This window comes from Cyanistes caeruleus, chromosome 5, assembly GCF_971803275.1.
Source record: "Cyanistes caeruleus chromosome 5, bCyaCae1.hap1.1, whole genome shotgun sequence".
In the NCBI taxonomy this organism is placed as follows: domain Eukaryota; kingdom Metazoa; phylum Chordata; class Aves; order Passeriformes; family Paridae; genus Cyanistes; species Cyanistes caeruleus.
Genome location: NC_141705.1, coordinates 45,911,980 through 45,984,068, shown reverse-complemented (window position 1 = coordinate 45,984,068; position 72,089 = coordinate 45,911,980). Strand labels below are relative to the sequence as shown.

At 39.0% G+C, this 72,089-nt stretch overlaps 1 protein-coding gene across 1 annotated transcript; it reads left to right on the top strand.

Moving 5' to 3' along the window:
• The first annotated feature begins 37,146 nt into the window (after positions 1-37,146).
• On the top strand, positions 37,147-71,284 carry ENPEP (glutamyl aminopeptidase). Its single transcript, XM_023924737.2, has 20 exons — positions 37,147-38,046; positions 42,786-42,927; positions 45,764-45,895; positions 49,987-50,107; positions 52,267-52,421; positions 53,053-53,166; positions 54,761-54,895; positions 58,951-59,016; positions 60,462-60,527; positions 61,790-61,941; positions 63,140-63,219; positions 64,854-64,981; positions 65,090-65,145; positions 65,940-66,090; positions 66,832-66,905; positions 66,999-67,100; positions 67,207-67,377; positions 69,109-69,249; positions 70,049-70,127; positions 70,377-71,284. The coding sequence occupies exons 1-20, from the start codon at positions 37,403-37,405 to the stop codon at positions 70,512-70,514; spliced, it is 2,847 nt and encodes a 948-aa protein (XP_023780505.2). The 5' UTR covers positions 37,147-37,402; the 3' UTR covers positions 70,515-71,284.
• The last annotated feature ends 805 nt before the right edge of the window (positions 71,285-72,089 follow it).

The following is a 72,089-nucleotide window of genomic DNA, read 5'->3' as shown; positions in this document are numbered from 1 at the left end:
TCAGGAAATCAAATGCACCATTAGAGGAATAGAAGAGGATTTATTTTCTCAAGGCAGTGCTCTACAGGATCTGTGCATCAATTGCAGATATAAGTACAAAATGAACGCAGTGCATTCCAAGCTAAAGTGGGCTGGTAAATGGTAACTGCTAACAGTAGGCTGGATACATACTGCTTCACTCTGTCCTTCACCAAGCAAAAAGGGACAGCTTTTCTTCTCAGTTCCTCCCAGTCTCACAATCCATTTGCTTTTCCGTGCAAAGGACAGAAACAAGGACAATGGAAAGAAAGACATAATAACCACTCACACTGAACTTCTTTCCCTCAGGTCTGTTTAAATTTATTTCCTTCAGCTATGTTGTGCTATCTGCTGACAGGACAACAAAGGGTGTGAGGAGACTTATAAAGGGGATTGATTACTTTTGATGTGGGAATGAGAATTAAAATTCTGGCAATTATTGATTAAAGTTTCCTGCTTGATTTGTAAACTAGTGAAAGGGTAAAAAGTCATGAAAAGCTTACAAGAAAACTTGCAAGAATGTGTTGATCTAGTCAACTATACTGTGTCAAAACATTATAGGTCTTCACAGAGAAAAGGAAAATAGATGAGTAGTTTCTTCAAAATAGACATTTTCAAACAGGATGTTTCAGATAGATCCTGAGGATTTGCAGTATATTCTCCTTCAATAAATTCACAATTAACATCAGATTCCTCATCTCCACAAATCCATCTGTTCCAAGACTTTAAGTTTAGACTGTGAACACTTAACCAGTTTTCAGGAAACTGTCATTTTCTATACAAACCCTAAAGCAGTATTCCTTAAACCTTTTGCAGATGCATCTCCTTTTGCAGTTTACACAAGCCAGGATAAGAGCTACTTTTAACTGCTGACAGGACATCAGTCACACCAAGGTGGATATTAGACTCAATTGTGAAGATTTCTGGCTCCTCCTCTTTGATCCCCAGTGACTACAACATACTGTCTGAGAAACATTGACTTGGAAAATAAGAAATAAGAGGGTTATTAGTACAGCTGCTGCTTTTTTCTGCCATTTGTAGAACAATATTGTTCACATTAAGTCTAGAATTTTAACAATAAGCTTCTAGAAAGTCAAATATTTTTTGGGACTACTATGAACAAGCCTGAACTCCCAAACAGTTTTGCTGTTTGAAGAATTCTACACAAATTTGTTAGCAGGAATCAGTTATCTTCAGTGTCAATGCTACCCCAGACAGGGTCCTGTTTAGCAGGAAAGCAGGAGAGAGATTCTGTGATCTAGTGAAAAGTATTGAAGAAAACAGTCCTAGCCCTTGCAGGAGCTTTCACAATGGAACCTTAGAGGGAAGACACTTCCATTTTTAAAGGGTGTTATTGTACAGTTTACCCTAGACTGTAGATAAGATCTACAATTGGATGCATTATAACTGGGAATTTTAAAGCAAGAGGAAAATGTTCACAAATGGGAAACAGTGTCACTGAACTACTCTCCAATATGGAGATTGTTTAATGAACTGGGCAAAGGAATTTCCAGCTTTACACAAGACATTTTTATAGTGTGACTGTGTTTGTTAAACTTGCATTAAATACATCACTGATGTAATCCCAATGACAAAAGACACTAAAATGCACCACTGGTTGGTGCTTTCCAGTCACTACAACTTCTGTTAGACTAATTTCCTCACCTAACTAATCAGGGAAGCACACAGTTCTCAAAGAAGGAAAATAATGCATAAAACTGAGTAAGTAGTGAAGTTTCCTTTAGATGTCTACACCCAAATTAAAGCCCTGAATTTTAAGTTAGGTCTTAGTGTTGGAGGCACTGTTTTTTCATGGATAGTTCATCCCTGATCTTGACATAGATGAGAAAACCAGCTCTACAGAGTGCCCAAACAAAATCAGAGTTCAGAAATAAGCAGTTTCCTAGCTAAAATTCAGTGCAGTAGATATTTCTAGATTGCTGTAAAAATCCTGAAGTCAGCCTCCATGACACAATCTGACTGAACAATATATTCCAGCCCATTAAAACAGTAGGAATAAAGCATCTGTGGGTGGATCATACAGGTGAATGACAAGGTGAAAACACCTTGTTATGCCCTGGTCTGCTTAGTGGGTTTGGAGGAAGGTTGGTTGATTCACTCTGGGTGGTGTGTGGGAGAAACAGCAATATTCTCAGAAGCTTCAGTGGCAAACTTTTACTTGCAACCTTTAGAATGCTAAGGTAGAATAATGTACTTGGCAAATTTGAAAACAACATATAGACAAAGTAAGGTACTTAATAAACTTTAACTTTGCAAACGTAAATTTATCCAACTTTAACTTATCCAGACACAAGGAACTTACTGAGGCATTGACTTGGATTTTTTAGTCTGGTTTACAATATATTTGGAGAAGAAGTAAGAAGAAGACATAGAGAAAGAAGGAAAGAGAAAGAAAGGATAACAGTAGAAAAATATCCCCACATATCTTTACTTTGATTTCACTAGTGTTCAATCTTTTGATTGCATCTGCCTTTTACCCAGAGGCTTATTACATTAAATGTAGCATGATATACCCTTGTACTGTATTTAAAAAAAAGATTTACAATTGTAAATAAATATTTTATGAGAAAGACTGACCATATGAAATTCACCTGAAGTTAATGGATACTCGGCTGGGAGAAAAGAGACAGGGGTTTTTTTGAGCTTAGGTAGCTAGGGGAAAAAAACAATCCCAAGACAAATATTAAAGTTTATATCTGTATAGAGGAACAAAAATATTTTTGTAAACTAGTTGTGATGATATTAAGTGATCTGTTTTTATTTTTATTCTGTATAATAGAAAAGAAATTCACAGCCTGACAGATAGGATACCAAATCTAATGTAAAATTCCCATTCTGGCATCAAATCCTGATTTCATCACTTTAATATAGCCTCAGTAACTTAAATGACTTCAACAGAACCTTAAATTGTCTTCACAAGTCTCTCTTAGTTTCTTTGATCACACTTCAGTCAGTTATATTATGAGAACTGGTGAAATATGCTCCATGTAAATTCAGACTTGGCCTTTTGTACAGATTTATAATTGGAGATGAACATTCCGGAGTAATATAAATAGCCATCACAACCTAATTGAGGACAGCCTCAGTGTAAAGGACTGAGAGATAAGAATGAGACTACACAGAGATACTCCAACTTATGATTTAAAAACTAATTAATAGAATTTATTTTGAAAGAAAGAAGAGAGTGATAAGAAAGAAAAAGCTCTTCTGAAATGGTTTCAAGTATTGCAGCTGAGAGAACTCTGTCACCCAGATGTAACAAATGGGATTCTACAGCAAGGAGAGGAATTCAGTAAACAGGAGGAGGGTGTCACTTGGTCAGTTAAATCAGCCAAAACTGTAAAATCTCAAAGGTCATGCCCAATGTAAAGACAGTGCTAGGATAATTAATTAAAAATTTGAGAATTGATTTCCTCAAAGGAGTAAAAACTGAAGAAAAGACAAGAAAGAAATTACAATCAGCAGACAAAGATGTACAAAGTTTTAGGGAAGAGAAAAAGGAGGACACATTAAATGCAAAATGCAGACACAAATTGATAGAAATTAGGAAAACCCCAAAGAGTTCTAAAAATGCACACTGACTTTGCAAAAGAGTCTTGCAAGAGAGATTAATGACTTAATTCTTTGACATCAAAGCCTTATCTGTCCTGAGGATGATACACTCATGGAGTTAATCTGTGGGTAAATGAAAATTTACTTATTTTGAAACACAGAACACTTGGATGAGAATTTAATCCCAGCTCCTCACAAATAAAATTCAGAGTCAGAAAGGGAGAAATTCCTCATAAGTATGAAGGATTGCACACTTGGTTGCTCCTATTTATGTGGAAAGTGACGACACTAGGATGAAATGTTGGGATGCAGAAGTGAGACTGGAGGATTTGATCTAATAGATTTGCAAGGGGAATTTTTTTTAAATAAAAACTAGGTCTGTTAGTTCTCTGCATCTTTAATGACTTTTAAGATATTCTGAACTATTTGTACTTGTGAGGAAGAGGAAAAGATGCAGTGTGATATTTTATGTGCTGGTGCTATAAATGTTCTCTAGTTCCATATACAAACATCAATCTGGTACAGCTAATCACAGTGTTTGGGTGTTGAACTCTGCCATCAACCAGTGGATGAACTCTGGAGATCTACACCACTGCTAGTCTTTCAAGAGTCTGACAAGTAGGGTTTTAGACACTTCAATGATATTTGCAGGACAATCAAAGTCTCTTCAGAAGGAAATCACAAGCATTCTGAAAGCACTCTGAAGTTTTGGTCCAAATTCAGCCCTGGGAATCCTAGTGGAAGCCTGCACTTCTATTGCCAAAAGAGAACTCTATGTAAGCTTGGGAGGTGACACTGAGAATGCCAAGCACAACGATAAAGAGACACAAGATCAGTTTAAACACAATTGTACCACATCCTTGCTATGTCAATGAAAAAACCTTGCACTGCTTTCAGTAAATCATGATCAAAATTTACTCCAAGAAATGTTCCAGGACAAGGTTTGCAAGGAGAAGTCAAGAAGATCTTGACTGTAGGCATAAAAAGAAATATTACTATTTTTTACTACACCTATTCTTAGATTGTATAGCATCTCCTAGAATTTCCCGTTCAAAGTAAATCCTACATAGTGCTAGTTGAAGCAATTCCTACTGGAGGTACCATACATCTGTAACACGTGCATTAAACTCCAATATTTTTTTGGCAGATGAAGCAAAGAACTGAGCAGTAACAAAACTCAGAGGTAATTTCAACTTCTTTATTACATCAGCTCAATTGACTCAATACAATTGTAAGGGGTTGAGAAGGGAAATAGATACCTGGCAAATGAGATACTATTTTTCTCAGTTTCATGATTTTCAGTGTTTCTATCAGAACAAACAAAAGGTGACGTGTCTCTAGCCAGACAGAAAATCCCATAGCTGGAAGAATATCCCAACACATTTTTCTATACCTGACATACACATTGTTCTACATCTTCCCAAAGTTAAGCAACAATCATAGATACTTCAGAGATTTTCTTTGAGACAGAACATTCCCAAAGTCAGCAAATGCACCATACTGGTATACCTGGGAAATGGACTTTTCTAGTATGGACTCCCATTAAAATTTTCTAGTGAGGTATGAGCCTGACCTTCACTGACTGCTTATATGTCAATGAAGATATAAAGTTCCTATTTCTTGCAGAAAACCAGCTAATCCTAAAGGCCTCTAACAAGGGCAACAAGTTGACATTCCATAAACGCACCAGAATTCTGACATGTGGGCAAACCTATTGACTGAAGGTGAATAAACCCAAGATTCTGTGTTCATTTTCACTGAAAAGAACAACTGTGAGTTCTTTTTTTCAGGAACAGTAGGTGCTTCTGGAGTTTTCATTCTCCCCTAATAAACCTTATGGAGGAAGAAGAAAAGGTCAGGAGCACTGGTGTAGAAAAGACTACTGCAGCAATCTGAAAAAAGAGCACTGAAGAATGGGTACAAGAGTAGCCTCAGAATATGTAAATGCTCTTCATCTGCTCCCAGTTCCTCAGAGGCTGCACAAAAGGCACTGGGCTTACTGATTTAGGAGGATGGATTAGATGACCTCTCAACCTTCAGCCCTATTATTTTCCATGAATCAGCAGAAAGAGAAACTCCCTCAGTTCTTGAGGTTCCAAACTCCCATTTTTCTTTTCAGGTGTCTAAATTATATAAACACAGGAATCTTATCACTAGATGTAAACCAGACCCAACATAATTACAACACACATCAGTTATCACTAGATTCTTGGTCCGGCCCCTACTGACTTTCTCAGTAATGCAAATTTATAAAATATACATTGAAAATCTTGTCATACACACAAAAATTTAGCAATAATGACTGTGGTGATTTTGCTTGTTGGATTTGATCATTGGTAATTTTTCCAATTTTTGTCATCAAGGAAAGTCCATTTTGTTCATACATTACCAATGTGAGCTAAGATGCTTTCAAGGCATCTTAACAACTCCTGCAAGCATCTAAAATACCATTTATTTCCTGCCTAACTTCATCTTTATTCATCACACAGTATCCTATAATTACACATATTCAGAGACTTTAATAAACAGATTTTTACTGCCACAGCCATCTTCACCCTAAAAAAGATGTCTAGCTGTCAGGCTGGCAAGCTTCTCTTTTCTTGCCACTGTTTTTATTGCATATCGAAAATGAGATCATAGGACAGCAAAGGCAGGTGAAATGGACTCTTGCTCAACACATACTGAACAGAAGGGTTTGCTCAATTTTTCCTGACATTACCAGCTTCCTTCAGGCTGCACTGTCTGATCTTTTATGAAAGTCACTTTGTGATCATTTCTGGCAGCGCCAAATTAGTCTCTGCTGTTTGGTGACGGAAGACAACCTGCTAGTTCCTTGGAGAAGCAAACCAGCAGCACCATAAATGATAAACTTCCCAAAATCAAACATATACATGTTTCTTGTTTCAGCCTTGTCAGACAAGCTACAGAGATCTTTAACTTCAATTATTTGTAACTGCCTGGAAATCAGCATAAACTGTCCATATGGGGAACTTGACAAAGCTGTCAATAATGCCTGTTTCACTGGAAATCCATGCCAAAGAACCTTCTGCTTGTACAAAATCAGACAATTATTTTAATTTTTCATTTCAGTTCCCTTCTCAGTATTTTGGGAAGAAAGGAACAGGCCTACCATTAGGTAAAAATGTAAGTTAAGGATATGTGCATGAGGAAAGCACAGACAGAAATGAACTGGCAAGCATAACGTGGTATCCATTACTGAGCCCCTGGGCACGTATTTGACTGAAGCTACTTCCAGTCAGTTTGCACATTTTTGCACACAACTTACAGCTGAATTACGTGTCACTAGTTTGGGAGTTTAGGCAGATTGAGTCTGGCATCTGATTTTCAATAACACGTAGGAAACAGTGGGATAATTTACGCTCCCACAGCACCACTATACACTCAAAGTAGCACAATTTAAACAGCAAAATGTATGAGTTTGCGTCTGGGATGCTGAATTAATTTATTGCATAGCTCTGCAGTTTATTTCTGAAGTAAAATCTAGGCTCTCTTGGAATCAATAGGAATTTTACCACCTGCTTCTGCACAGTCCAGACTTATCCTTGCGATATGGGCTTGCACAGCAGAGGGAAGGAGACAAAAAAGACATCCATAACATTTTTTTGTTTTATACTCTTGGCTGAAATGGTCAAAACTTGGAGAAGGAGCCTCTATTAGACGCTGCCAGTTTTAAAATTTGGTCAGGAGGTCTAGTTTGGTCCCCTGTGGCTTGGGCCTCATAGGGAGATCCTCTGTGGCTCAGGAAAGCTCCAGCAGCATAGGAAAAGCATTGCCCTCCTGGGAGCAGCTGCTGTAATGGCCCCTTCAGGCTGTGAAGAGCTCAGCACATGCTACCAACAGAGGGAGAAAGGAGGCCTTGCCAGACCAGACTGTTCATCCCAGGAATCTGCAAGCCTGGAAGTGGCAGGCTGTGGAGCTTTCCAAGTGGACAGAGGTCTGTTTCTCTCAGCCCAGATTTGGCACCAATTGAGTGTTGTTCCTTGGCAGTGTCCATAGTGATAAGATCACTGAAGCGAACAGGGGAAACAGTTTTCTCATGCGTTAAAGCAGTTTCTGCTCTGCTAGGGTTAAGCAATGCAGAGAAGATGGATCTCATGTAGTTTATTTTGGGAATTACCAGCACAGCTGCCTGAGTCCTGTTCCTGTTTGTGACTTTTCACCAACACACAATTAGTGTAAGTGATGTGGAAATGCCCCTCCCCATGCAATTACATCCCTTTTAATTACCATGAGACAAGCATTTCTACACAGAAAGCACTAGAAAACCTGGCATTACTCAGAGACTTCTCCCAGGAAAAGTCAGCCATGAAAACTAAGCCATTTACAAATTTTACCCAGAACTCTATGTGTTTTCTTTCTAGGACATCTCACATCCACTTAAGACTATAGAACACATGTAGTTATTCTAACTAGACTATCGTATTCTGAGGAGCTTGTGATCCATGCACTGGTTACCTAGAGCAGGCACAGGCACATGCTGAGCTGTGCCACACTGTGCTACACATATTTATTTGCCTTCTGGATTGTGCTGTGCTCTACATTTCCCATAAACCTAAACTCAGCTGGTTAATCATAATGGAAATGCTTGGTGGTCACTGTCACCTGGCACCAGTGATGATGCCACAACATCTCCTTGTCTTTGTCTTGAAAGGAAAAGGCTTATTTTACTTCTAAGAAAGTCCTATCAAAACCTGAAGACCTCCATGCCAGTGAATTTCACTCCTGATGGGAAGTCTGCACAGTGTGCCATGCCCTGACTATAGGCTGATCTGAAGCCACATTTGTCTCGAGGTTCCCAGCATCAGAAGGGACACAAGATTTTATAAGTTGCTGTCACCTTTGCTGCTGAATGAGCACTTCTGGTGCAAGACAATGTAGAGAAGGGATTTTGACATCTTTTTTTTTCTCCTATTACCTAAATACTCCTGGAGGCATATTAAGGAAACTAATTAATGTTATTCAGCAGAAGCAAGGACCGAAGGGTTTAACCCTAAACACTGCAAAATAGCTCACTTGCCAAACTGGTTTGGGTTTTTTTCTTTACATCACATTTCCATCTGCTTCTTTGGAAACTCATATACTCAAATCCAACCAGCCAACAATCCCACCCTGCACTTTGAGTGCCAAAGGACAGGTCCCAGTGGACTGGAACCTAGCAAACATTTTCCCAGTTTTCAAGAAGGCCAAAAGGGATGGCCCTAGAAACTACAGGCCTGTCATTTCAGTGACTGCTAAAATTATAGAGAATATTCTGGGAGCTACTGAAGAGACAGGCACTGATCTCTTCTCTCTGGTGACCAGTGACAGAACCTGAGGGAATGGTCTGAATTTGTGCCAGTGGAGGTTTAAGTTGGAAATTAAGAAAAAGCTCTTCAGTCAGATGGGGATTGGGCACTGGGACAGGCTCCCCAGGGAAGTGATCAAAGCACTGAACCTGACAGAGTTCAAGAAGCTTTTGGAAATGCTCTCAGATGTGGTGTGATTTTTGGGGTTGTCCTGCACAGGGCCAGCAGCTGACTTGATGACTCTTTGAACTCAGGATACTCTATAATATTTCATGATTCCATGAAAGGGGCCTTTGCTTGCTGAGGAGCACAGACAGAATCCTCTGTGTTCATTGAAGTTGTCACTTGCAATGTGGAGGAGAAATGGCTGTCAGCTCATAATAAGAATGGAAAAATCAGAGAAAAATACATCAGCACAAGCAAATTTAGCAGCAGATATTTTAGAGTCATAAAATATCCTGAATTAGAAGGTACAAACTTGACTTCCTGGAAATCTGATTGCAGCTCACTTTAGTATGTTGCATTTAAAGTGCTTCCCTTGTATTTGTAAAGGTTGTCTGAGTCCCCAGTTCAGAAAACACCCTGAAATATCTTGAAGAGAGAAGTTCTTGATTCCTCAGCTGGGCAGCTGAAATTCAGGCATTTGTAAATGAGTTTCCTGTGTTGTGCCATCCCTCCAGTCCCTGCAGGCTGTGATCTGGGGAGCTGGCAGGATAGCTGGCAGAGCTCCTGCTCCCTGAGCATGGGAGAGAGCAAGGCATACACTGTCAGCTTCAACACCTGCTAACTGGGAACAGAGCTTGCTGCAGTGATGCAATATCCATCCTATCACTTGCAAAAATACCCACATCTATATCTGCCATAAAGCTGCAGTCTCGGGTTTCTTGTAGTCAGTTTTCTGGTGACAGCTAATGCTGCTTATCATCCCTGTACACCTCATGCCCTAAAAGTTCTCTGAACAGCAGTGGATATGAACTGCAAATTCTCTTTTGCAAATGCACTGTGAATAACTTGCTGAAGACCTTATTAAAGAATATTACCTGTGGTGAGAGAGGTAACAATTTGGAGAAAACTGCTTTACTGTAATAGGTTCTCAGAGCTGCTTTAAAGCAAAGTCTAAGATTTCTTCAAAGCATATAGAGCTTATTTATTAGTACCTGTTTTATATTTATGCTTTTGGCATAGGAGTGCTAATGCACAAACTGTAAGAAATCCTATTTTTATCAAAAAAGAGCTTGAGCAACAGTTAACAGTTCTCAGCAAATAGGCCCATACACTACTCCTGACTATAAAAACAGCAAGGAACAGCAAGCAGCTGGCCTTGGTTTATTCTTCTATAGATTGTATCTGGGACCAAATGGCTTTTCAAAAAGCAGGAGTTCCAGGAAGCTTAAAAGTCCTAAAGCAGGCTTTTCTATTTTCCATGTTAAACACAGCACAGCATTCCTGCTCAAAAACTTGTTAGCACAGCTGAGAAAACATGCTTGATAAAAAGGCATAACCCATCTAAAGATGGGATCAGGTCTTAGCATATGGAACAGAATTAAGAAAAAAAAAGCTTCCAAAAATATTTGTGGGAGACACTGACTTTCTGTTCCTAATCTTCTTTCAAGGCTTATCATGAATCTCTTCTTTCTTGTTTATTTGCATGTCTTTCAGTAATTACCTCTTTCCACCATTCAGTTTACTGCTAAGCTCTGTATTATTTGATATAATTTCTCCCTATTATTCAAAATCATTTCCCCTTACTATTCATCTAGTTTTTATTCTTTTATTTCCACTTTGTGCTTTCATTTTTAAAAGTCCTTAGGACTTCTTGTGGGTTTATTATTCCAGGCTGCTCACACCCTGAAGGGTTAGACCTGACAGTTCAATGTGCCTGTGATCATCCTTCTCCAAGACAAGGTGTCTTTTCTTATCCTCCCAGCTTCCCCGCAGATGCAGAACATTGTGGGTCTTTTCTTACTCCCCTTCAGAGAAGAGACAAAACAGGGTGCTTCTCTTTTGAAAGGGAGTGAGAACTAACAGGTACTGCTTGTATTTCTTCAGATTCCTCTGCTTCTCCTGAAGTGATGAGCATCCCAGCAGGCCCCAAGTCCTTGTCATTTCTCTTGTAGTCTCTGCTGCTGGTAAATCTTCCCTTGTTTCATCACTGAGGGAAGAAACACTTCTGTTCACAGATGGTCAGAGGAAAAAAATCAAACCACAGTGGGATTAAATCTACTGTTTCTTACTTAATTATTTTAAGATTTGAGCAGTTGGTGCTGTAAGAAATCAGCCACATGACCTCTTGCCTCCAAAAGAGTCTCTTGCTTCCAAAAGAGTTTCCGCTTGAGTGCTGAGCACAACTTCATCTTCAAGCAGGAGTCTGACTTGTCAGGTTTCAGAGGAATAAAATACTTTAAAAGTCTCCTTTCTGCTTCCTAGACTGTGAGGTAACAGCATTTTGCAGAGGTAGGTGCAGAAACAAGCAAAACAAGCAGACATTGAGTGGCTTTGTACTGAGCTGTTGTGAAAGAACAAACAGCTTTTTCTGAACAGCCTTCCTAATCTATTAGTCTCTCTCACCACATACAGACACTCATGAGAAATACCTGTAGGCTGCCATCACTCCTGGTAACACAAGGCAAATGTATTTATGCTTGGACTATTGGACAGTGTGTTATGCAATGTGACACCATACACATGCCTGGGAGAAGAGTTTAGAGCAAGGAACATTTTGGTATTGAAATTTGTTTCAGTTGAAGTGACAGGGCAAAATATCAGCCCCACTTTTATTTTTTCCCCATGATAGACACCATAAATTATCTTTGAGAGAAAGCTTGTTCAATGATTAGAAATGTGGCCTGGTCTCTGGAAACCTGCATTTGCACTCGTATTCTGCTCTACTACAGGTGATCCTTATGATGTTGGGCTATTAATTTGACCATTCCTTTACCCATTTTCCCTTCTCTAAACTGAAGAAAATAATATTTCCATGCTTCACAGAAGAGTTATGAGCATAAATTAATTCATATTGATGAAGTACTAAAGGGATTCTGATGAGTACCATAAAAAGGCTGACTTATAAACAAAACCTTCTCTGTGTTCTGTTTCCCCTGATATAGCTGTTTTTCTCTGCTCCTTAAAGCAAAGCCTTTTTTTTAGAGAGTAATATTTTTTACTTGTGACATTTCTTGATTTTACTTTGGAACAATAAGTACTTGTACATTGCAGTTCCAGCGATTATTTTTATGCATGATATGCTATATATGAATCTTTCAGTGTCCTTTATAGCCAAACAGAACAGAATAGTTTCTTTTAAGGTTTATTTTTAAAGCCTGTGAAAAAGCACCAGACTTGCAGCTGACAAGGCAGAAGCATAGCACCTTTACACATAAAGTAGAGGGAGGATGGGAAGCAGAGAGAAGAGCATCATTTATGATTATCATTCAGTCCTCAGGAGGGCTGACTCACAGGTGAGACTGCAGAATAAAACCCAGTATGTATAAACTCTGCTTTCTTGCTCCATCTGCATAACAGAGGTTTGCAAGGTGTCACTCAAGTTATTTTCAAGTTTGGGTGATAACCAAAAATAAACAAATCAGCTGATGTCTCTCAAAAGAAAGCAGAGGAATCTATTTTTTTCTGTTTGTGGAAGGTAAGTTTGAACCACTTCATTGGCATAAAACCCAGGAAACCTTTAGCAGAATTTATCCCTGCTGAGAATTTTAAAACCAGCTTTGTGAAGGAAATTATGTATACAAGTTAAGCTTCTGTTGTTGACTGAAGGTACTTATTTCTCTACATATATTTATGATGACACCCAAACATTATGTAGAAATGAACCATGCAGTGCTATTCTAAAATTCACATAGGAAATAAAAGCTTTCAAAACACACAGGGAAAGAAATCTTTTGACTACTGTAAAAAGCAGCTTTAAAAGCTTGAGAAAAGAAAGCAATTCAAAATCTTCTCCTATGCTTAAGCAGCACTAGGAATAATAGGAAGCAGTGTGACACCATTCAGACAAGCAGACTGTTTAAGTAAGCTCCTAGTCAGGGGAATTCAGTCAGCCCTCCAATTATCCTTCCCTCTGAAAGTCATTTCAGAGCTGGATGATAAAGAGCCATCGGAGAAGGAAGCATTTTAAGCCACATACTGCCACTTGCAGGTCAAACAGAGTCTATGACAGCTACGTAAGGCAAGGCAAGCACACAAATCCATAGCCGTGTAGTACAGGGCCTCAGTGAGAGATTTGGTAGAGGTGCTCTGGAAGAATTTATTTGACATCCTTGAGAGAGAGAAAGTTTGACCAAAGTTAGCTTTGTCACCAACGAGGAAGTTCTTAGCAGCAGGCATATTATCTGAGAGTAAGTGGAGTTGCATATTCAGGTGATTGGCAGCACAGCAGGATGCCCTGGTTTTCCCAACACAGACATCAGGGTGCAGAAACATCAGCATGTTGAGTAAATGCTCTTGGGTGACACAACAACTAATGACACAGCTTGGGACTGTACCAGGCTCAGTTCTGGGCTTGGGGAAAGGCACGTGTACTTTTAAACCATCTGAATCACTCCTCAGGGTTTCTCTGGCTCTTGATGCCAGTCCATGCTGGGCTGGGACAGGTCTGCACTGCAGTGACAAGAGCACTCCCTGTGGGGTGGCTCTGCTGGCAAGGGATTGTGTCCTGTACTTCCTCTTTGCTGTGGGAGAAGTGTGAATTTGATAATCTAGATTTCTGTGGCCATGAGCTGCTTTTCTCTAATAAAAGATGTCTGTGAGGCTCCTCATGCCAAGGGCTTCACTCCTCACCTGGAGGGAAAAAAAAAGCAGATCAGGTTGTGAAATTCTCCAGACACAGGGTACAGAGGAATCAAGGGAGAACCAACAGTCAGGAGGGGAAGGAGGGCAGTGCCATTCCCTGCACACCATTGTTCCTGGAGCCTTGGAAGCCGGCAGAAGGGCTGGAAGGTGACACAGTCAGGGTGGCACTAGTTCAGTGTGTTCCACTTGGCATGCTCCCCAGGCTGAGGTCCAGCAGAATCCCACCTCAAGTGGCACTTTAAAGCTGCTGTCTGCATTTGAGCAGCACCCCCCTCCAGGGCTCCCGTGCTCTGCAAGCTTTGAAAAATGAAATACAGGAATGTAGGCCTCTGGGTCTACATCTCAATTTGTATTTGAAGGGAAGGGGATTCACAGACTTCCTGATGAACTTGGAAAAGGCAGGGAGTGGAGAAAAACAAGTTCAATACATATATAAGAGGTGGTGGTCATCTCAGAGCAGAGACATTCCTGCAGACATTTAAAATTAATGATTTGTCAAGAGCACTGGAATTATACCCTAAATATCATATTCTGGCACATCCCTATTGTTCCTGCATGATATCATCACAAAAACTTCCTAGCTACAACTTGGGCTGGTATAAAAAGTAAAAGTAGTAAGAAGTGAGAGATTATGAAAATACTAATTTAACTTTCCAGTCGGTAGGATGGTGGAGCACTTCAGTGGGAGAAGACAACCTGGGATTTGTGCTCTGGCTCATATGCTGCTGGACTCTGACCCACTCAGGCAAGTGAGAAAGAACTTTTTCATGTTGTTGAAAAGGTGACTGAACCTTCTTGGTTTTGGTTTTTAGGCGCAAGGTCAGTTTATTGAACTGTTTCCATGAATTATTACGAATAGATGAGAAGCTACCCTGAGAAGGGAGGAATAAATAAATCATTATTTATCACTAAATTATTTATTCACTAAATTAAGTGGAAGTAAGAAAAATGCTGTGGAATTAATGGAACATACTCCTTGATGTAAAATTTAATTGCTCTATTTTAGTAGTAGATTATAAATATTTCACTCATTGACAGATAATAAATATAGAACCTAAGCTCAAAGTCATTCTTTATTATTTTCAGATTTTTAAATTTTTGCAACCTTTGTAATTATGTTGTTTTAAGTATCCTATAGCAGTTATAAATATACATATCCTATATATTTGTATAGGATTCTCCATGACAAATTTTGGTAGAAACTTGCTAATTTATAACATGAGTTGAAATTTTGCTGAAAAGTTCTGAAATTATTAAAAAAAGAAAATGTGCAACAAGTACGTGCATACAACATTAACTTGGGTACTCAAACAATTGTGTATCTCCAGATTTATTTTGTTTATTTTGACTGCAGTACAGCATTAAAATGTCAAATTTTGGCAAGTCTATATTAGAACAAGAACAGCAGCATCCTAGGAAAATTAACAGCGTATTAAAATTCTATATTTGGGCACTTCAACATTTAGACTTTGCAAAACAAATACAAACTTGATGTCTAATTGGAATAAATTTATTAAATTATGTTTTAAAGTCTTGCAAGAGTGGAGGAAAAGGATATTTGAACTTAAAAATATGTATGTTTTCAAGTTAACCTCAATTCTACTTCCAGGTCAGTCAGCTCCTCTAAGGCATAGACACCCGTCAGTCAGGCAATAAAGGAGGGATAAGCCACATCCTCATCATTTCTCTGGCAGTGCTAAATCTAACTCTCCCATTAAGAGGTACACAGGCAACATAAGCACACCACAAAGTTCCATTAATGAACTTCAACTGCTCTCAGATATCTCAGACCATGTCTGGTTTGATGTCACAGGCATGATTTTGGTGACCAAAGGGTGTGGGGAAATCACAACAGTCAATTAAACCAGTGTTCTGTAACCTGACCAAAAATTTGCTTTCTCATAGCATGGCTGAACTAGCTAATTCTCTAGAATCTACATTTGATGAAATAGCTTTCCACTTGCTTTGTATTATAAGTTAGCTGCTCCCTATACCTTCTGGTTTAGGGTATACATATTTGGTACCTTTAATACTGACCCTAGAAATGAACAAAAAAAAAAATTCAAAGTAAAAAAATAAAAAAATAAAATAAAAAAAAAATTAAAGATTTTGACTCCTAAAATAAAAAGATATTGAGGAAATTTCAGGATAATTAGGAAAGTTCTAAACACCTGGAATTCTTCAGTCAGGTCCTTTGGTTGCTAATACAAATAATTGCACAACTGAATCAGAGGAGGCTTCCTTCTGGTTTTGGACAGCAGTTACCACACTTTGGTGAAAAGTGTACTGTAGGCACGTGAGACTGTGCCTGTCCCATTTCATACATGCTCAGTTCACACTCTCAGTTGAGCACCCCCACACAGAGTCCATTGTTAACCTTCGTGGACAAGTCATTGCTCACAGGGCAGAGCTCATCCTCACACTTCCTTCTCCTTTCATGCCATTCAGTCTTCATCTGTAGATTAGCATGTTCATTACGTATATTATAATTCTGCTTCAGTGGTCCAACACCCTGAGTGTCAGAAAAGCCAGAGGCTCTTTTTGTGAGTTTAGGTTTCACAAAAATTTTTGTGCCATGAGGGGGGACCCTGCTACTGACTAAAGAATCTGAAGTAAATGTGCTCTGCACAAAGTAATTTATTTACTAGACAGGTCTTGGCAGAAGCCTTTTCTGAAGGCCTAACACACACTGCTGTAAAAATAAGCTAAACCCCCAGAAATACTGATATTTCTTCATTCATGTTCAATTCACAGCTGTCACATAACCTCTTTTGGACATCTCTAGAAATACTGATCTGTCCCCCCTGCTTGAGATGCTTGTCTTGGACATGAAAGAGATGAAAACTTGGACCCAAGCTTCCTCCATTACAGGAAGAGGCTGGAGCTTGGGACTCCGAGTAACCTGGCTCTAGTGAAATGTTACCTTTAAGATCCTTTAAAACCCAGACCCTATGATTCTAATTTTTATTAATTATATGCAATTTCATAGGCACAATTTAAAGATAAAAATATAGTGGTGTAGTGTGCAAGTGACAAGAGCACTTAAAAGCCTCATTAGCAAAGAGAGAAATAATGAAATTTTAGGAATTTTCACAGGTAATAGAAAGAACTGTTTGAGACAAATAGAATGTACTCTTGTATAGAAGAGAACTAATATTTCACTTTGACTTGGCTGGAATGGCTAGAATGATGTAGCAGCATTTATTAAAAAATAAGAGTCATGAAAGGAAGGAACTTATTAGGTGTTTGGGACCAAGAAGTAGCTCCATCCTCCTATGTATTTATTACAAAGACATTTCCCACTGTTTAGTTATCTAGTTTTTGGACATTGTGAGTTAATTCTTACTTTGAAGACCACAAAGGAAAATACCCAAGATGTAATTTTAAATGTTAAGAGAGCTAAGGTGAAATGATCAAGCATCTCAGCTTAGCATAGAGGTTGGTACAAAATAAAACTCCTAAACAAGAATGTTTTCTGAAGTAATTTAATACCAAAGAAGTATTTCTGATTATATCACACCTTTTTTATTAATTGAGAAAGGCATTTTGATAATTATCTTTGACCTATCCAATTAAAGGCATCATATAAACATTTAAAGGCAACCAGCAGAGCATGAAGTCTGGGATGACACAGGGTAATCAGTTCAGAAGGATGTGGTGCTGGTTTTATTTCAAGTCTCATAGACACTGATGCATAACTTAACACACCAGTTCCTGAAAACAGGAACGTCAGGTTCACTTGTATGACAAGGAAACCTGTAGCCTTCCTAGTTTAAGGGGTGAGCCTGGAATTCAAATACACCTGAAAAAAGTACACCAAAGAAAAGATAACCTATCTCAAAACACTTGTCTTTTCTAAGCCAGACCCATGTTGGTTGCAGCTTGAACCCTGATATTTGAACATTTGCTTCTTCAGGCTAATGCTTGTAATTCAGTTTCTTTTTGTAATTACAAAGTGGATAATTTTCATTCTGCATCCAGCAGGACCAGAAGATTCATTTGAAGCCAGCGCCCCACTGCTTCTCTCTTTGGACTGACAGGGAACCAAGTCCTCTCATTCCTTCTCCTGTGCAGTTGGCACAAGAGCACAAGCCAAAGGCTGAATGTCTCTGCACCAAACCAGCTGACAGCTGATATGGCCAGCTCCAACCTAGACATTTCAAGTCTATCTGGACTTTTTTCAGATTTCTGAAGAGCCCTTTGGGTACAGCTGCACCATGCTCCTCCAGGTTTGAGATTATGGTCCCTCAAAGCCAGATTTGCACTAATGCTGCTTCATTTGATCTCTGTTGAGGCTCAGCTAATATGCCTGACAGCACCTGAGCTGCTCTACACAGGTTTGCATCTCATTTATCAGTCATGGGTTTAACAACTGCAATAGAGAGCTGAGTGTCCTGGTACTAAACCCAGCCAGGTACTCAGCACCTCCTCTCTCAGACACTGTTTTTGAGACCCCAAATGTTTAGCTCCTTAAAGAACAGGACAATGTCCCATTTATTTTATTCCTCTAGTTTTAAATCCTGTATTAATGGTGTACTTGTTACTTGGCCAGCCAAATAAGACTGTGACTATTATAAGTCAACAGCTCGGAAGCCTGGGGTTTAATACTTCATATAAATTCTGGCACCACTCAATTTTCTCAACAACATGTTCTCAGAGTTAACTGAAATTCCAAGGGGAAAAAAGGTGTTCCCATACATTAATGGGATATGGAAAATGCTGGTTCTGCCTCTGACAAAGTTTTAACCAGATGTATAATTCTTCTCATTAGCAAACTGAAGAGGTATGCATTTTCTGTTACACATGCAAATGTAACATTTGTATGGATCAGTAAATACTTTTCCACTGCAATGTAAATAGGCTTGACAGCTTGAATCTGCCACAAATTTCAGTGATAATTATGCAAATGCCATACAATACCAAAAGAAAACAGTTTCTTAAAATATTCATGTGGGAATATTTGTTATTATAGCAAGATATATAATATACAAAGTGTACTGACCAACAAATGTCTATGACAGCTCTATGCTGCATAAACAGTAAGGAATGCTCAGTGCCATCCTTCATACTTGTGGTCAAAATAATTATTACAAATCATTCTTGTTAATCTGCCTCCAGGGTATGGCTGTATAGTCCACCCACAAGAGATCCAAGAGCTAAGTATGCACTGCCATGGAGACTGCCAGAACATGCCACTATGTCCGGATCACTGTATGCCACAGAAAGTTGTTTTAGACACAGTTACTGTTGTAACCTGAAGGAAGAGGCATTATCTGTGACAAAAGCATGTTTCTTTTACTGGGCCTTTCAGAGTTGTCAGGAAAATTCTCATCTCATTTGTATGTCTGCAGATTAGCAGCAATTACTATCTTCATGGGAAATTCCATACATAGAATTTTACTATGGAGAATGATGAAATCCACTCAGTCCACTATTAGAATTGTAACATTTTTGCTATTGTAACAATAGGCCTTTCAACTCACTCTTTTAGAAGTTCATATCTTACATGACCACCAGGTCTACACTGGCACTGGGCACAGCATTAACCACTTCTGCCTCTGCACTATGGGGAAACCCAGTGTCTCCAACTGGCAGTATCTGGGAATACACAAGAACTCAGTCCTTTGTGACGAGGCACCCTTGGCAGAATGAAAGATTCCTGGCATTTTGACAATTTTAAAAAGTAGCTTCTTGACAATGCACCATCAGTTGTTGGCTCCTCTTCAGTGTATAAAGGGCATGGATCATTCCTAACAAGGTCATAGTGCTGCCTGTTCCAGGGAGATCCCACTATGAGTCCAACTGGAATACCTGCTGAAGATGTGGAATCCTAGGAGGTGCTAATAACCCCTCTGAAGACAACGAGAAAAATTTTCACTGAGGTCGACGGAAACAAAAGCAAAAATTCCTTTTTGCTACTACAAGGAATTCCTTGTAATTCCTTTTCTGACCCTTTCATACCACTGTGATCAGGATTCCAGGTTTTTAGATTAACCCATGATTGATGATAAGAAGGTTGGCCTCTACACCAGGCCATGACCACAAAGAAAGCAGCTATAAAATGAGAGATGTGAATTAAACTTGTGCAAGCCCTTAGACTTCAAAATCAGATATTGAAAATAAGAAAGTGGATTGACAAAGAAATGGACCCTTGCCTCAGAAAGTTTTCTGCAATCCTCCTCTTTTATCTAAATTGGTCTTCACCAGGGGAGGTCGGTCAAAGGTTGTCACATTAGGGGAAGAGCAATAATATATCCTATAAATCATATAATCTTTACTGCATTCATCCTGTTAATGATTATCTCCCTGCCAGCTGATGTCAGCATTAAATTAAATTACAGATGAAATCTCTAATATCTGATCTCACCATTCCCCCTTTATTTCATAGTGTTACAATAGTACAGGCTATTCCTGAAATGAACCTGCTGCACTTCTGTTAAAGGTTTTATAACCGCATTTAAATTTTGTAAGACTAACCTGAATTGCTGATAATAACGATCTTTAACACAAGGATATCCAAGAAACAGGACACAGTCTGACTGAATCAAACATCACTGCATCCCTTCAGCCTAGAATACATCCTGGCTTAGACAGTACAGAAAAATTTACCCAATGCTATATATCTTATATATACTTATATACTTGAGTATATATCTTACCTCCTACTGTATAGAAAATATCCTTCTGCATCTACAAAAATCTCTGCATTTATTGTGCTCTAAGTGTATAAAGAATCTAACAATAAGCCTTAGTATGGCACCAATTGTACAAATTCAAAGCTCTGCCTCCAGAAGATTTACTCGCTACCCATTTGGATTCAAAGTTAACATTTCCCTCAGCTGGTCTAGTGTAAGAGAAAGGGTAGTTTTCAAGAGGAACACAACATACAGACAAGGGCAATGGGTTATTCAGATCTCTTGATGGATGCCCAGCTTTACCTTTTCCAAAGGAGCACATTCAATGCTACTCCACAGCTATACTAAATAATCAGCAGCTCAGTTTTATTGGCAAGAAACAAAAAGCCCTTGTACCTCTGTGGCATTCACTTCTGTTCAGATATCATCCTCCCCTTTGAATAGTGACCTTCACCAGCAGAGTCTCCTCAGCCTCTTCTCAGCCACAAACAAACTCAGCACTTATCTTCTGCTGCTCAGAATTTCAGTGAAGCACCCAATTCAACTCTTGGGTAGGCAGCAGAGGTCAAATAAGTACCCTTAGGATCTGTTTCCCTTTTCTTCCCTCAGCTACTGCATTTGGGTGTCAGAATCACAGCCCCCAGACAGCTCGTTTGAAATAAATGATGCTTGTAGTCCTTTCTTCCTGCACACCAAGAGCTGAACAATTCCCTCCTCTCCAGGTCATGTTGCTAATACAGTGTGTGCAGTATAGCTCCGCCAAAGGTGTCCCCCACACATAGAATTCAACAAGTCCCACTGCACCTGTGCAGCTTTTCTTCCTGTGGCCCTGGGGTCTTAACACACCCTAGAGATTCAAAAGTGTTCTCCTCCCCAGAACAGATGTCTCTAGTTATGTGGTGTACTCACAGAAGCTCTGCAGTAGCTATGTCTTCCACATGCTTTCAACATCCTTGCAACTTCCAAGGCTCCCTGATGAGCAGCTATTCTTGTGAGCCAATCCAGCCACTTCTGCAGCCCAACAGAAACTGCGCTGTAAATTCACACATTCCTTCAGCTTCACTGATAGGAAAAGCAGAGTTGGGTACCAAAGCTGGGAAGTCAGCTTCTCAGCTGCTGTATCCAACTCTTTGTACTTTCCTACAGAATCAAAGCCAAAGCACACTTCATGGTGATTTATAGATCTACAGTGATCACAGGGCTACAAAGAAGGAATCCTGAGTTCTGATTCTCACTCTGACACATCTCTCCTGGCAGCATTGTAATGCCATAATCAGGTAGTTAGTTTGAAACATAGTAAAGTTTTAACAAATTCAGCTTATGTACTACTACTACTAATAATAATATTCAGTAATGGTTAACTGATACAGCATAGTTAGCTAGGTGACTCTGACCACCACATTATTCAGAACTGGCTTGAGTGTCCCTATGCAGCTGTGCCCAAACCATCATAAATTATCACTAAAGTGGGAGTGCTGGTTCCCAAGAGACAGTATCAATAAGGAGTTGAATCCTTTTGCTATGCTGTTCCATATATGCAATACCCATGCTATAACTATCATATCTTTTTCAAACAGTTATCTAAGTAATTTGCATATCATGTTTTTAATATCCTTGCTTTTTCTTATCTTTGGTGCGTGCCTCATCTGTAATTTAGATCTTGGCAGGTGCTGCAAGGCTAAAGGTACTTTGAGTTTCTTAAGGGAATCTTTGCTAAGCACATTTCTATTTGCAAATTCATTTTTACCTTCCTTGTTCTGAAATACTGCTGCTGATCATAGTAATCAGTATTTTGGCAAAGTTTCTCTTTTTATTGCTCCTCAAATACAGTTCACGTCCAAGACCTCTTAGCAATGTTAGAAATGCTGAATCTTACCTGCATTGCCATGCTATAATGCACACTAGCCATTTCAATACTCTGCAAGAAACAGAAGCCCTTTTTTCACCTCTGTGTCAGGCCTTGATTGTACTACCTGGCTTTTTGAGACCCTGACCAGCCTCACCTCAGATCCCCATTCACATCCCTACCTGTTGGGTCCTATTTAGGGTCAGGTTGGGCTTTTCCCTTATTCCCTTCAAGGTCTGGCATAGCCTGTGGCTGGACAAGCACTCTCTAACTCTGGACTGACTTCCCAGCTAGACCTTACCCTTGCCTCACCACTGTTAGTACAGATGGTATCCTGATGCTCTCTCAGAAATCTCCCTTTTAAGGATGGGACTTTCCTCACGGGGTGATAAAGTTTTGGTCCTATAAGCAGGAAGTCTATGACTTTCTGTTTGAGAAATGACAGCTTCTTCCTTGACATCCAAACCAGCCTACTCTCAAGTCCAAAACTGTAGCAGAAGAGATAATTAGTGTTTGAGGAAAAACTGCTCGTCCTGAAGTGTGCTAAATATCTGCCATTAGAGATGGAATAGGGACTGAGATTTCAATCTTATATCTAAGATGCTTCCAGGATGAAGAAATGTTTCCAGGAATACTTAACATGTAGCCAAACAAGGCTATGCTCTGTTTTATTGTACAACATAACATTTTAATGCTTTGTCTTCATCTGACACTGCTTAAGAATTTGGAGCTCTCATTGGCTCACTTGTTTTTAAGTACCTTGCATAAAAGTACCTAATCTCAGTGCAAGCTTCCATATTCTGAGCTGTAAAATGACAGTAATGGTGTATCTCATGATGTTGCCACATACATACTGTGGAAAGACATAGTAATTCAAAATCACATCAGTGCACCAATTTTACAAACGGCTCAAAGGATGTTGACTCCTCTATTTATAATATTAATTGGAGCTCTTATACCCTTCTTTTTGACAGAGTTATCCAGTGAAGGCTATTGGGATGAGGTTAAATACTAATCCAGTAACTTTTATGGTTGTGGAAACTGAAGTTTTGTAACATCTGTCTCATACCCAGGCATATTAATAACAGGAGAATATATTATGGGAGCACTGGATTTAATTTTCTTAAGAAGTGACGGCATTCAAGTCTCATGAATTCTGAATGTTTTTCTAATAACTGTCAATAAACTTATGGCAAACTTTTGCACTGAAACTGAAACAAAGAATATGGAAAATAAGCACTGTTCTAACCACCATTAGCATGACTTTATAAAAAATGGCATTTGAAGCAATTTCATTATTTCTTTAAGGCAGAATAGGACATGTCACTTCTATAAAATGCACATTGCCTATGTTCATGGCACTCTCCTTCTGCTCATTGCTCAGGCTATACTCTCATTCAGTATCCTATTAGCATAGCATAATATCCTATGTTCAGCTTGAACATGAGTCTTTCTTGATTTGATATCCTTCTTCTCCCAGTAGAAAATTAATCTTCTTATAATATTTCTGATTTGCCAACCCAGAGGAACAGCATGCTTTGCCAGCTTGGAACCCAGCATTTCATGTCAGGGCAAGCTGTACTACCTGCTGTGTTGTCTGATAAAAAAGCCTGCTGGCTCTTCCTATTAACTGCTCCCTAATGAATGAGAGTTTAATCATTGTAATGCCCACCAGTCAGAAACTGCCACTAAAGACAATACTTTAGCCCTGGGCATGGACAAATGCTTCAAGGCATCTCTTCTAAACACCTCACTTCTGCAAGTGCTCCCTCCTGAATGCAAGAAGCATTAACACTGCCCACTGGAAAACACAAAAGAAGACAGAATTAAAAACTTTGACAATAAGTAATATACAGGTATATTGTTGACCAGGACTCAGAGATTGAACAAAGACAGTCATGGCATAATAGAATTGAGGAAAACAGCTTCAGATGACACAGGAAAGCAACTGAGTAAGTGTACATCTCACTGCAGTGAGAACAGTGAGCAGAGTCAGCAAAGTGTGAACTGTTACCTCACAGTCCTGTACTAGATAGTGCAGCACCAGAATTCTCTTAGATAGCACCAGAATAAGTACTGAGGCTCTGTACAGCTAAACTTTGGGTGCCTAGTCTTGTGATTGATCCCTGTGTTCATCAAGTTTTTGAGAATTTTTGAAAAGGACTATGGTCATTTTTCATTACAGAGAAGTAACTTACAGATAGCAAGCACAACCAGCAGCACAGTTCAGGTTATGTAGCAATGAACTGTGGAGTCTGGCTCTAGAAACAGCTAGGTCAAAAGAAGTACCATAGATCAATTCATACAAAAGTACACTTGGGAACCAGAATGACTGAGTGCATCTTAAGTATTAGCACCATTAAACATCTAAATTCAGAATGGGATGGCAGGGAAACTTTATCATTCTGCTGTTCATATGAGAACACGAGTTACAAGAGAGGCCACCTAGATGCATTAAGAGCCTGTCTTTTTAGCCTGTTGGGGGTTTTTTTAAGGAAAAAAAAAACCCCACTGAAGGATGCACCTAAGGCACAGAAGTTATCAGGCACGTGCTGGGCAATCTCTCAAACAAAACAGCATTTAAAACTTGGTGACTCATTCCTACAACTTTGAGGTTATTTAGTTGAAGGCCACTTTTCAAAATCTTTCTGTGGTAATAAACATTAATATGAATCTATTTTTTATAGTAGCTACCTCTTCCATACGTGAGAATGCTAATGCTCTTTCTCTGCAATTTGACAACCATTAAAGCCACTCCTAATGAAAGAATAAAGTCCAACTAGATGTAATGAGATAGAACCATTTCTAGCATTTCAAAATGTACTGCTGAATCCTGAGTAAACTATTAACCTGTTTAACTGGAAGACTAATTGTAATAGTATAGGACAGAAATCCTTCTGAAAATGAATACACAGTTTCCTTTCAAGCAATGTGCTGCACTTAGAACCAGCAGCTGTGGCTTCCTATACTCAAAATACTGCAAATCTATCAGCCCAAGTCTGACACAGGACAGTACCTTGACACTATTTGTGTAACCAGACATATCGATTAGGGTTCCCTCACTGCCACCTTCATACAGCTGCAAACTCATTTGTTCCCTACTTCCGGGCAGGAGAAAAGGAAAGTTAAATACAGTTGTCCCCAGGGCAGCATGGATGGGAGGGAAGCTCCCTGGCTTTTCCACTCCATTCTGAGTGACTGGTCAACAGTGGAGCAGATTATCTTCACAGTGAAGCTAGTGTGAAGAAAGAGAAATTATACTAAATCAGGAGGAAACAATTTTATTCTGCACACCTGTTCTTCATTGCTATGGAAGTGAAACATCTGTTCCTATTTATAAATGAGCAATGAAGCTGACACAGTGTAAGACAATGGAAGCTTGTCCTCATGAGAATAGCAAAAGTACCTTTACGAGATCAGCAGCTCATGAAAACAGCAGGGGTTTCCATATTCTGGAACAGGAAGGTAAATCATAATCAGATATAAAAATCCCTCAGAGACATATTTCCAACACTGCTGGGTTACTTAAATCACAACTTTTGGAATTTGATTACATAAGGTGTAGAAATAATCACACAGTTCTGGGGACAGGCATAAAGACAGGTCTGGTCCTGGCTGCTCTTACATTGCTGGGAGATGGACATGGAAGAGGAAATTGAATCAAGTGTTATACCTCTGTCATTGAGTCATGCAGGTGCCAAAACAAGCTAACCAAAATGAACCAGATTTCTTCATTAACTGCCCAGCCAGGGAAATATTCTTACATGTATCCATCCTCCACAGCATATATAGAAATCTTAGTGATCAGGTGTCACCTTAGAATGCAAGCTCCTTTAGGCATCACCTCCTTTGACCACTCTCTTCACAGTACTTTTATTCAGAGCAGTTGAGGCCATTTCCTCTGCTCCCTGGTCATTGCCTGGCTTCACCTCTTTCTTTCTGTAAATCCCAGCAGATCAAGGGATTTAGAACTGTATTTAAGAGACTAGTTCATGCTGTTCCCAGGCGGAAGGCGGCTTTAGTGATTTGCTGAATAAAAGTACTTTCTTTCCCTGGCTACAATGATTTCTAACACTAATAAACTGGAAAACACCTGAGAGGGTGAATTTTATAAATTTTCCCCTAATAAAAGGTACTGATGTGTGAGGGGATTTACTGACCACAAAAGAGGAATGCAAATGCTTTGAGAAGACATTATATTTAGTGTTGCAGAAACAAATCAAAGACAGTAGAAACAATGGTCTGTCTGAACTGAGCTAGTCCCCAAGGACTTGCTTAGCAAAGAGTACGACCAGATAGTATCCCTTGCTGGGACAGACAGTACCCCATTCAGCTAATCAGAGGGCCTGGGATATAGGGCTAAATGTAGGATCAGCACTGCTTGGAAGAACTGCTCTAATCCCTGCTACACTGGGTGCTCTGCCCTGGGTGAGGCTGTGGGATTAGTGTTAAATTTCATTTTCTAGAGGAATGATGGAGCCCTGCATTTACAGTCATCAAAGGCACACAACCATACAGAGAATTTGCTTGGACACTACCGCTGGTCACGTGCATGACCTGAAGCAACATAAAAACTCCCCTTTTCCTCAGGACTTTTTCAGTATATCTCAGGAGAAAAGAAGTCCTGAGTATTACTGTACTGCAGGAAAGGGCTGACACAAGGTGAATGCAAACACCTAGCTAAATGTGGCAATGGCAGTAATCCAAATGATCAGACAAGCATAACCAGAGTATTTCTGTTAAAATGAGGTTGCAAGCCTGCAAACCTAGATCTAGTCAAGGACACAACACTGTGTTTCACAGGATTCCAGGAGTGCAAAGCTGCAGCATGTAGTACATACAAGCTTTCAGGATAACCCTGAAAAGCATGTGCTCTTTTTTTCCTTTCTATTACTTACATTTTCTTGTAAATTAAATTACAATTTTACTCTGTGGGTGGTTTGAGGTTTTGGGTTTGGGTTTTATTTTTGTTTGGTTTGTTTTTTTGTTTGTTGGGGGGTCATTATTTAATTATTTTTTTTCTGGAGATTCAGTGCTGAATTGGATGCTTGTGTTCACTAGGAAGCACTTGAAAAACAGGGCTGCTTGTTAAAATGGCTCATGTGAATCTGGAAGTCTCAGATGAGTGTGTGCCAAAATAGTGCCACAGGACAATAGGGAACAGATTGTGCAGCATGTTAAACTCCAGTGAGTCTGCCCAAAGGCAAGGCTCTGAATTCTGCTTTCTCTGCAGTACTAAATGTGCAGCTGTCTCTTAGAGGAAGAAAACCAAACTCCATCTTGGCAAAGCAGAAAAAGGCCTTTCTATTTCTCTATCTAAGAACACTGAGAGGTTTTTACCTGGTATAGATAGAACAACACTATTAAAATGTTCCACATAGTCAGAAGCTTTCCTTTGCAATCTAGGTGAAGTATCCCCAGAATATCAGCAATTCACATACCAATCCTGCACTGTGGCAGTGGACAACTGGAAAATTAAGAAGGAAGGACTAGGGGATGGAAATAGATTTCATTCTTCTTTTACATTAACAACTTTGTTACAATGACAGTTTTGTTTTGAGCCACTCCATAAGTTGTAATTAGCTTTAGTTTCTTTTCCCATTTTTCTCTCCTATGGTCCATGTGTGAGGATTTGAACATCTTTGTCAGTAACAGAGACATTACATACCAAAATACATTAAAGGAAGAGGGTGGCATAGCTTTAGGAAGAAAACAGCTGACCCTCTGGCTGGAGTAGATGGACTTAGAACTTGTACAGAGATACCCTTATGGTCAACTTGATGTAAAAAAATTTATATAAAATAAAGAAAATCATTACAGTTTTGACTCTGAGCTAGGTTTTTGTTGGTATCTACCACTGTAGTAGTGTATCCTCCTAAAAAAACTTCTTTCCATTCTGAAAGTCATATTGAACTTAGAGGTGTGAGAAGGATTTCAATAGCTTGCACTTTGCTTTATTGTTATCCTAAGTGTATGCTTCAGAAACAACCTTCTAATCTTGGAAAAGTAAGATATGGTCATTGTAAAACTACACTGAACAATTTGTCCTTTGACTTTTTAATCTTTAGACCAATTCTTCAATATTGAAAAACATTACTGATTGCATAGATATGAGTTCTGATAATTCAGTTGGCGACTGCTTTGTCTGAGAGTCCAAGAAGTACTCTTCTCGGCTGAGCAGACATTTTAATGGAATTATTTAATTTAAAAGAACTTTATTTGAAGACATGTTATTATGAGGAAGAAGCCAACAGAATGAAAGCCTGTCAAGTAATATGAATTATGTAAAATCCAAATTATATATGTTGGATTACAAACAATCATGATGAATAGCACATACCTACCTGCCCACATGTCTGTGCTGATAAAAGTGTCCTTACACTCCATTTCATACTCTCCCTTTCATTTCTTAGTGCCCTACTTTTCTCTTGTATCTAAAACCAGCAGATACAGTCTCTGGGCAAGGACCAAGCCTCTGCTCCGTCTAAAACCATTAGGCTGCTCTTGAATGTGTGTATGTAAATAGGAAAAAGTTCTGTGAGGAGGAAGCATCAAACATTCTATGTCTAAACATTGCCCTTAGATCTAGTAATAAATGCAGGCCTGCAATTCTCTGCTCTGCTTCTTGGTCTCTCTGCAGTGAATAGAAATGGTATTATTGACTTCAGAAAGAACCAGAAACAGCCTAAAAACAGCATATACAAACTGTGTCAAGTGTTTGTAAAAGACATTACAACAGAGGCTGAAAAGTTTCTATTCATATATATAATGGACATAAATTATGGACATATGCCCATAATTTCTATTATTTTGATGTATCATTTCTGTTTCTTGGTATTTTTTGTGGTTTGTATTTTCAGAAGACCTTGGAAGGAAATTCTCTATAGTAAAGGTTCTTGTTAAAGTCTATCTTTGGCATTTGAGGAAAAGGAAAATAAAAGAGTAAATTAAAGTAAGAAAGGAAAGAAGGCTCTGCAGGAAATACCTGTACATCCTGTAGTTTATCCTGTAAACCACCAGCATTTAAACTTCTCAATAGACAGCAGAGGCAGCAATCCTTTAAAATTAAAAGTGAATTGGTGCATATGATCCAATCTCATTGGCATCTGATTATCAGTGGAGAAGGTCTTGGACAAGAGATTAAAATTTCTAATAGAATCCAGATAGCCCAAGACACCAATAGGTTGTTTCCCCAGTGGTGAGCCTCCTTCGCTTCATTTGGTTTTGGATCTAAAGGATGCGATTCCTTATTTGGTTTTAGAAAGAAGATGAAATATCATCTGTAAGATCTCAAATTCCTGTTGCTTTGATTTTGCTTGTGTGATTTTTTCTTCAGTGCGATCTTTACCAAGTGCTAATTTTTGCTGGTCTCTTTATTTGTGTCCTTGGCAACCTTTTCTACTGCACACAAGCTCAAAATAATCTGTTATATACCTGAAGAATAAAGATGTCCTTATCTTTTATTTTATATAGGGAACACCTATGATTTTGAATGCTGCTGGTCATAATATAAATCAATTTAAATATGAGGACTTACTGTTGGCAAAAAAATGTACTCCCAGATCAGCTTGGGTTTGCTAAAACAGAAAATAATGATATTCTTTCTGTATGAGAGCATTAGGCTGATTCTTGGTCAGAAGGACTACTTTTTCCTTTAAAAGCAGGGGTCAGTCCAGAGGCAGGAAAAATGAACATGAAGCCCAGTAACAGTGTCTGCTCGGCCTGCAGTGAGGGACATGACTCCCAAATAACATTAAATAAATATTGTTCATTTCAGAACCTTCTTCCTAATGTGACACCTCTTCCAGGCAAATGTGCTATCGGGTACTCCCAGTGCATACACCTTGCCACCGCTCACACACACCCCTGTTTGTGGAAGTGTGTGTGAGGAGCAATTTAGGAAATTGCTGGGAATCAGTCCACTATCTCCTGTCTACCCAACCACTGCAGAACCTGCTGCTGGTGGGTATAGAGAGGTAAGGGCTGATGAAAACAGAGTCCAAGAGAGGCAGACATATTGTATGAAGGGAAAAACACATGAAGCAAATGTGGTGGAAGTCCCAAAGACATAGCCTGTCCTACTTCCATTTTGCATTCAAATAAATTCTATTGGGAGGGTGGAAGAGAGCCATATCTATAATTATTGACTTTCTTTTATCATCCAATCTCTTGATTCATTTTGAAATGCCATAATACAACAACAATCCTGTTTGCAAAGGGGTGAAAAGTGGATGTTTTACGTAATAGTAAATGGAACAGTTTATGCAACTGCAATTGTTTTCTTTTTCATCAGCTTTATCACCCTGGCCAAGAAAATGAAACAGGTAACAGACTTGGAAGTAACCTAAATACATGTTGGCAGACAATTGCCCTGAGATAACATCTCCAACCAAGCAAATATGTTAAACTGCTGTATCCTCTTTCACTAACTTGGTTTCATTTAAGAGACTTTCCTAGTGCTGGAAATCACATGAGCAATTATTTATCTGCAACTTGGAATAACTTCTGGTGCAGCTTCAGTAGTAAAGGATCACATGAACTTATACAGCTGAAGAAATCAGAAATCTTGGTCTGCTGTTCTGCTTCTCAGTGGCTGGCATAAGATGCCTCATAACAGCATCTGTGGCCCTTCACTATGAATTCTACCATGCATGAGATATATATGAGAATAACATGAAAAGTTTCCTTCTAATTTGTGCCAGATGTACTACCTTTGAAAGTCCTATGAGTTTCCTTGCTATTATATAATGGCATAGTCAAGCTATCTTAACTTAAGCTACACATTATTTTACACTGATATTATATACCATTGCTCTTTTTCAGATTCTGTTTTCCATAGTAATAACCTCCATAACCTGCTCAGCCAAGCCAGTATCATACTTGGATTTAATACTGACTGTTCCATGCTAAGCAGACACCACTACTGGGCTGACTGATTATTTCTTTTCACTCCTTTGGCCTCTGAACCTCCCCTGGCTTTCAAAGGAGAAAGCAAGTACAAATAAGCTCTCCCTGAAGATCAACAGTTTCAGGCTGGGGCTAGTCAAGGTAGGAAGGAAGTTTTACACGTCTCCTCCATCAAAATGCTTTCCTTCTTGTGCTCTGCTTTCTAGATACAGACCAATACAGGTGCATACTGAATGACACAGCCATGCTTGGGGGCAGAGGTGGCACCTCAGGGAACTGAAGCTCATATCAGGTGGATTAAAAGTAGTGTCTTGAATTGCAAGGGGAGAGAGGAAGTCGTGTAAGACATCACCCTCACTCACAAAACAAAGTGAAGAGAGTGGAAAGCAAGTTTTTCATTCTAGAGGATAAAATACCCCCAAAAGTTCAGCAAGGAATTTCACATGGAATTTATAAAATGCAGTATTTAATTTTCCCAGTTTTCTAAAATGCAGTATTTTCATTTGGATCTGCTGGTATGCCAATGTATTCTGGAAGTTACACCTTAATAACTTGTTTCTCACTTTTTTTTAGGAATTGGTTAAACAAGATACATGTTGAGTGATTTGGAAAAATTGTCTGTATAAGTTAAAGCATATTTTGTTGATACAGTAGAATTCTCCTCAGGCATGTTTTCAAAGACATTGGAAAGTAGAGAGTGCATAGCCATAAGCTGTAACTATTTTAATGGCCAACGTTGATAAGAAAAAGGGTACAAAAATGTAAAAAATAATAAAACATGGTAGAATTGGAAAGTTTGAACTGTATTTACCAGGATGCAGACAATTATGGTTTTGTATTAAAGGCTAATTATTAGAATGGAAGAAAACAAGGAATCTCGTCTTGGTAGAAATGTTGGGGAGGATGAAGTTAGATAATAGTTATAGATAATAGTTATAATATATAATTAATATGTAATATGTAATATGTAATATGTAATATGTAATATATAATATGTAATATGTTATATATTATATATTATATATTATATATCATATTATATATATTATATATTATATATTATATATTATATATTATATATTATATATTATGTATAATGTATAATATATAATATATAATATATAATATATAAAATATAATATATAATATATAATATATAATATATAATATATAATATATAATATATAACATATAACATATAATATATAATATATAATATATAACATATATAATAGACATAGGTAATAGTTAGTTATAATAGAATATTACAAGACAGCACATCAAACCATATCATCATAATTAAGTTGCAGAGGAACTTCTTACAAGGGCATATAGGGATAGGATAAAGGGTAATGGCTTTAAACTGTCAGCGTAGGCTCAGATTAGATACTGGAAATTCTTCACTGTGAGGTTGGTGAGACACACCCCATGCCTGGAAATGTTCAAGGCCAGGCTGGATGGTGCTTTGAGCAATCTGAACTAGTGGAAAATGTCACTGGTCATGGTAGGAGGATTGGGACTAATCCTTAAGGTCCCTTCTAGCCCAAGCCATTCTACCATTTTATGGTAAGTGTTCATTTGATAAGATACATGACTAGGTATCTTATCATGAACATGATATGATAGCTCAAACCAAATGAATGCAGTTTGACTTGCTTTATTTACATAAATAATATAATAGATGCCATTCATATTTCAAGGCACAGGAACTATATCCAGGAATTTGAAAAACAAAAAAGAAGAAGGAAACAAAACTTCTGCTAACAGTAACTCACAGTACTTCACTGAGAACAGACTTTGAGGTAATTCCCCTCGGCCTGGACCCTAGTGATAAACATATCTAGCACTGACCTCCTGGGGGAATACAGCAGAACCCAAAATAAGTTGTGGGACTGCACTGCACTTCAGCTGGTGTATTGCAGACAGAACTTGTCAGTCTGCAGCAGGAAATAATGCAGTCCTCCCAAGGCACTGCCTCCAACAGTATCCCATAAACTGAGTCCAGATTTTAAAGATCTGAATGGGAAAACAATTATGGCTAAAGAAATCTTGAATTTCTCAAGTCAGTTCAAAACATTTGCACTTTGAAACAACAGAAACCCAAAAGAACTTGTTTTGGAGTTAAAAACTGTCAGAAAAGATTGTGAGTGGAACAAGTATCACTGCAAGCCAGTAATTACTAGGAGTTGTGAACTCCAGGGGATTAATGATTACTATAGGATTCAAAGCCAAAAGATAGAAACAAAATCAGTCATTACAGACACAAGGGAATAATTTCTGAAAATGTTTGTTTCTGACCTGGTGGAACAACACTCCAACCAGTTTCATATTTCTGAAATTAATGTCCTAAAGATTTTTTTGGTGGGGGTCCACAGGGGAGAAATCTACAAGTGCAGCTGTGCCAGAAAGCAGTCATGACAGAAAATTGCTTCATGTCTTCTTATTTTGAAATGAAAAATTGAACAAGGGTCATTTTAGCATGAAGAGAGACAAATTCCTCCTGATGGAGGCAGAAAGGATCCATTTATTATTCCAAAATCTTTCACTAAGGGCATCTCAGAGAGCAGAAGGCAATCATAGGTCCTTAGACTGCTGCCCTCATGTTGCCTTAAAGTCCCTGGACACAGGGAGACAAAGAGCTCCTTGGCATTGGCCCAGTAAGGATTGCATGTCATTCCAAGGATGACTTGGCTCCGGGGAGTTTCATGTGTTGTGAGTTGCAGTGGAGTTTTTTCCTTTTTTTTTTTTTACTATATTTCATTTATTTTCATGACTTTGATGCTTTCCAGAGCAGCTCTTTTCTCATTGTCAGCTTCAATTAAGGATATCCTGGGAGTATCTGACATCTCCCTGCAGGCCTGGAGCAGGTCTTTCCTAGTGTTTATCCTGGCTGTCACTTGCAGAAATTTTATTCCACTTTCCATACTTAAAATTGGAAATTGCATTGGAAGTGAATGGCTGACAATTTGTGGACAAAAATTAGCATTCATTACATTCCTGATAGTTGTCTGAAAAGTTATCTGGGTATTGTTCCTACAAGCATCTACATGTTCACACCAGCAATGTCATGGCAGAGCAGGGTGATTCCATACCCTCCTGCATTTTAGGTATCCAAAGGGGCAGGGTTAAGCTAGTTGTGGTAATTCTGCTGCAAACTGGGAACTAAATCCTAGCTTGAAGTGAAATTGATTGAATAAAAAAATCAACACCAAAAAAATTTTAACAGGTGTTAGCATTACCCAGATGACTGCAAAGACTGTTTAAATCTCATTTCTAGAAGATAAACTAAAGTAATCTAAGCAATCCAAGTTTGGCCAACTCTTGCCTGCAGTCTTGCTTGTAGTCTGTGCTGGAGCAGCGTGGGGGCAGCTTTCTTTGATTTTCTAGATGGGTATGCACTGTCTTACATGGGTGGGGAGAGGGTAACCAAAGTATTCATACCTTGCCCATGAAGGCCACGTGTTCTCCTCTCAGGGGAGGTAGATCATGTTCCCTGCCCCTTTCTGCCTGGAGACAGCCAAACAGGGGGAATGCTAGCATTGCTTTTGGGAGCTCTGCCCCCCTGCATTGCTCCTGTGTAGAGGAATTACAGTTTGGGCCCTGTTTATCCCTGGACATGTATATTGGGTCACTGGCAGCAGGGAGGCTTGTTAGCACTGCTGCCTGACTGCAGGAGTGTCATAACAAAGCACGTTTCGGGTGTGGGAGGAGTAAGCCTGCTCATAGTTACCCCTACCAGAAATACATGTAGCTTTGGCTGCAACTAGATTGGAATCTCGGTTATTACAACGAGAAGATCTTGTGTATAACTAGAACTTGTGTATAACTACATTACTGACTGACAGCTTGCAATGGACTTTACTACCAGTACTGTCTTTAAGGGTTAAGATAAGAAATACATATATATTTGCCGTTTAGGATTAGCTCATCCACATTTGTTTTCTAGCTCTTCCTGAAAAAGGTAATTGTTACCAGTGAAGAAATTATCAAATGTCTTCAAAACTACAGTAAATAACTTGCTCTGCAGTCTATAAATTCTAATAGCATTTTTCATCTTCAAGTTAAAAAAGTAACAGAAAAGGCTTAGAAAAATAAAATCAGGAGTGATGTAAAAGCCATGTCTGAAATCAAGACACATTTACTATCTCATCACTTATGGCCTACTCTGGCTAAAGATGTCTTCTTTAAAATCTGTTGTAACTCTTTTTCCTTGTCCTGCCCAATCAGAACAAAAGAAAAGTTGAAATGGTTTTAAATGTTAAGACTATGATCTTCAGTGCTGGCCCTGCTGCTTGAAGTTGAATTCTTACTCAATCTATTAAAGGGCACTGGTTTCCCATGTCATATCTAGTTTTGATCACAGAAAAGAAATGGGAAACAATAAAAACAGGCATAATGTGAAACAGATTTTTAGCTTTCTGCTTCTTTTTTTTTTTTGCATCAGTCTCTCACTTTTGAAAATAGATGAGTAAGAGTAAATGGGATGATCTAAAAAAAAAAAAAAAAAAAAAAAAAGACCATTCTATTTCTCTGTTCCTGTAGAAAACCTTTGCCTTTAAAGCAAGATGATATAAAAATAACAGTATGCTGATGCAAATTGGGTGGCTTACAAACAGATCAATTTCTAAACAGACTGGGTGTTTAGTGTATCTCACTTGAAGCATGTGCTAACTGATTCTAAAACCTAAATCAATCCATATCCATTCAGGTGAAACTTCATCCATCTGAAAAAAGGGAAGGGAAGGGAAGGGAAGGGAAGGGAAGGGAAGGGAAGGGAAGGGAAGGGAAGGGAAGGGAAGGGAAGGGAAGGGAAGGGAAGGGAAGGGAAGGGAAGGGAAGGGAAGGGAAGGGAAGGGAAGGGAAGGGAAGGGAAGGGAAGGGAAGGGAAGAGAAGAGAAGAGAAGAGAAGAGAAGAGAAGAGAAGAGAAGAGAAGAGAAGAGAAGAGAAGAGAAGAGAAGAGAAGAGAAGAGAAGAGAAGAGAAGAGAAGAGAAGAGAAGAGAAGAGAAGAGAAGAGAAGAGAAGAGAAGAGAAGAGAAGAGCAAGGCTAGGTAGTCAGAGAACTGTAACATCATAATGCCTCCTAATAAACTAAATCAGGAGGCATGATGCCAAACTGATGTGCCTGATTAAAAAATCTACTCAAGTGGACTAAGTAAGTGGGGAAATAGGGTTAAGAGATGCAGGGGACTGATGTTTCTATTCTATACTATTTTCCTTCGGTCCACGTTTCAAACAAGGTCAAGGCTACTACCACTGTGCTCAGTTTCATACCACATTAGCAGCATCTTGCTTGCAGGCTTAGAAAGGCCTTACTTACAAAAAGTTCCCTGAAGCAGAATCAGGCTCTACCCAATTAATTTGCTTCAATGAAATTCCACATTGTGATGACAAGCAATAAATGGTAAATTAGTTCTTTAGTGCACAAATCATACTTAGAAGTGTCCCTCACAGCAAGGGTTCACAGGCAGCACTGTAATTGTGCTGACCAACAAAGCAATGCTATCCCAGGCTACCAGCTTGCATGCATGGTTTTGGTCAATCTCCTGGAAAATTGTCCCTGTGAGGAGTAGAGGAATTAGACAACTTTTAAAGTTTGAAGCAGTGATCAAAATTTATTGTTCCACTGTACATTCATCTGTCTGTGACTGCCTTGAGTTACTCGGCAAAGGTAAATGAGGCCAGAAAAGAGGGGAAACAGCTGAAAGATATATGTGATTTTTGCAAGTTTTGAGATGTCATTTCACAAACTATAGGGTGGAAATTCAAGGAAATCTTTGTTAGTAAGAGGAGGAAAAAAAAACCCCTAAACCTCAAAAACCTAAACAAGACACAGCAGAGGAAAAAAGGAAGATGTAGTGGCTAAGGTTGAGGGTTTGGAGCAGTTACACCTCTATCTGCAAACTCCTTCTGAAAGCTGCTGACAGAGCTTTGGCATCTGATCATCTCCTGACTGCTGATTAACATAGCACTGTTTTATATTTAACTCAGGCCAGAACAGGAGGGGCTGGGGGTGGGGTTGCACTGCTTATAAGGGGAGCAGGGCAGAAACAATGTTCTTCTGTGTCAGTTCCCTCCGTCTCCCAGTCCAGCTGCACTTCTTTTGATCACGTTTCCTCCAAATGCATGTTGCCTTTAATTAATTGAGTGTGTCGTGGAAAGCGAGGTGCGGGAGACAAGCAGAGAACAGCTATAGCTACACAATTAAAATACAAACCAAGACTGCTGAGTTTACTGAATGCAAGTGCTGAAGTGGCTAATAAGCTTTTTTGTGGTTAATGTTTTGCTCTGAGAACAGACCTAAGAGCAGAGATGGAGGGCATGGATTTTGAGGATGAGAAGTCCAAGAGGTACTGCATGAAGACAAAGCATGTGGCTATCATCTGTGGAGTTGTGGTTGTTGTAGGACTTGCTGTGGGGCTTGGTGTGGGATTGAGCAGACCCAAACCTGCAAAGGCAACAGAGCAACCAACAACAACAACAACAACAACAACAACAACAACAACAACAGAACAGCCTCCTCCCCCAGTGGATTTGGGTCCCTGTCCTTCCAAGAATGATGCGACTGGAGACTGGAGAAATTTTAGGCTTCCCACTTATGTCAAGCCTGTCCATTATGATCTGGAAATCAAGCCTGAAATGGAGAAAGACACTTACAGTGGGACAGTCAGTATATCCATTGTTTTGGAAAAACCAACCAGCGCCCTGTGGCTTCACCTGCGAGAGACCAAGGTTACAGAAATACCCACACTCCGGAAATCTTCGGGACAGCAGATTGCTCTGAATGACTGCTTTGAGTACAAGCCACAAGAATACATTGTGATGAAGGCAGCAGCAGAGCTCCCTGTCACTGATGAAAGTGATCCCTATGTGCTCACCCTGAAGTTTCAAGGCTGGCTGAATGGTTCGCTGGTTGGGTTTTATAGGACCACCTATACTGAGAACGGACAGATCAAGTAAAGCAGTTTTATTTATTAAACTTTATTCTCTATTTTTACTTGCTCAGGTTTGCTCTATTCCTGCTTCCGCTTTTCAGTCTTGTCTCTCACCAACTTGCTGGCATTTCTGGGCTGTTTTTCAGTTTTCTTATTCCCCTAAGGAAGATGCTGTATTCAAAACCCTTTGGCTTCTGACTAGTGAATGTGGGCTGGAGAGATGAGAGGTTTGTTATTATTCCGAAAAATCTTGTCAAACTCTACTGGTCTGAGCTTACCTTTGAACTGAATGACTCCCTCAAAGAGCTGGAGAGATCAAGGCCTGTTTTCATCTCTATAGTACAATAAATAGCATACAACCATCTAACATAACATAACACCCTCTCCTGTTATCCCCAAGGTAACAGTTTTGGTGTAAAATGTTCCGATAGTTTTCCTGATAGCATACCTCCTTGGTTTTGTAAGCCTAAGGAATATTCAAACCAGAACTTCCCTGTCTCTCTTGTAGCTGGTTTAAATTATATGCAGGAAAGTCTAAACAATTAGGGATTATATTTTACTTTTGGTTGTTTTTTTTTTGTTTTTGGTGCTCCATCTCTTCCTTATTAATATATCAACAGCATTGAAAGATTGCAAGAGCCTCTACCAGTTCAGCTAACCCATTGCACTTGCCAGGTTTGCACTGCTTCAAGGTGGAAGGTTGAAGAAGCCATTGCCCACTGCCCAAAGGCTTCTCTTCGCAGTTAATGTATGGAGAGGACACTCACACGTTTTCTGATATTTACATTTCTGAAGAGACTCAGTCCAGCCTTTACAGCTGGGAGGTAAACTTGGCTAGACTTCTACAAGGCCCTGTAGCAGAAGCATGGAGACAAACACTGATGTGTTTTTATGGTATTTCTTTGTCTCTCTGGGACATGGTGTCATGAGCTTTTCCTCTTGTTTTCCTCCATCTAGGACTTCAGCATTGCTCTGTCTTAAAAGGTGTTTTAGTTTTATACTTAGAGTAGCTTTGGTTTCATACTTAGAGCATCTGACATCTCCACAGCTGTTTTAAAGTGCAACCTCCTAGCATCCTTCTAAGTTGAAGTGTGTTACTTCCTTTACATTGGTGAAGGATATCTAGATGTTGCATTTATAGCCCCAGGTCTGTCATAACCCCAGAACAGCAGGACCAGAACACAGGTCTTCTAAGTTGCAGAGCAGAAGAGGTGAGTGCCTGTCCCTCAGATCAAGAGAGTATAGGTAGACAAGGGCCGAGTATCTGATACCAGGAAGAAAGGAGGACTTTAAAACTAAAGAAAGTATAAAATGTGAGCTCACTTTGACTCTTCCTACATCTTGAATAGGATGCTGGAAACTACAATTGCAAGGATGATCTTAGCCAGCAGTCTGAAAACTCTCAACACAGAAAGGAACTTGAAGGTGTGAGTTTGTTAGGCTTGAGAAAGGCTTTAATGAGTGAAAATTTTGAAATATTTTTCATGTGATTGAGTTTGGGCAGATTGTTTGTGAGGGTGGCAGAGGTGATGTACATGATAGTAGTAAGTACAGCTTTGAAAGTAAAGCAACCATCAGCCAAGTCGCTGCTATGCAGCAGAGGGTAGGGGGTAGGATGGGGTGAGGAAGGACAGTGAGGGAAGGGTTTTATTACTGATTAAAGCCACATTTTCCCCCAGCTTTCTCCTTAAAATAATGCTGACTGGAATTCACATTTTTATTTTGCCTTTGCCTGGGGTAGACACCATCCTTGGAAAATTTTAACCCAAATAGTTCTGTTCTTGTCATGTTGCAAGTAAATGTAAATCACATCAGGTAACAGCAATGATCAAACAAGTCTGTTAATAGTGGATGTTAAAGAGAAGAGGGCTGAAGTAAAAAGGAGATCCAACAAGTAATTAACTTACTCTATTATCCCTTCTGTGCAGTGTTAGAAGCAGTGGGAGCTTTTGAGAGATTTAATGACACTGAAAGTCAGCTCCTAGGGCTGAGTTGCTCCCCAGATGTTTATCTGTGAAGGCAAAGGTTTGCCAAAGCATAGCTATAAGACCTTTTGTTTACAAACTGGGCACATGTCCAGGCTCTGCTGTTGCTTAGGTTCAAATCTCCCACCACACTTTGTGGATAACAGGTAGAGATGTGCTGAACATGCCTCTAAGTCTGGGATCCTTGAGAGGTTTAGAACACCTCATTTGGGGATCCTGTTCACACAATCCCCATCAGGAAAAAGGTGCTTTTGGACATGCCCTGGAGCAGATTGTGAGATACTTTGGAATCATGACTATTTAAATTGATGTGCATATGCAGGTAGGGAACAGGAAAGCAGAAACTTTGAAAATGTAGATTTTGGACACATACCTGCCTAGATGCTTCTGTGGGTTCCTAAATCTAGCCACAAGCACTTAAGTCCTTTGGTAAAACTGTTCCTCTGTCTGTGCATTTCATTTCCCCATTGATGAAAATGGAATCACAGTCCTTCCCTACTTTGCATAAAGCAGTGAGCGTAACTACCTTACATTTGTATTTTCTGATCTTATCGAAAGGAGCAAAAGAAGAGTCCTTGGCTGGTGTACTGGGTTATTCAAGTCATTAGTTTCTCTCAGGGAATGTGCTAAAGTCCCCTTGTATTTTTTCCTTATTATTAAAAATAATACAAACATGTCATAGCAGCTGGCTTTGATTTTTGCACCACTATTAGTGACAAGGTATGTTTTCCCTTTTTTAGGAATTCCCTCTGTTGTCCATAAGAGAACAGGAGGCTGGCACATGGCTAACAGGGATGTATTTAGGATTTTATTGAATAGAGAAGTGAAAATTTTTCTTCTGTGTGCAAAAGTAACATTGCTGATTTTCTTCTTCAAGGAGAAAGTTTTCTCAGAAGAACCAATGAGTTGTAATTTTAAGACTGTGAGAAAAATGCTTTAATTAGCTCAGGGAGGAGGGGTTTGACACTAATGCCTTGTACTTCAGGGGAGAGGAAAAAAAAGAAAATTCATCATGGTTCTAAGTGCATCACTCTTATTTTGAGAACAGCTGGATGCAGTCTCAGCCAGGTCTTCACTTCTTATTGCTATGATGTTTACAGCTGTCAACTCTAGTTCATATTTAAAGGTCTGGATATCAACTTCAAGAGCAGAAGCCACCAAGCAGTGAAGAAAATCTTATCTAAAAACTACATTATGCCATTTGAAAGTGAATTACAACATTTCATGTTTCTATTGCATGCCATAGTCTGGAGTTCTCATCATCTAGCTTATAAGAAGGGTAGTGCTGAGGTTTTTTCCTCCTAATGTCTGTCTGCCTCCACAAACTTATGAGGATAGATGGATTATCACCTTATAAATCAACAGATATATCACAATGTTATCAGTCTGTAGGAACAAGATATAAATGTGTCAAAATACATAGCCAAGTTTTTAACCAATAGCAGTGAAGTATTGCCCTGGAGGCTTGGAGTTAACTTAATTGTGAAATAGCTCTCAAATCCTATGAAAAGTAGAGAGTGACAGTAAAGAATGCACCAAGCAAAGAAAACTCTACTGAGTCTGAAATTATGTTAAGGTGAAAGTTCATTATGCTTTCTGCCCATGAACCTTTGAGTTACTATTCCAAGGAACATGAATGGAGAGAACCCAGACATACTACCTGTGTCAGGCTTGTAAATGACCCTTGCTGCTACAAGTTCCTAATGACCAGTTTAGTATTTAACCATCACAGGGAAATGCCAAGGGCAACAGAAACATTGAAAAATTGTTTGTCAAGTGAGCTTGTCAGATTGCTGCAGATCTGTAATTTATGAGGTACACTTTTAATTACTTTTCGGAAAGAAAAACTACCTTAATATAGTTGGAGCAGCTGTAGAAGTGCTGTCAGAAAATGCTTGACATTCCAGATTAATTGAAGGAGCATCTGTGATCCCTTTCACCATCAATCACTGGAGAATATGCTCTGCCACTGTGTGGGTCATTAATGGGGGAGCCCAATGTCACTGAGAGAAGCAAGCACAATATGAACACTCAGAACCTTCACCTTATGTTTTTACATGGCACCTATTGTCTAGCTTCTCCAGCTGGTTGTGCATAACTGAGATGGCTTTATGACCCTCCCAACACAGCTTGCATAGCATCAGTTATGTACTAGGATATTCACCTGAACTTTCCATGCTTTCTCCAGCAGTTTCCTGACAAATGCTCCCGTGACAAATGGAGTCAGGGGAGCATAAGAGCACCAGGAGAAAACTGAATGTGGTAAATGCAGAAAAAGAAACACACAAGCAGGATGAGATTTATTGGCATTTACACAATTTCAAGGTGTCGCTTCAGGAGATGTTCAAGACCCTAATCCCAAAATAAGCTGTAGTAGGTAAACAACTCATAGAGTGACTTATTCCTTTTAGGTGATATAATCAGTTCTTTATTTTAGGTGCATAAATCAATGGGAAAGCTCAGCAGGAGGGTGAGCAAAGTTTTCACTATGCATGAGAGGTCATGCCTCTCTTATTGCCTGTCTCCTAAAAATACTTGATGATAAGCAATTTGCATTAGCTTTTGCTCTGAAACCTAGAGAATTTTGTTGACAGATAGACTATGCAATGTCAGTTCATACATTTCTGATGGAACCTGCTTTTATGAATGTATAAATATGCACAAATATGTGTAGCTGAATTTAGTTTGTGAAATCATTTAAAAAAATGCTTAGAAATTGCAGACAAGATTTCAAAGCCATATAATGAAGCCTTGCCAATGTGTTGTTTGTTTCAGGAGCATTGCAGCTACTGATCATGAGCCAACAGATGCACGGAAATCATTTCCTTGCTTTGACGAGCCAAACAAAAAGGCAACATACAACATATCCATCATCCATCAAGATGTGTACCAAGCGCTTTCAAACATGCCAGTACAGGTATGTATTTCCCAACTGCTGCCTAAGTGGAAGGGTTCTGTAGAGCCACTAAAAGGTAATGTGGGTTGCCAGATTCTTGCACGTTCACAGACTCTTCTACTCAGGCACTGTAAAATTCAGGGTTAATAAACATTCCATGAACAGAACTGGTTGGCTGGTTGGAACTTGGAGAGGACTAGAACACAACATGGCAGCACAGAGTCAAATCCAAAGAAAAAATGAAGCACCTCTTCTGTTGTTAGCCAACTGACCTTCTGTTCAGATGATCTAGGTGAGCATCCCCTGCTAACTATAAACAGATATTGGCAGATTCTTCAGTCAAACTGGGTAGGCTCAGAGAATGAGTACTCTGAAAGACAGCTGATTCCCACATGGAAAGTCTGAAATAATCACTAAAGCTGCATAGTGGTCCAGAACAAGGATCTGCTGATCACAATTTAATGGCAAATAACCCTGCTAGCCAGAAAGACTAGGATTATTCCTTTTAATAATGGAGGATCTGAAGCCCCATCTGTCAGCTCGTGGGTGTGGACGTTTGTCATTCCACCATGTCTATAATTTCCTGAATAACCCATTTCTAGACCTACTGTGTCAAATTCCAAATTTTGCATGAAATTCAATGGCATCAATTATCTACTTCTGGGCCTTTTGGATGGCTTTCAGATGTGAGAGTTTCTACTGAGTAGTTCAACTGAATGTGTAATCCATTGTATAAGTTCTGAAGGGGGAGATAAAGTGCCAAGTTTAAAAAAAAAAAAAGCTTCCAGCCTCCAGGCTGTTGGCATTTGCATTTTTCGAAACACTCCCCCACCCAGAAAACAAAGGTCTGTTTTAATTTAGAGTCCCCTAAACTTATTCTCCTAGCAATGCAGCTGAGATATCTATTACCAGGCTGATACAGATGCATCCATACCCTTCGCACATCTAAAGCTCTGACCCATTGTTATTAAAAATCTTTCTATGATACCTTGAAGGCCACCAGGCACTTTGATGAACAACACACGAAAGGAGATTGCAATACCTGTCCTCACAGACCTCAGATAAGTGAGAGTACGAGCAAGGAAGTAAGGGGATAACACCATATGTTATCAAGATTCATTGTGTTTCAAGATTTATTTTACAGCTTGACCATGTGGACATTGCCTCTATTATGGATCTACAATAATAAGCTTGCAAAGGGCTAACTACTTCTTCTTAATTGATTTGCTAAAAAATAAGTACAGATAAGAAAATGTAGGTTATGCTAAATTCATACTGAGGTTTGGCTAAGGGATTATAGCAGGGAACTTTTTCATCTGGTCAAGGTCAGTAGCTCTGGTCTTAGTAGTGAAAGAACGTTGGGAAAGATCTTTTCCACGTATGGAAATATAAGAGTTTGTAAATGCAAGGCATGCTGTATGTTACATGTCCCGTAGTAGTTGGGTGGTGTGGAGCTTTATAATCAGCATGGCAAAACCCAATCAGCAAAATCACAATCTTGTACATTTCATTTGCTTTTTTTACTGGAGTTGAGTTTCCTCAATTTTTTTTACATTCAAGTCCTGACTTTGTTGAAATAACAAAAGTTATAAAAACAGAGTCAAAATGGGTAAAATAATGGAAAATTAGTGAGTGGAAAATTGTGAATACCTTTTCAAAAAGGGGTTATGGATGTATCTGTGAATAGGTGTTTTTGCTCATGGAATCATATTACCTGTAACATTAACTGTCTGTGCTTTATTTATATTTTGTTTATAATAAAAACTCTCATGAACCACTGTATCTCTAGAAGGCTAATGTCTTTTATATGCTTTTGGCTTTTGTTATATTTAAGTTAGTCATCCAGTCAGAAGCACAAAAGTTTCCAGACTATAGAAGAAAAGGAATAGAAGAAATATATGTTCAGAATAGAATCACAGAATAAGCTGAGTTGTAAGGGATCCATCAAGATCATCAAGTCCAACTCCTGGCCCTGTGCAGGACAACCCAAGAGTCACATCATGTCCCAGAGAGCATGGTTCAAATGCTTCTGGAACTTTGTCAGGTTTGGTGTTGTGACCACTTTCCTGAGGAGCCTGTTCCAGTTTTCACCCTTTGGGTGAAAAACCTTTTCCTATAATCAAACCTAAACCTCTCCTGACTCAACTTCATGCCCTATCTTGAGTCCTGTCACTGGTCATGGGAAAGAAGAGATCAGTGTCTACCCCTTCCTATTTAGTGCTGTCAGCAAACTTGAAGGAAAAACCATCTGGAAAAATCAGGAATGTTTTTAAATTTATTTGCAAAATAAAAACTATGATCAACACTAAATTTTATGTATATTTAGGCAACCCACCAATTAGCAGTGGTCATTTGTATTTGAATTAGTTCAGGATAGATTTATTAGATTTATTAGATTTATTAGATGTCTCTAATAAAGAGACCAGGCAGCATCCCTCCATCATGACTTAAAATGTGATGAATATATTTAAGAGAAGGGAGAATTCAGTCTCTTCTCTTCTCTGTCCAAAGTGATGTTATTTTACACAACTATTGCCAGAACAAAACACAGCATACACTGAGAAAACTCCTGTTGGCAAAATTTCTGTTCATGTTAACAATTTCAAATCCCTGATTAAAATTAGAGCAAGGTAAACTTATTTAGTGCCAAAAAAGCAAAGTACCATTTCATATATTGTAGAAGAAAAATACCTTGTCTATTCTCATGCCTTCAGCATGAACAGAAATGCCAGAAGAAGTGGACCTGGAGAGGTGATTTGTTGCTCCTATGCAGTTGCAGCCTTTATAGAAATATTGTACTCCTATGCATGTGTTTGCAATTTCAAAAATCAATTTGATTATTTTTGCATTTCTGCAGAAAACTGTACAGCTTGGTGATGGCTGGAATCGAACAACTTTTGAGAAGTCAGTCCCCATGAGCACTTACTTGGTATGCTTTGCAGTGCATCAGTTTGCCTGGGTAGAAAGAATATCAGCAAGTGGAAAACCTGTAAGTCCTTCTGCAGCCTGAATGTGGTTCAGATGGTAGATATGCCTTGATTTGCATTTTTTCTTAAAAATATCTTTTTATACAATCAGTGACATATTTTTCCTTTTCCTGTAGCTTATTTTATGCAGCCTATTTTATCAGATTAGGTGTTCACAGTGGTCCCTCTGACTTTGACTACAGAGTGTTTTGCAGTTCTTCCCTGTCTCCCATCTTTGTGAGGGCCCAGTTAGTACCTCCCATACGAGCACACAGGTGAAGAAAGAGCACTCTTTTTCTGAATTCATCCCTGACTCGAAGCCCAGTGACTGAAGGAATGTACAAGTTAGGGAGTACAGGAGAGTGACAGGCCATGAATACTTTACAGTTTTCTGTGGGTTAAAAAGAATGAACTGTACTTGATGTTATTACAGCCTATATGCTGAGACAGGATTACAGTGCTATGTGCCATTATGTACTGGCTTGCTTTATTTTACAAGAGTGGCAACAGGCAACTGCCCAGTGTAAGCTCTGTAAAAATAAGTATAGAAGTGATAGTGTCTGCCTAAACAGGTGGGTATTTGGTAGATCCCCTAATGAAGTGAATAGGTTTGAACATTAATCTATTAAATTAATATAGGTCCTTCATTTAGGTGCAGTACGCAGGCCAATCCATTTCTTGCAAAGATTCAAATCTCCTGAAGGTGTAGCTGACATGAAGAGATCACGAGACGTTATATTAAATCGAAAAACTGAAATCCAAAATACAACTTGCCCCTCAACAGAAATCCTCATTTAGCCTAAACTTAGTTTGGGATACTCAGCCTGATGTTAATTGTTTATTGGTTTAGATATTTTTCTTATCTGATACACAGAGTGATCACTAGGGCTACATGCCCTTGCTTCTTTCCCTTCCTTTCCCCTTATGTAGCACAGAGTCTTGTCATTCACATGAGCTGGCAGTGCTTTCCTTATTTTCTGGAGACAATGTCACAAATGGACAGGGAATCTAGACTAAAACCCCAGCCAGGCTACTGTTCCCTTGGCAAGCTAGCTCTTCCTTAGTTTCTTTAACTGAAGAAGTTCATCAAATCCTTCCCTACTGAAATCTGTTCACTGATGTTAAAATCTGTCACATAGAAATCTCCAAAGTTCTGATTCAGCTCTTACCAAAGGCCTCCTGTCACAGCACTGTGTAGATGCCTCTCTCTGTGCCCTCCCTAGTGTCATGCTATATGCTTATATTTCTACTTGACAAATAACTAAAGCTAAATTACACTTAGATAAGCAAATGGAGCCTGGTTTGAGACACAGATATAATATTCTTTGTTCTCTGCTGTTTGGCTAAGTAATTCACAGGAGTACATTTTTATGCCTCCCAGTCACACAATTTTGTTCACCAATGCTCTTCAGCATAGCTGATCCACTCATTATCAGGGACAGGTCTTTGGCAACTTGGTCTCAACAGATATCCTCTAGAGTTCAGTTCCTTTAAAAATCAGAATTTGTCTAGATTTTTCTGCAGAATATAATGCTGTGGGGGGGAAAGTGTACTGAAGAAGTGTGCAACACTGTTTTCTACATGCAGAAGTTAAACATTCACTACTTGTCCATGCCATGCTCCTGAGAATGGCCCTGAGGTCACTGGTTTTTTCCCCAAGCAAAACAGTACAGCCCACAATGTTCCTGACTGGTTGTAGTTTTTCTAAATAAAAGGGAGTGTTCACTGAAACATGGTAATTAAAGTGTGTGTGTAGAAGCTGGAGTATTCGTGTCAGTACAGAGGTTGCCTGAAGAAACATCTTCTAATTCAAGCCTATGTTACTACATATTTTATTAATGCTGTTCACTAAACAATGTCTGAGGACTTGCCTGCACTAGAAAACTTGGGGTTTAAGTGAGGTTAAAATCATAACTTTCCTTTCTCTTAACATGGACATAGTTTTACCAATATAAAACACATGCGTAAGACCCATCACTAAAAATTATCTTTTCCCCAGGGAAACCAGGCTATCTTTAGGGGCTTTAATCATATATATAGAAAGTTATTCATATATATACAAAGTTAATCATATATATAGAAAATTATTCTTCTAACCTTTCCAAGCCTTTCCAAGGCTTCCTGTCCAAGAATTTTGAAGACCAACTGAACAATGAGGCATTTAGATTCACCAACTACTAAAAAGAACATTCCATAGTTTGCTGTGTAAATTTCTAACAATAAATCTCTCATTCAGCAGAAAGTATCCACTTGATCCATAAATTACTTTCATAAACAACAGCAAGAGCATACAGCTCACATGACATAGTAAATTATTTTAAAACTCTGCCATTAACTCTGAAAGCCCTAATGAAGACATTCATGAAATCAGTGGTGGGAAATGTGCCTACAGCTGGAAACAATGCTCCTGAGCTGATTACCTGTCAGGTACCGAATATCTGGTTTGGAAAATCACAGAGGAGATTATACAAATGAAACCCAAAGTCAGTTTTAGTGCAGGCTGAAGGTTTTGGAAACCATTAATATGGATCAGCTAGGGGACTGAAGACTGCTAAATTGGGTAAAGAGCTTACAGAAATGGAAATTGCAGATTGTAATTGCAAACTGACCCTGGGGGAAATCCCCTGGCTGGAATAGATTCCCGATTGAATTTCATAAGCTTTTTTTCGGTTGGTTTTTTATTTTTTGGGGTTTTTTGGTTTTGTTTTTGTTTCCGCTTTCTTTCTGACCACTTTCCCATCCTCCCCTCTCATTGGAGGAAGTGTAATTTATGGTATTGAAATCAATGTGTTGTCAGTTTCCAAAACAGTTCCTGGAATAGACCAGCTCCTTTTCTCAGCTTGGGCCCTAAACTCCTGGCTGTAAGACAGCACTGAAGGAGTAAACAAGCCACACCAGTGAAGTCAGATGAATGTGTCCCATTCATAAGAGTCATGGACCTGGCAAAATGAGATAGATCGGTTTTCCTAATCCATATTGAAATCTCTAATCCACACTGGAGATTTTCAGGGATGGGGAAGAGAACAGCCAACATATAGCTCCAGCAGGTTTTGGGACAAAGAGACAGAGGGAAAGATCCCTAAAAGGTTCCACGAATTCTGAGCTCAAACTTTGTCTTCACAATGTGAAGATAACTTCTCAAAAGGTTTTTTCAAGTTGCAGGCCTCCTCATCATGGGCATGGGTGCCATAAAAATTCTAGTCCTCCAGAGCTTTCCTACTGCTTGACAACAATATCCAAAGCAGTCCCAGGGACCAGGCTTCAGGGATAGAAAGGCCAACATTCATCACATCATTTTTTGCATTTTATATATACAGGAGGAGCACAGAAATGGTCACTCATCACACACAGGGCAACCAAACATGCAAGTTTGCCCAGACTTGCCTGGTCATAAAAGAGAGAACTGATTTTTGCCTATGATTTCCTGGGGAGCAGAAGCCCAGAAGGCACCAAAGCTGAGACTGAGTGTCTGTGTGGCCCAACACAGCTGGTCAAACAGCCACTCTACCTGCACAGGCCAGCATGCCTGGGAAGTGTCACAGATCTTGTAAATGCACTGTCTTCAGTGGGTTTGAGATCTTCAAATATACAAGGACAAGAGGAAATGATAATGATAGCACACAGGAAAGGTACAAAGAAGCTGAGTAAGATAAGATGCTATGGGCTTCTGACACTTTTCAGTACAGATGTGCTCCTGAAGATTGATCCGTGGGATTAGTCAAGATCAGTGAACTGCTCAGAACAAGTGGATCCCATTTGATTGTGCTTTCCCAGTTTCCTTCTTGAGAAAACCAGGCCATGGGGAAGTAGGGGCTGGTATACAATCAGGTCCTGCTCCAAGCTTGGCCACTGTGAGCCTCTGGACATGGGTCTTGCCAGTTTTACACTTCAGATGAACAGTGGAAAGTGTGCATATACTGACTTGGTCTCTCTTATGTACAACACTTGAAAAACTTCGTTAAATAAATGTGATAGGGAACAGAATTTGGTGTTCAGGCCAGTCTCAGAAAAAGCCTGCAGTGTTATTGATATGTATGCTAAATGCCTTTTCAGTGTTTGACACCTGATTCTTTTTAACTAAAAACTTTTCTAATTGTGTTTCTGTATTTTACAGCTGAGAGTTTATGCCCAGCCACAGCAAATACACACAGCAGAATATGCAGCAGAAGTAACAAAAACTGTATTCGACTTCTTTGAAGAGTACTTTAATTTGAGCTACTCCCTTCCAAAACTAGGTGATTATTAACATTTATATTTTTCATTTTGTGAATTCAGTGCTGTGGTTATGTTGCTGTTACAGAACTCTGTGTTTTGGTGGAAAACAGCATGAAAGCGTTTGGCTGCCAACCGCTGATATTATGTCAGGATGTTTTAAAAACTGTACCACTGTAGTTCAAGATGTTTCTAAATGTCATGATGGATGAGTTGGTCTCTGTTACTGTTTAGTTGCCAGTTCTCACAGTTCAGTTTGCTGAACTGAAGAACTGGTCCTGGCATGTTTATTTTAAAGCGTCTTGTGGAAAAAAAAAGGCAAGCACTGGTGTCATCAGCAAAGGACCATCATGAGTTAAAACAGAGCCAGAAGTTTCAGAAAAATATGTACCACTTCCATGTGAACTTCTGGACAAAAGTCAGCAGTGAGATAAGTGAAGATGTAAACTGCCAGAGAGTATGTCATATTATTTATTAACCTTAGTGCAAAGTGGGTGTGTATCCACTTTTTAGAAAGATGAATGTGGTCCAGCATATAATTTGTAGTTTCTACTGCTGAGCTAAATAAAGATCTGGGACTAAATAAGAGTGGGCACACTCTCAAATTTTGCCCATGGTTACAAAACTAGCAAAGATAAGGTAGTGCATTTGGACATCCTTTAGCATGAAATGGACTCTGGATCTGATTCACGCGGTTTAACATGCACAAAAATCAAGCTGGGAATGCAATCAGAGTTTTGGAAATTCTCCCTCCTAAGACCTACAAAGAGGTGATTCAGTTAGGTTTATGAACTTAAAAGGATGCAAAAATACTAGCTGCAAACAAGTCAAGACAATATAAGGGGGAGAAATCCCCAAAACATTGAAGACAATTAATAATGCTGTGCAAACCTTTTGTTGGCTGTTTGTGCCTGTACCTATCAGGCTAACCTATGTTACTTTAACAAAGACTTTTACCTCCTCATTTCAAAACAGCACCTGAGTTTACTATAAATATGTTCACATTTCAATGACAACTGAATTAGGGAAACCAGTACAATAAGATGTTCTTCCACACACTGGTCCCCAGTAATAATAGGTACTATATCTCACCTGTGCTTTATATTCAAACTTCCATTTTCATGAAAGCCTGATGACTTTGCCATGGCAGCATCTGGATAAAGGCCTGTCTGTGTGACAGGATGGACTGGTATCTCCAGGTCAGCAATGTCACAGGATATATACTTTTGTAGATTCTATACTGGCTTTCCCAGAATGACCAGAATGTTGGATCACTAACCTTGACTTGCCATGTTGTTTCCTTATTTTTAGAAGTTATCCAGGTCAAACCTGGTGAATCAAATATGTTTCTGCATAATGGTTTATTTAAATATTGTATTTCACATTGATTTATGGCTTCTGGCATTACCTTTTTCCTTGTATCCTCATTTTGACTGTCATTGAAGCCCTTGACAAACTACCAGCTTTGATTCTGCAATCAAGTTGTTTAATTTAAAATAATTAATTCCTATCTTCTGTTGGAGCGGGGTGAAGGGTTTTCATTCTATTCAGTTTTAAATCCATCTGTACTTTTTCACCAACCCACATAGAAAACCTGTGGTCATTATTTGCAGAAGAAAATGCCAGTTCAATTGAGTCTGCAATTCTCATTTAAACCTGTATTGATTACTGACCATAAATGAGTGACCCCCCACAAATTGCCAGGCGTAGAAGCAGATGTTGTTCACTGCATGGGGGAATTACTTCAGTTAACATGTCAATAAATATTTTTATTACAACAGTGTGACAAACAATGTCATGCCTCATTATTCTACAAATAGTTGCAGAAGGTTTACTGCCTATAGCATGTCCCCAGACAATACTATTAATTTCTGGAGCCAAAATTAAGTAATGTATGATATGCACGTTCCCAGGAGATGGAATAGCATCACCTCCTAGGGCAGATCCTCAGCAAGTGCAACTGATCATATCTCTGGTAATCTCAGCAGAGCCAGGGTACTTGCTATCATCTGCTTTAGGCCAGTTCTCTTCTTGAACAGAGATCATAGCATAGCCTGCAGTCCACAGAAGTAAGCCAGAATCACTAATGGTAAGAAAAACAGGCTGTAAATACACAGAGAGAGGATAAGCTAATAGATTTAAGGGATACAGTGGTAATCATTGTCTCTTTCTTTTAATGCAGATAAAATAGCTATTCCAGATTTCGGGACAGGTGCTATGGAGAACTGGGGGCTGATCACATATCGAGAAACAAACCTGCTGTATGATCCTAATGAGTCAGCCTCATCCAACAAACAGAGAGTAGCTGCTGTGATAGCCCATGAGCTCGTTCATCAGGTATATTTTAGGCCATGAGTCACTTTTACTTTTAGTGTTTCACATACATAGTCACAACATTTTAATCTTGAAAACACTGTCATTAATTGCATCTCAGGATCTTCTACATGTGTTCAAAATCTGATTGCAAAACATCATGTTAAAACAGATCCCTGTTAGAGCTTCAAAATACCATGACTACAGCCTTGGAATTTTTCTCAGGAAGTTAGATGCTTGGGCCCAAATTGTCAGCCAGTTTATGAAAATCTGTCTAAAATGTCTTAGAGAAACTAATTTACGTGTGCAGATGTCTCTTTTGGGCAGGCAAACAGGGATAATCAAACACTGTGGAGGCTGTCTGAAAACATATCCTTAAAAGCAGAAATCATCAAAGCAAGAGGAGGAAACTAAAAATATTTTCAGTGGCACATGAGTCATTAGCAATCTTCTAAGTAATATGTAATTTTATAATAAAAGTGATGTTTTAACACAAGGCAAGGCCTTCATTCCTATTCAAACACCAGAATTATGATAATTTTCATCTGGCAGCAGGAAAAAAGTAAGCAAATGAATGTTCTATATGCAGATGTGAGATACTGAAATGTACATGTACTATTTATCTAAACCTGCATCTTTATGTTTATAATTGTAGTGGTTTGGAAATATCGTAACCATGGACTGGTGGGATGACTTGTGGTTAAATGAAGGATTTGCCAGTTATTTTGAGTTCCTGGGAACAAATAAAGCAGAACCAAGTTGGCAAATGGTAATTATTTCTGCCTTGTGGAGGGTTGGCGGGGCTGGGAGGAATATTTCAGAAAGGAGTAAAATTTAGACAAGGATGATGAAGACTTAAAGTATATTTATGGAAAACTAACACAGTGTGGTGCAACATAAACAAAAAGTTGTTTTAAGTTTTTCACCTACCTATGTTAGGGTCTGAAACTAGTCAAAGTAAACTTCATGAAGTTTTAGTCTGCAGGGAGGAATCATTCTTTTTTAACAAGTGAGTCAAGTGTTTGGTTATTATGGCAAATAACACCTAGGTGGGTTCTGGACAGAGCCTTAATAGTTTCTCAGGGTTGCTTAAAGGTCTAACTCTGAAAGATGGAGATTTTCCTGTATTTATTTAGTTGGGCTGTACTCTCTCGTGGGACTTAGGATTGTTATCTGATCTGGTATGGGTTGGGAACCTGGGCCTGTCTCCACAGCTTGGGCTATTATCAAGGAGAATACTGGATTGCCATTCAGCTTCTGCCAGCATTGTGTCATTGCAAATGCTCCAACTCAGACAATCTCTATTCTGTACAGAGCAAAAATAGGTAGTGACAGTGGATAGCCGAAGTGCTAACTCTGCCAAGATGCTTTAAGGACGTTGCAAAAAAGTTAGCCTTAAATATGCATTATACTCTGTGAATAAAGGGAGTTTTCTTGCTACTTCCTTCCTCCCCTCCCAAACAGATGTGATGGCACATAGCATGCATATTTTCCCCAGCTGGCCAGGTGTAATGAGATTCTGGATAATAAGACATATGCCAGTGGAAGGGAGCAGAATAGGTTTTGCATAAGTTGAACTTGAAATCTACTATTTCCTGAGCCTAGTGACTTTAGAAGCAGTGCCTACTTGCTGCTTTCCCTACCTCTCTCCCTGTGGAGAGGCTAAGAACAAAATCATTCCCTAGGTCTCTTTTACACTTTAAAGTAGATATGTTGTCCCAACTATGTCAAAAAAATTCTAATTACTGAGTTTAAAATTTAAAAGACCTTTTTTTATCTAGATACTATGTTAATCTAAGACATTTCAATTTTAATCTAGTGAGTATTAGAAGAGGAAAGCTAAATTAAATTTTAGTCTTTTTTGGTCAATATTGATTAGGAAATAAGGGGATTTTGACTGCTGGCTACCTAATTTTTTTTTTTTTTAATATTCAAATCAATTTTAAAAAAACATTATAAGCTTGGGATGGGGAGCCCTGCCTCCTGCTTCCCTCCCTCCCTTCCTACCCAGCTCTTCTTTTGCAAGAGGAGACCATGCTTTATAAACATCGTCACACTTCTGAAATTGGTAACACAGGCTGCTCTTTTTGCCTCCTGGGGCAAGGTGGGGGTAGAATGGGGGTGTCTGTGTTATGATACACACAGGAAAACAGGATCTGCAAAAGACAATTTATCTGAGTTAAGGAGAAATAGTATCCCTCCCCTGTCAGATGTAAAGGAAGAGCTTTCAAGTCCTTCTTTAGAGGGCATGAAATTTTATTCTATTTCAAATTGTCTAGAGAAGTTGAAGTTCAAACCACTTATTTGAGAAGTAGGCATATACTCCTGCCTTTGTTTCTATTCTAATGTCTTCTCTTTCTCAGCTTGAACAGGTTTTAATTGAGGATGTGCTTCCTGTACTGAAAGATGACTCTTTGCTGTCTTCTCACCCAATTGTAGTCGATGTGTCATCTCCAGCTGAAATCACCTCTGTGTTTGATGGGATATCCTACAGTAAGGTAGGATATCCTCCTCTTGTGACTTTGGATGCAAAGGAAGTGGCAGCTTTGGAGAGAAGATAAAAGTGCTCATAATCAGGACTCCTAATTTCACTTGAGCTGTGTCTGTGCAGATCTTTGTTCTGGGTCATTCCCAACTGCTGTCAGTGACGATGCAGTTAAAAGCAGCTGTGAGAGGAGCAGTACAGCCAGAGCCTCATCAGCCACCACACACTACTCAGGCCTGCTCACAACATGCAGTGATGCAGGCAAAGCACAGTGTCACCAGCCTCTGCCACTAGAGGGTTTGGTTTAAAATTAAACTAAAACAGGTACAAAGCACATCCCTCTCCCACCACCTCGTGCTGATGCAACCCAGTTATGTCAAGTCTCATAAACTAACACAAAGGCAAGGGCAGACGTCCAGGTATCCTCTCTGTCACTTCTCCATCACACTTGCAGGCCAATATAACTTCTGTTTTGAGGAAGCAAGGCAGAGAACCAAGCAGTGAAAACAGGAAAGTGACTTTTTATCTCAAGTTGCTCACAGTATCTCAGCCACCCAAAAAACCTTAGCAAAGATGGGTTACACCAATCTCTACTGGCATTGGCCTAAATTGGGAGATAGGTTAGCTCAGCATTTCACTGAAAGTTGAAGTGAAAGTGGAGCTCAGGAGTGCATTGGAGTATAGTAGTCTGAAGCTCAGGAGGTGGTAGCAGACACTCCATTTAGTATTTGATAAGATTTTTGCTCATCCCATCCCTATCAGTGACAGTGAGGACCTGTGCCTATAAAGACTCCCTAAGGAGCTAGTTGGAAGAATACCTTGGGTCTGCCTGAGCAGAAAGACACTGGAATGCTGGAGTCATCCAAGCACTGTTGTAACCAGGGCACACAGAGGCCTTGGGGAGCCCACGGCCTCTGGTAGCACTTGCCATGTGGGGCGGCAGCCTGGAGCTCCGTGCGTGTGGGAAAGTGCTGTGAGGTCCAGAGTGTGAGGGACACCAGCAGCCTGGTTCACCACCAGCTGAGGATCATCACTTTGAAGACCCAGCCTGGGAGGCTGAGGCCAGCTTGTCTCCTTCCATATTGGATGTAGCCAAAGCCACTTTGTCCTTAGACAAGCCTTAGAGATGGAACAAAGCAGGTGTCCCTCCATATCTAACCAGGGATTCTCTTCACTCAAGGGCCCCAACAACACTGTTTCCTCCAGTAGTTTTCTGTAGTGCATCAAGAGATAAGCCCATGAAAACACCCCTGTCATTCTTCTCCTCAACCAGCCATCTCCCATGCTGCTTCTGAGCCTGATACACCATGTTTTTATTGGCACCTTCTTGTATGACTCTGTCAATGTTCTCTATCTGATGCCATAACATGCTTCTGCTGAATACACAAAATCCACCATTATTAAATACTGCTTGTTGCTTCCCCTCCAAGCTCTCATTATCAGCTAAACATAAAGTATTGCATTGACTTTAGCTTTAGCTGTGCTGAAATAACTGTAGATACTACTTTTATTAGCTAGACTTGATCCATCCATTTCTATCAGTTTTCTGTTTTCAATTGTTAAATCCTCTATCCAACAATACAACCAGTATTTATTGCATCATAAATGCCTCACAGTCAAACCATAAACCATGTAAAAACCTGCGTTGTGTAACACAGTTTTTAAATCAAAAACAAAAGGCACAAAATATACAGAACTAAATCAAATACTCTGGATCAAAATGTATTTTAGTGGTGAGCTAAGCAAAAGACATACTTTTTCAGGGTCTGCAAAAACAATAGAGAAAAAAATCCTAGCTTTTACTCATCTGTTTGTGCCTAGATAATTGCTACATGAACTCATTTTTTTAAGCAAAAACACTTGAGGACTTGTGCATTGTTTGGGAACAGTTTGCTTGGGATATAATTTGACTTGGGTTATAATTTGGCTTGAAAGAGAAAGTCTTTGCATAGATTTAGCTCAAACTACTGTTGGTATTTATATATAAATGCGTGACAAAATTAGCTTGCTTCTTTTTGGCTTTATTTTGGCTTCTCTTTTGCATTTTTCTTTTAAAAACAATCTTCTCATGATAATATTCATCACTAAACAAATGAAGCATAATTTGGAATGCTCTCTGTTAGTCTTACCAGAACAACCAGAGAGCTTATCCAATACTAAAACCCTAATGAATTGCCTAAGGGTCTATGGAGTCATTGCAGTATGTTCTGTACAAAATCCTCTAACTGCTGGGTGATTGGTAGGGCATTGTATGCCTAGGAAAGCTCTACTAGAATAGAGCTGGTGAGTGAGTAAACAATTAATGTACATAATTGTTTTAATCTGCTTTTAAAAGTATTTGCATCTCATCTCTTTCCCAGTTTAATCTTCTCTTTTATTTTGAAAGGTTTTATTAAAGTAACAGTGATTTTTTTTGTCTTAAATAAGATCTGTTAGACATTTGTTCTTGGATACTCACATTTTTGGAAATTCCCAGCTACAGAAGTTTAGGATTCATCTTCCACATTTCTGCCACAAACAAATTTTGTCACATACTTGGCAATTACTATGAAATTATGTGGGTGTTGATAAAAGACTCCCCCTATATCACCATCAGAGAACATCAGCTAGTCAAATTAAAGTCACTTTCCTGAGCCTCCCCAAACAGTTGTAAGAAAAGACAGTTATTAAAATACTGGCATTCCTATGTTCAGTGATTTTTGTTAGGATGAGTTTTTCTCAAACACACTCCATCATGGAGTACAGAGGAATGACAAGAGAGGGGGAAGAGACTGAAAAATAATAGTAGAAGGTAAAAGTGACTAACTATACATTACAATTTAAAGAAGTCTCCACAGTTACCAAATGCATGTATAAGTGTGTATTTCTACTTTTAATATAAATGGGAGGGGATGGTTTATGAGAGGAGATACAGGTGGTAAGAAGTAGCTGAGTGACAAAGCTGAGGACCTGAGGTTCCCTACTGCATACTCATGGCCTTATGATCATCACTGATTATTAAGCAGCCTTATGATTATCACTAATGGATATTTGTTCTAAATGTACTGAATTGGTTTTGAACATATTCCATGGCAAACACTTTCCTGAGATTTCTGTTGCAGAAAACAGTCATCTGCTGACACCTTGACTCTCCAGCAATAGCCTGGAAAGCACTTTGAGGCATATCTGTTCAAACAGTCCCTCTGCCATGACTCATCTAGTCATTATTCTCAGACATATAAATAGAGGAAACAGGATTTACTGAGAATTCAGATAATATTCTTGTTTTCATGGCACAACTGGATTTTTAAACCATTCATAGCATTAGGCTCTCAACTGCCCCTTGATTTCACTCAGAAAATGAAAACATGCTAATCCTAAAATTGTATTCGCATTTTACATTGAGTTTGCACTCCTTCTTTTTCTTCATAATTTTTTGTACACCCTGTTCTTTGTTACACAAAGCTTTCCTACTTCTCTCTCCTGTCTTCCTCTTGTTTCTTTCTTCTTTCAAATATTGTTTAGGTTTTTTTCTGTGATGCTTAAGTTAGTAACTTCTCGGGTCCCAGTTCTACCCTGCTTCAGAGGCCAGTGCTCTTACGCTAGTCCTCAACAAATCTCATTCCTTATCTTGAGATGGAATACCAAACCTGTAAAGGCCCAGACTTGCAGCATTTTTAGAGTTCCCTTCCTGCTGTGTGTTGATCTGAAGTCACTGCCTCTCTCAGGCTGTTCCCCTGACAGGGGTAGTCCCCGTCTGCCCTCACCCCTGTCCTGTTCAACACGAAACAGGGAGCCCTGCTCACACAAACTGGTAGACTGGCAGGATAGTAACCTGCAGCAGTAGTGCTCAGAAGCTGAACATAGGAACAAGTGTCTGATCACAACTAAAGGCTGATTTTCACATCCAGATTTAAGCTCCACCAGGTAGGCATGCCATCCCACAAAGGAAGTAGAAAAAAACACTTCTTCGTCTGATGGATGATTTTTTTTTTTTCCTTACAAAACCCTCATTCCTGTGTTGCCTTTTAGATGAATGGAAATCAGAGCAGTGTGGATTGACCTTCTCCCTTTTCCGTTTGTCCTCAGGGTGCATCAATCCTCAGAATGATTCAAGACTGGATTACACCAGAGCTCTTCCGAAAAGGCTGTCAGGTAAAGGCGGCACCAAAACCCACCAGACATACAGCCCATCTTCATGTGACAGTAGCAAAGCCATTGTTCAAAAAGGGAATATCAGAGATCCTGGTATTGGTACTAAAATTACTTAGTGCATTAAAGTACTGAGTTTACTCAGTAAAGTAACATGGAAAGGAAGAAATTCCATGCTCCCACAGAATCAGGAATGTGAACTGCATAAAGATTTGATAGCCGGACAGTGAGGAGCTAAATTCCTGACAGTTTTTAATGGAAAAAACGACTCTACCCCACTGTTATGCTGTTGTCAGCTGGGATCCCCTCATTCTGCTGTAAAGTGTGTCTGCAGCTTCCTATGGCCAGGATCCTCCAACCCACACAAGGCTGCTATGTAGGGACACTCTTAGAGGCATAAACTCATCCATGCCCTGATACAGGGACACCCAGCCTTAGAAAGTCAAGGGCTGGGTCAAGGTAATAGAAAGAAGAAAAGGCATATATTGCACATTTCATAGTCTTTTCTTGTGGAGGAAAAACGTGGTGCTACAAAATGACAAAATGTGAGAAAGGAGCTGTCCCAGAAGGAGAAAGGTTATCTGTCCTTTAGTCTGAACAGACATTGGTACTAATGTTTATCAGTTACAGCGCAGGCTTACCACATTTGCTCTTACTACCCTCTCTCATCAAGAGCACATTTATGGGCTTCTACAAGACAGTTGTATTTCCTGTACTTCCTCTTTTTATATATTCATATAATCAGAAGGGTTACTCAAGATGGGAAAATACAGCCACCTCGTCCCCAAGAACTTAACCCCTCCCTTCTGCTGAGAGCCTTCAAGAGCACTAACGTAGGCAGCTGTGGCCAACAGCGAAACAAACAGCACCATCTACTGACTGAACACCACCAGGAGCAGGTGGAGTGGTAGGAAAACACCCGCCAAGCAGCCAGGGAAGACATAGGATGGAAATAAGGTTTAGGCGTTGCAAACCCTTCACTCAATACCATTACTCCTTGTAACAATCGTTTTGATCAAAACCTAGGGGTGACTAGACTTTCCTACTTCCACTCTGAGTCCACAGGCAGCGAAATCTTATGAAATATCTTCCTCCTGCTAAGCAGTCTCTTACATTAGTCAGAAATTTGCAACAGGGTATAGTGGTGTTGTTTGTTTTAAACAAAATACAAAGAACTCTTCGAGTACAAATTTATTTCTTACTAACAAGTCACTCTAAAATGCTGACTTTTGGTGTTATGGGATGCACTGGATAGCAAAGGAATTTCATCCGCTGAATAGTGATCCATTCAATTTCCCACTCACAGAACTCACAGTACCCATGTATCTCAGTACTCTGTGCAACTGAGAGGTACTCTCTGCACCCCTGTACAACTGAATATGTGTATTGTTTTCATAGGTAAAGAAGAAACACTGGTAGTATTTTCACAGTCTTCTATCTCTCTCTAGGCGTATTTGAAAAAACACCATTTCCAGAATGCCAAGACACAACAATTTTGGGAAGCTCTGGAAGAGGTATGTTTTGCATCCACCCAAACCCTTCCTAATAAATGTTTCATACCTCACCCACTGATTTCAGTTTCTCAAACTTTTAATATTCTGTAGCTCTTCTGTCAATGAGAGATCACAAGCTAGGCAGCCTCCATTTATCTTTTTTTTTTTTTTTTTTTTGCATAAGGCTGTAGGAGTGGAATAAGGAACAAGAAAGGAGGCCTTGCTAACATTTTTGTTACTTGCTACTGAAGCATTCCCCCTGCAATGCAAAATCATTTCATGTGTGAAAACACCTCTCATCCACCACACACTTGCACCCCATACTGTCTCTTTTCTCTATCCAGATTTAGGTGTTTGAAAGCTCTCAGTAGTATTAATTCCCAAGTAATTTTGGTGCTTTTCTCCTGTTTCTAGCTTCTGAGTCATCTGTGCCACCACAGATCTTTCCTCTTCCTTGAGGCTGGACAATTTTTTTCCATCTATCCCGTTACCTCCCATTACACTTGCATTCTGTTAGGTTCTTCTCTGATATTATTTCCTTTCCTTTATTATTATTTATTATTTTCCTTTTCTTCTAACACTGTGGACATGCACACAGCCTAAATTGTGCTTTTGTGTCTCTTTTCCAGTTCTGATCTTCTCCATGGTCCCAGACTTCTTCCTACTCAGCAGAACTTCCTTCTTTCTCTCTCTCTAGTGCTTTGCACCTTCACATCATTTACCTCATCTGGAGAAGGAAACACTACAAGTGACCCTAGCTCACTTCCCTCACAAGGGGCATCCTGGGGAGGTAGTGACAGTTTTTTTCCAGCTCCAGTTCCTGGGACAGGGTTCAGGGTTCACAGAATGAATCAAATTTTACATTGGTGCAGCTGCTAGTTAATACTGGCTCTTCCTTCACACTAAAAAAAGGACACACTGCAAGGAGGCTTCTGGCTTTAAAAATCCCCCTGTGTCCTTTCTATTCAGTTTTTCTGTCAGAAAAAAACTGAGAGATCTTAGAGCAAGGGGCCTCAAAGGTTCCTCAGTATTTCTTGTTCATGTTACTGGCCAGTCTCCTACCTACAGATTCCTCATTTCTTCTGTGGCTGTTCAAGTTTCCAAATATTTTTTTTTCTTCAATGACAGGCATCTTAAAAGGATTTAATGGAGGATTTTTTTGTTCTGAACATGCTCTTTCCTCTGCCACTTTCTGCTCCTCTTTTTCTTAATACCAGAGTTACTTTCTTTCCTCTTAGGACTGAATTTCTGTTTTCACTGCAACCTTCTTCCATCATTCATAGGCAAGTAATAAATCTGTGAAGGAAGTCATGGACACATGGACTGGGCAGATGGGCTACCCTGTTTTGGAGATGGGAGATAATTCAGTATTCATACAGAAACGTTTTCTTTTGGATCCCAAAGCAAATGCTTCTCATCCTCCTTCTGATCTTGGGTAAGTTGTCATTGCAAATATTGATTCAAACCAGGTAGAAACTAAGTAAAATGTACCTCATTTACAAAAACAAGTTTAAAAAAAAAACAAAACAAAACAAAAAATCACAAATGAACAAAAAAACAAAACAAAAAAACCAAAACCGAACCACAAATAAAAAAACAAAAACCCAAAAACCTATATGGGTTTTCTCCTGGGAAACACAATAGCTCTCTGAATTCCATCATAGTAAGCTCCATAAAAGAACTAGTAAAACTAGAAGTGTATAAATCTGTTAAGATATTTTGTTTAGAAGATACAAAATAATAAATCCTTCTTCCTGGAGGTAGGAGGAGATACCATAGCATTAATTTATTTTTTTTTTATTTCCTGAAAGTTACTGACCATTTACTTTACCCAAGGTTATAAAGATGACATATGTTTTCCTATAGCATTTGCCACCAAGGGGAAGTCTCCCTGGGATGAACTATAATATACTAACACAGAATAGCAGCTGACTGCTCAGAAGGGCTTAATAGCTTTTAGCAGCCCTATGCAGGTGGCTGACGTTACACTCCCAGCATGCTCTGCTGTCCCATGTACTTTATTGCCTGGTCACTGTCCTGGTTGGGCTGAGCCATGGCTCTATTCTTGCCCAAATTTCTCATTTTTGTCCTGGGAATGCCCTGGACTGAGGAATATACACCTACACAATAAAGGTATACAAGGAGCTGAGAAACAAGAGGTAAGGTCGCATTTGGCTCCCAGGGTTTTATAATGAAGGAATTAGGGTTGTCTTGAAGAAGAAGATTAGGCTGGAAAAGGCAAGAGGTCCTAGTAACTGTATTGCAGTGGTTGCTTAAACCATTTCACTTTTTCAATCTGTAAAAAACTTCTGTAATACTTAAACATTTATTTCAAGTCAGCATCGCAAAGATTAACTAGTGTCTGCAAAAAGCTCTAAACACATCAACATTAACACTGACACCAATTATTCACATACAGTCATCTTTTACTAAATTAATTTCTTTGTATCCTGCTAGAATATTGCCTGACATATTATTTAGTAAATGTATATGTTCATAAGTACAAGTTGGCTTCATAAAACAAGATGTAAGCACTAAAATAAACAAATAAACAAAGACATGTTGGAGGTTTGTTTTTTTTACCATTTGGCTTCAAATGTAATTTGATTTTCTTTCCCTCTACATAATTTCAGTTATAAATGGAATATACCAGTCAAATGGAAGCGTGGTGATTCATCAGGTTATACTTTCTACAACGCATCAGATTCTAGAGGTAAACATCTTTTTAAGGGTAATGAGTGCATAAAACTTTTCAATATCATTTACAAAAAAACAGAGCACAGAATGAACTTTCACACTTTCAAGATTTCAGATCTCAGAGTTAGCACCCAGCTTGGTTGTAGTGCAGTTACTAGTAGTTGCAGTGATAAGATTACTATTTCCCCTGTACAAATGTTATGTCAATTTAGGCTCAGTTTCAGTAGTGCCTAACCATCTGTTTAAATACAGTCCTATTCAAGGAAACATCCATGCATACTCTTAATTATAATGCACTAAAATAAATTTGGCTTAGATATGGCCATCGTCCAGTCCAAGAGAAGAGAAGTGGGAGGCTGATGAATGCTTCTGGCATGGTAAACTGGCAACTTGAGTTTAAATAAAGAAAAAGAACTACAAATGATTAATCACCTTTTCTAATGCTGATTTCAGAACTGAGAAAATTCCTACATGCTTTTTTTTGGATCATTGTTGTATTATGCAGTCAAATCTGAATTTTTTGTTTTACACCTCCAGTGGACAAAACTGTGGGGAAAAATTACTGACATTTTTCAGATTTTAAATTACATCTCATTAAATTTCAGAAATATTACAATTGGGTCATCTTTTCTTGTACTTGTTTGTTACTTATTCTAAATACAATTTGTCTTTTGTTCTGAGTTTTTTTTTAACCAGGTTTCTTTTAGTATCCATGCAAAAGCAAACAAAAAAATATCTTATGTCATGATACAAGTCAGAAGCCAACACAAAGAAATTTTCTTTCTTTGATTTCCAAATGATATGAGGGGTGAAAAAGGCTATTAACTTCACAAAGCCTGCAAAGTCTTGATTAGATGCTTATTTTTACATCCTTAAAATTTCTGTCTTGCATGGCAAACACCAACTGTAGGGAAAAGTCCCTTTAGAAATACTTTGTATGTATCATCCAAACAGAAATGTGCTTTTAACTACAGCCACCCTCAAACCACAGATTGAAGACCACTGTTTTCAATGGAAATAGAAAAAAAATCATAAGTAGCATTACCAACTGGACCAGGTCAAGCTTCTGAGAAAGGAACATTTTTCAAGTATTCATTTTAAATGGGAAACTCCTTTAACATGAGTGCTTGCATGAAGTCTCAGCCTATTCTGTAAATCATTTCTCAGTAGCTATAAAAAAATAATCAAAGAGTACTGGAAAGAAAAGTTAAAGTTAGTTGAAACAAACTGAAAAATTGAACTAATGGAGGATAAAGTATATGAACTTTAATAGCGCACATGAGGATGAAAAATGTTTAAAAATATATCTTTTCAAGAACTGCTTCTTTGCAATTCTTTACTTCTTACAGTGACACTAAATCTCACCATCCTCACTCTGCTCACAGTGATCTCCATTTCAAATTTAACAAACTAACTAGCCCAAGTAATTACCATGATTCATTGTTCTAAGACAAGTAAGTGCCGGCATTCATCAAAATCCATAATATCTTTACTCAGAGCCGTTTAGAAATAATAAAGAAATAAATGAAATTAAGAGTTGGACCTTATTTTGATATCCATTAAAACCAAATAATCCTTTTCGAGTCCAGGAATCTCCGGTGAGTTCTGCATCATATAAGGCGCACAAACTGATCGCTCTTTGTTTTGTAGGAATTACAATAGAAGGTACTTCTGATACTTTTGTGAAAGTTAATCCAGACCACATTGGATTCTTTCGGGTGAATTATGATACTCAAAACTGGGCCATGTTAAGCAGTCTTCTGCTCCAAAACCACACAGTGAGTGTTGTAATGTCTAACTTGTCTGGTGGGTCTCTTCTAAGAGGTCTGTAGAGGCTGGGGGTTTTCTGCAAATAATCTGTACCCTCTTTTCCTCTTTTCATACAGAGTTTTTCAGCTGCTGATCGTGCAGGGATTTTGGATGATGCCTTTTCTTTAGCAAGGTAAACTAATTCTCTGCAGAGACTTCAAGACAAGTTTTTCACTTTCTGTTGCCTAATAATTAGAAATCACACAACCCACGTGGTTGAAAGAAATTTTCTGACTTTGGTAGGGGCTTTAAATCTTTGTTACTTTATCTTGTCCTCTAAAAGGGGTGCCTTTATGCATTGTCAACTTGCATTACCCAATGCAATCAAGAGAAATTCTCCCTTTCAGTACCATGGCAAGAAAAAAGGCTTTAATGGCACAGCTCTTAGAAAGGGGTGTTTTCTCCATACAATTAACAATAATAGCAGCACTCCAGAAGAATTTAGGTATCCAGAAAAGCAGAGGCATGCCTACAATGCATACCATAGTAGTTTGTTTAGAAACTTGATGGGAAACTTCTAGATCTTGTGCCCAGCCATGGTGACACAGATAAATTTTAGGCATCTGTAACAGCCTCTCAGTCTAAGTCTCCTCAGCCTTTCAGGATGTCTCCAACTAGCAATTCCTTTCCTTTTTGTAATATTAATGTAGTCAGTTAAGGGCTGCTGACTTCTAGGCACACTGGGCTGTTGCACCATGCTAGCAGTCTTCTCACAATGGCACAACTCCTATGGTTAGGCATGGATCAACAGTGATCCTCGGTTATCTCTTTGGAAAACACCTTCCAAGTTACGTTCCAGACTACTTTCTCCCTCAAAAACTTCACTATTTCAGGCCTCCTAAAATAAATAGTAAATCTAATATCTTTGAAGAAGCAAGTTCTTCAAATTCATTAAAATAACAGAAGTTATGTTTTCTCCTTTCACAGACCTGGACTTGTGGATTACTCTGTTGCCCTGGAACTCACAAAATACCTAAGAAATGAAACAGAATATTTACCTTGGAATAGAGCTGTATCAGCTGTAACTTACCTTGCAAACATGCTTGAAGATGATAAAAATCTCTATTCCGTGTTTCAGGTGATGAAGCAAAATAAAAGCCAATCCAGCTTGGGACCACTGAATCTGATAATTCAGAATCTCTAACAAGAATAATACTGAAGTTCAAGTGATTTTCAGCATTGCTGAACAATTAACATTTACTTTTCATTACTGGTGTCTTAAACAAAAACCCTCTAAACAATGCTTAGTAGTGGTATCTGAATTACTTGGATTCTGCATTCAGGACCATGCACCTGGAGAAAAGAAATTACCCCTAATTATTCTTATAGTCTGTCACTGTAAGGCATGTTACAAATATTTATTATTCAAGGCTGTCCAACCTTCAATAAAGAAAGGCAACAAAATCTCAGACACCTGTCCTCAGCAAAAAGGATAGCTGCATATCTGTGTGGTAGTGAGTAGGTTTTTTACTTGACCTAAAATACTGAACATGATTTAATGGTCACTAAAGTATGTCCTGAACTCTCTATCATCTCTGGAAAGTAGCTGTGGCAGTGTGTCCTTGCTGGACCCCAGCCTTCAGCTGGGAGCACAGACAAGGTTGGAGAAAAGCAGGTTGGCTTTGTCCCATCTGCACATCAGTATTGCAAGCATTCAGACTTGGCATGCTGGAAAGATTTTGTGTGTGCCTGTTCATGTTACTTTTCATTCAAGAGATGCTAGTTCTGAAAAAAAATGAAGGAGAATAAACTATGAAATTAAATATATTATTATTTAAAGAAATCTACACATGTAACCAACACCCTTTTTCTACCTCAGACGTATTTTAGCAATCTGGTAAAGCCAGCTGTGGATCAACTAGGCTGGGAAGATTCTGGAGACCATTTGCAGAGGTGTGACAATCTTTCTTTTTTCCTTTTCATTTTATTGATGCATTCAAAGAATAGTTAGCAGTAGGAAAATAACTCTCTCCCTCTCCTTCCAAGGCTTCTTCGTGCATCTCTTCTAGACTTTGCCTGCAGTATGAATGACGAAGAATCTTTGCGCAACGCTTCTCAACTCTTTGATAGATGGTTACAAGGAGAAACGTGAGTGCTCACATCTTTTGTGGTTTGTGAAGAATGCAGCATGTGACTGGGTCACTGATCTCAAGCAGGAAAAGGAGAATATTTAACTACTGTTTCTTTATTTTAGTATTGCTCCAAATCTCCGACTCATAGTATATCGCTATGGGATGCAGAACTCAGGCAATGAGACATCATGGAATCACATGTTCAAAGAATACCAAAAAACTACATTAGCCCAAGAAAAAGAAAAGCTGCTATATGGCCTGGCATCAGTGAGGAACATCACCCTTTTGGACAGGTGATTTAAACACACACAGATTTCTCTTTTTCTACAGAAGCAACTGGTCACTGTTTGCTAATTCCCCTTTTCCTCTCTTCTGTGCTTTCATTTTGGTCAGATTACAGCATGAGGAATGCAACACATTTGCAAGACCAGTTATCTAAATCTAACATGCCCCTCTGAGACTGTACTACAGCAGGAAGAAAGCCTTGTTCTTTTAGTGGAAAGATATTGAAGACATGGTAGTTGCTTCACACAATCAACAACCTTTAGCTCTTCCAAAAGTGCATTCACCCTATGCAATTTTAGCTGCTTAATAGTTAAGCATCAGGAGTAAATTAGTCATCCATTTCCTCTTTAATCAGTAAAGAGAGGCCAGACCTACAAAGCACTGCTTATCCTAGGCCAGGACAGGGGCTTAAAATCAATGGAAAGAATTGCTTTTGGGTGTTGTCAGTTAGCCTCCATTGGCTCCAGTTTGTTTAGTCTAGATGTCTACCTTCTAACTAGCTCAAAGTAGGCAAACAACCTTGAGCGATTGTTATTAACAGCCCTAGGAAGGCATCCATGAGAACTTGCAATGCTCCCTGAGGTGCTGTGCAGAAGTACTCAAGCTAGAACCAAAAATGTTGAATTCATGCCGCCATGTCAATGATGAGAAGTCTGGATACTGCCCCAGACTGGTCCAGCAGACTGTCAAACTGGGCAAGTATCTCACCAGGCTGTCACCCTGCATAGGCACATCAGCTACTTTAGGCTTATCAGATAACTTTGCATGTTGTTGTATCATGTAGCACTCATGCAAGCAAACATCTACACCAGGGACATTCACCACTGTATTGATGCCCTATCTAAATGTCATAACATGGTTATAGAACAAATTTAAAGGAGGTGAAATAAGGAAATTCAGGAAGAGTAAATATGAGAATTAGAGTAATTGAAATAATGGTATGAAGCAGCTGCATTCCTAAATTCTTGTGAACACAGCAGTCATAATCTAAAGCCATTAAATAGCTAATGGCTGACATGATTAAGACATGAATTAATTAGCTAGGTCAGCCTATATTTGTAGAAAATAAAAAAATCCCTTCTAAAGCAGGGAAAGCTTGCCTCTTAGTTTACTATTAAAATAACAATCAAGGAGGGCAAACATATTGGACAAAATTGTCCATTACATACAGGGAAAAAGAAGACAATCCTTAATCCAAATGCACAAGAGTTGAAAGGGTGTTCTTCTACAGCTGCTGCTGTGAATCCATGACCATGCTACTCACCTCCCTGCAAACATGTCTGCTTCACCCTGTCAGTCAAAACTATCTGTGCCATAACTTGAAGTGTAACTACATCACGTGCAGGCATGCTCTGCCCAAATGAATTTTAATTCTGTACAGATAAAATTTTCCAAACAGAACAGATGTCAATGTGAGCAAGCATTCATGGTCCCTGTAAGATCTTTAAAGTCTGGACTACTATTTTTTTGGTGCTTGGCTGAACTACTAACTGATCCAGTTTTGTTTTCTCTGATGCATTAAAATATAGGAATAATAATAACATTTGGCTATTTTGAAGTAGAGACATAAACTCTACCTACTTTTCTAGAGATTCCTAACTATGATTTCTTTCAATACAATTATCTCTTGACACAGTTACATTTTAGATCTGCGTACTTTACCTTTAAAATGCTGTAGGAAAAGAATAATACTCCTCTTTGGAAGTGGCTCTCATCAATTCCTATGGCATTTCCCTTAGGTATCTGAAATATATTTACAACACCAGCCTCATCAAAAGCCAAGATGTGTTCACAGTCCTGAGATACATCTCATATAACACCTATGGGAAAACAATGGCCTGGGACTGGATACGACTGAACTGGGAGTACTTAGTTGACAGGTACACTAATGAACTCATGGGAAACTACATCCACCTGTAAATCTTGTTACATGCCATGTTTTTCTGTGTTTTCATTGTACAGCTATAATCACTGGCCTTTGCAAAATGAAAACTGAAAGCTTATTCAACACAATTATATCCATTTGCTGTGGAAAAAGTACTTTGTTGCTAACTTGAAAACCATTCTTTCCTTAAATGATCACTACCAGTAAATGGTTATCAAGGAGAGAAAGTTTTACCAAAGCCACAGAAATCTGGTTATAGCATGGAAACTATTGAATCAAGTCTCTGCTCTTGCAACTGATTTCATCAAGTGACCAAGATGACAGAGTATATTTTTTTTTTAATTTTAAATTTTATTCTAATGGTAACAGCAAACAGATGAGCAGTGCAAGTTATAGCAAACCTTTTAACTTTTCTCCTCAGTATTTAAGTATTGAGTATTCTCTCTCCTTCCATCTCCTTTCTAAGTACTTGGTGAGGGTATAGAAGGAAAGCACACCTGCAAGCCTAGAGCTGTGAACTGGACAGTTTTTGTATTGCCAAGCAGCAATACTCCTAACTTCCATCCTGAGACGATCAGTAATTACTTTTTAAAAAATTATTCCACCATAAGAGTTCACTCCATTAGTAAATGTATTTAAGAACAGCTCAGATATTATGTAGGGAAGCTATTCTTCAACTGTTTCAAAAAATGCTGAAATTTGAGTGTTTCTGCATTATTGTAATACAAAAGAAGTTTAAGCTTCAGATAATTATGGTTTTACATCAAACATCATTTGTGAAATTGTTTTTCTAGATTCACTATAAATGACAGAACCCTTGGGCGGATAGTAACTATTACCCAAACTTTCAACACTGAGCTCCAGCTTTGGCAGGTATGGTGATATCAATTCTCTTGGGTTTAAGTCAAATATATTTAACAATGTTCTGGCCAGGAAATGTAATTTTTTTGTCCTCTAAATGCTTAAACCAGCAGGAGTTAACTGTAAAACTATTCCAGTGCTACTATCTTGAGCTTATTGATCTCTCCCAGTCAGAATTACCCCTAACCATGTTTTTGTAAAAAGCTGCTTGCCCAATAGCAGCATTCTTTATTTCACATCAATTCTTTTTATATTTTCCAGATGGAAAATTTCTTTGAAAAATATCCTAATGCTGGGGCAGGAGAAATGCCCAGGAGTCAGTCACTGGAGCAGGTGAAGAGCAACATTGAATGGCTAAAAGAAAACAAGGAGGAAATAGAAACATGGCTGAAAGCATAGTAAGGCTTCAAAGTCTTACTTTGTGAAAAAGATCAGGCACTCAGATCTTCAGAGATGTTTAGCAATGTGGATTTCTCACCTAGATACTTTAGAGGACTAAGACCTAACATTTTTTTTTTCTACAAACACTCAGGAGACCACTGCCAGAGCAATGTTTGTGTAGTTGTTTAGCAGGAATATCTTTGTATGTTGAGAGCTGAATTTGCCTGAACAAACAGGACAAAGGTTTAAAGTCACTCAAAGCAGAAGCGATGGCAGAACTGGAGTCCTTGCTGATCACTCTGGTCTCACTCCTTATGCACACCACTCTGCAAAGCTACTTCTTGGTTCACACAGAAGTATATCTACTACACTCAGGGATTCCTTTCCAAGTGCACCTCATAGGAGCTTTCTCCTGAAGGAAAGGGAATTAAACAACAGTTTTGACATTGTCTGAAAATCATCCCCTATATTTATAGCTGTAAAAATTCTATGTCTGGGATTTAGATTTGCTTTCTGATACTACAGAAAGGCCAGTTAAGCTTTCCTCTCAATTGATTTTTGAAGTTTAACTACCGGTACACAAGGGATCAATTTTATCATCTTCTTTTTCAATGTTATTAAGTGGGATTCTGTAGTTTAGGGTAGGGGTTGTCTTGGTTACTTTTGTCTTATTTCTAAATCTTTAAGAAAAAAAAAAAAGAAGAGAACTTTTGGCAGCCAATACTGCAAACAAGACACGCTTTACTTACTGTTTCTTTTCTTATAGAAAAATAAAATTAAAAAATCTATGTGAAATCTCAGTTTCTTTCTAATGAAGTGATGAAACTTCCTGGTTTATAGAAAAACAGCTGTTACATAGCTCAGCTGTGCTGTACATAATATCTCCAGTGACTTCCAAAGGGGGAGAAGTCTATTACCTCCTCTGAGAAAACACAGAAAAAATGGCAAATGCACCCTGAGGGATCAGATGAGTCCCACTGCTGCAACAGAGTCTATTGCAGGAAAACAGACAGCAAAGAAAGAATTCTCAGTCCCAAGTCCCTCTTCCCCTGTGATGCTGGAGAAAGCATTAGGGCTACTCTGCCTGTCTCTCCCAAGCTGTAAGCTGGGGGGGCTTTGGAGTTCACAGATTTCCATGTGCTGTGTCCTGACACTGGACAAGCAGCAAATGTGAGCACCTCCTTGCCTTTTCCCTGGTCTCCTGAGCGGAGACCATAACCAGCTAGAGCCAATGTCTGTCCAGATATCCTGGGAGCAGGATCACAGAGCACCTCATAGGAGGTATCCCTGGGAGATTTCATGCACAGCTGTTGGGAACCTGCAGTTGGATCAGAGGACAGAAGCATGGAAAGGCACTTCTCATACCTTCATCCTGCAGTGCTGTTCAAAGGGGAGATGACTGTAAGGTACAGACGTTTTGGTACAGGCTACATGCTTGCCTCTGGGCCTTGGTACAGCACAGAGGACTCCAGAACAACTTATATAGTCCCAGATGGAAACACTTTACCCCATTTCCACACTTCATTCAAGGCTGGTACTGCTTTGGGCCTCTCTCTAGACACCCTGTGACAAGCCCAGATAAATCCAGTGACA

What these genes read in the sequence shown, in the direction of transcription:
- ENPEP (XM_023924737.2), top strand. Translation starts at nt 37,403, where the DNA reads ATGGAGGGCATGGATTTTGAGGATGAGAAGTCCAAGAGGTACTGCATG. An exon ending in TTTGGGAAGCTCTGGAAGAG is followed by an intron (nt 60,528 to 61,789) that starts GTATGTTTTGCA and finishes CATCATTCATAG; the next exon opens with GCAAGTAATAAATCTGTGAA. An exon ending in CAACGCATCAGATTCTAGAG is followed by an intron (nt 63,220 to 64,853) that starts GTAAACATCTTT and finishes TTTGTTTTGTAG; the next exon opens with GAATTACAATAGAAGGTACT.